We start from the raw sequence: 58,562 nt of genomic DNA, 5'->3' as shown, positions 1-58,562 counted from the left end.
GACAATAAAATATCTCCTTATATAAGAAGATAATTTATTTTTTTCGGCCAATAAAAGTATAATATGTGTATTATTTTATTTTTCCTCCGGCCAGTAAAAGTATAATATGTATATTACTTTATTTTGTTTTAGAAATATTTTATAGAAAATAATTAAATATGACACATTTCATGATTTTAGTTGTTGCAAGGAGATAATTTATCTCCTTATACATACTTTATTCTCATAAATAAATCAATAACATGTGACAAATAATGATCTTGAAAGAGTTTAAATATCGATATTTTTATGAGAAACAGATAGTGTGTGAGTCAATACATTATAAGTGTGTGGAGTTGTTTGGAAGGGAAAAAATTACACGAACATCTGACATACATCTGACATGTGTTTAATGATGACAACATCTTTCTTATTATTATATAGTTTTTTATTATATAGTAAATAATACTTTTATTTAATTTGGATCTTAATAAAAACTTCTCGTATAAGTTTTGTAATAAATTTAAAGGAATTACTATAAAAAGTTGCATAATAAATTGTTTGAAATTTGAAAAATAATATTGAAAATTACCATAAAAACTTATTCCAACACTACGTGAGTCAATAACAACCTAGGAGCTCGGTCATTTGACTAATATAATAAATATGCTTTTTAGTTCTATTATTTGTGGAATAATTTTTTTTGTATCAATAGTGTATAAGATTTTTAGATGTGAACTAGTAAGTTATCCGTGCATTCGCACGTGATGGTAATTTTTTGTTGCATGATTAAGAATACAAATATTACTCGTACATTTGTATGGTTAAAACACACATATTACTCGTACATTTATATTGTTAATAACACATATGTTACATATAGATTTGTATGGTTAAAAACGTACATGTTACTCGTATATTCGGATTGTTAAGAACACATATGTTACTCGTGCAAATGAATAGTGGTCTAAACCTCTTCAAACACATAAGGAAAATAAATGACAATTTCAAATTTGAATTTTCTAATGAAAATAAGGAAACCGAAACATGATAGTAATTTTTTAAATAAATATTTAAAATGCGGTAAACAACGACATGATTTTTTCAATTTCGAATTCAAATTTTTTTAATATAGTGAAATCATAATATTAGATAATAAATTATTAATTAGTCAAATAGTTAGTTAGATGATGATATGTTATTAGTGATTTAGAGTTAGTTAGGTGTCTATCTTGAATTAATAATTAGTAAGGTGAGAAAGTTGTAGAAACTGATGTGCTTGGTCTATTATTGATGAACTAGCTTCCCATATTGTTATTGTTAGTGTCCATTTATTAATATTTAAATTACACTTGAAATTTTTTCTATCAAATTCATTTTGTTGGGTCTAACATTCTTTGGGTTATGATGATAGTAATAAATCTTTTATTTTGAAAGTTAAAAAAGTTAAAAAGTGTGTTGGAACTATTGATATTCTTAAAATTAAGAATTGTATGACCAATAATATCAATAAGGTGGTCATTCCACAATGACACCTCAACTTTAACTTTCAAACAATCATGTGAATAATAATTTTAAATATTAAAAAAAAAACCAAACACAAATCAAGGAAAAGGAAAAAACTTCAACCGTTATTTCTTCACTTGTCTCTTCCAAGCACGAAGGTGAAAGCAGAATCATTTAAGAGTCATATGAAATCAATTGCAGGAACAAAACAAATGAAAAAATTACAAATTTTACACATCAAAGGTAGTGATGTATGTTGAAAAAATGCAAACTTCTCATTGAAGCAATATACCAAAAAAATAAACAAAGCTATAAGACAAATAACAAAAAAATTAGATTGAGGTATGTTGAAATTTTTTAGAGTTGAAATACTAAATGTGAGGTGGACATATGCAAGTCATTCAAAATAAAAATAGAGATAGTAGAAAAGAGTATACAAGTGATAAAAATGTAAACTTTTAGCCAAAGATGATACAAAAGTACATTAAAAAATATCAAACAGTTTAAGAACAAACATTTGCTGCGAAAAACAAAAGTTTGAACTATACTCTTACCTTTTTGCAAAATGAAAACCAAACACATCTATTGTAATGATGAACATTGCAAATGAGTTTTGTAGAGGTGATAAATGCTCGGAAATATTTATATTTACATGTGTATTTGATGGACCAAAAAAAGAGCAAGCAGAGAGGAAAAAAAGTTGAGGAAACCAAGGGTAGGTAAAATGATGAGTTGGAGAAGGAAGAGTTAGTTTAATGATAATAAAAATGTATTTTGGTATTTAAAAAGGATTAAAATGCTTAAAATGAATTTGGGGATAATGAAATGTGTTGTTACAAAGCAAATGAAATGTGTGTTTAGAAAGTGAATGATGAGATGATGACAAGTGGATGAGATATGTGAGTAAAGAATATTAAAGTTGTGATTATAGAAAGCAAATAGTTAAATGATGACACATGAATGTGGTATGTGAGGAATGAAAATTAATGGTGCAAGCTGTATATGAAAATGATAGTATGTGTGTGAGCTCATCATAAGAGTATGATGATATTTTGGAGAGAAAAAAGTAAATGATAGCATGACATGTGTCCAAGATGAAAAAAAAATGAGAGCATGACATGTGTCCAAAAGGAATACTGTTGGAACCTTAGATCATGACATGTGTCAAAGAGGAAAAAATTAAATGAGAGCATGACATGTGTTTAAAAGGAATAATGTTGGGACCTTTTTTTCATATATATAAAATATATATATAGTAAATAGATAGATAGATAGATTAGATAGATGTTGATAAATTGAGATTCTTACACTTGAATATATTATTTATTATTCATATATATTACTTTTACTTAATAATTAATGATAACTTAATATTGATAAACTGAAATTCTAAAAAAATCTTAAATTGTAGTAGATATATTATTTAATATAAAAAAACTCTACACATAAGTACATGAGAATCATCTCAATTGATCAAAATGGTGTAAGAGATTTTTACAAATCTTATTCATATGTATTATTTTCAAAAAGAATGTAATATCTATTCAATGTCAATATAAATATTTATACATAATTAACACGTTATTTATCATTCATCTGTATTACTTTTTCTGAATAGTTAATAATTATTGAAAATGAATAATAAATAATGAATTGATAATGTATAAAATTTGTGCATGTGACCACTTACACTAGAGCAATATATAAAAATGTGTCTACATTAGTACATTAGTGCATGAGAATCATCTTAATCAATCAAAACAAAAGGACATGAAATATAAGATAGAGATATTTTATCTTCACTATTCTATCTATATTTCTATATTATTATCTATACTTATATATTATATTTTATATTATAATTAATATTTTGTATATTATATATATATATATATATATATATATATATCTATACTTCTATACTATATATAAAGCTAAAACATATTATAACTACTTGTATGGCATAATTTCCAATTACCTATTTTATCCTTATAATTAATAATTATTACAATATTTTTTCAAACAATAAAAATATAAATGAAGGTTAGAGAAAGTTACATTCACTAAATATATTAAACTAGCAATGCATTTTTTAATAATATCATAATTCATTTGTTTAAAAAAATTATAATATCATGTACGAAAAAGTGATATAATTCTCTAAATTGAAATATATAAAAATTAAATATTTAATATTAAAAATAAAAAATGCAGGTCGGCAGATACGGAGTGACTGCCGACACGCTAGTATATAAAAAACCAAAACTTGAAATAACTACCACTATCATCCTATTTTTCTATTTTATATTTAATATTTTTTATTTCTAAAGTAAAATCATATAATCCTAGATAACTATAATTAATACATCTCAATTTAATTTGGATATTATAATAAATTAAAAAATTATAACATGAAATACATCCAATAAAAAAACATTATAATTCTCTAAAATAAAAAATAAAAAATCAATACTTAATATCATAAAATAAGAATGTGGGTCTACAGACACGAAGTATTTGTCGACATGCTAGTTATTAATAAATCCGAAACAAGTTGTAACCTCACATAATTTTCATATTTCATCTTTGTCCCTTTTTAATACTTGCATTTTTCATGAATAAATCATCACTCTTTCACATTCTCTCTCATTTTTTTATCTTCTTTCTTTCTCAACCCTATAATGTTTTTTATCTTCTTAAATTTACATTTTTTATTTAATTTATATATTGCACTTCTTATACTTATATACTTTATATCAGATAAAATAAGAGTGCGGATCGACAAGCATAGACTACTAGTCGACAAGCTAGTATCAATAAATTTGTAACCAATAAAATACAACTTCATTGTTACAGATTTAATAATTTTTTTACCTAGTTGATGATTTCTTATTAATAATAAAGATATTGACATATAATAGTTTATATAAAAGATTTCCTTTCACAAAATATCAAGAGTATAATATATGTGCATAATTAATGTAAAAATTTATATTTAGTCGCTATATTATTTATTATTCATCTAGATTATTTCATTTTAAAAGTCAATGATAGTTAAATATAAATGATAAATGATACATTATTAGTATATAAATTTCATACAAAGTCAAATCATACATTTTTCTGTAAATACCAATCCTAAAAGTATATATCTTTTCTTATTCTCTTCCCGTCTTCTATGATTATACCAATGAAGAAAAAAAAACTTTATACAAATATTACACTAAAGATGAATCTGAATTTTGTTTTTGCCTCAATAGATCCAAAATTGAGACGCATGTGTTGAAAAGACAAAGGTAATACATGAGTGGGTGAGAGTACAAATAACTAAGTTAGGATAGAATATCCGACATTTAAGAATCCTAATTCTATGTTGTCCTTTTTTGTCTTCCAATCTCCACCGTTTCTTCTTCTTCATCATTACTACCTTTTAGGTTTGCAATCACGATGTACCTTTATTAACTACCCCCATTTACGTGCTCTTCTTCAACCAATCAAAACCAAAACCATTTTCTAAAACTCTCTTTTCATTTTTTTTTACTTTCAGATCTTCTTCTTCTTTTTCAACATGCAGAGTTCTACTTTCACTGTTTCTCCTTCTCTCTTTGTTTATCACCAAAAACTTCGTAACCGCTTCCACCCTTTACGTTTTCAACCTTCCAAAACCAACGTTAATATCTCTTCTTCTTCTTCTTCTTCTCCCTCTCTGAAACCATGGTCTCTTGCTTCTTCTTCTTCTTCTTCTTTCAAACTCAGGCCATGGACATCCCTCAATCGCTTTCAGGCCAAAGCTACCTCCGTACCGGAGAGTGCCGGAGACGCCGCTTCTGATAACGGCGCTCTATTCAGAACTCTTGAACTTGGAGCTTTGTTTGGCATGTGGTTCATATTCAACATCTATTTCAATATCTATAATAAACAGGTCATCATATGAAACATTTTTTATTTTATTTTATTGTTATTAACCTAATACTATATTGTATACTAGATCATAACTTTATTGTGATAATAATTGGTTAGATTAGTTTTTATCTTATGACTTCTATGACGATTGATTCCTTAGGATAGTGGACTTTTGTCAGTTAGATTCCTAGCCTATTGACTTAGTCAAACTGTAAATATTTATATACCAAAATATTCTGTGAATAACTATTCACTGCCAACTTTCAACAACTTTGTTTTTTTATAGAATTTGAGGGTCTGATTCTGATTATTATTTTAGGAAAAACCAGTTTTTGATGCTTCAAAACGATATTCTGCACAATGTTTGACAATAACACAAGCTGTTTTCTAAGGCTGTTCTTGGATGGAAAACTATCAAGCATAGATACTTCATATATTCGTATCAGATATCTATCCCATATGGATAAGTATATACAGAGTATCATTATTGTTTGAAGAATAAATAAATTATAAATCTATAATTGTCCTTATATTCTTTGATACTCTTAAAATGTTTTTCAAGAGGAAGACAAACTAAGAAATGCACAACATACTATCAACTAAGTAGAAGAGGGAATTATAATATTCAATCTATCAAATGGAGATAGTGACAAAAAAAGACAAAACATATGTATTGTATAGAAAATAAAGATGAAATGCATATGTATAATGTTGATCAATGATTAAACGAGATAAATACTATTATTCCTATTTGTATACAATAGTAATTATTTATTATGAAAACATGATTTTCATTTTATATTTAGTAATTTCTAAGAAATATGTTTTTTATTTAGAATTTCATAATAACAATTATATGTATATGTATCTCAAATACATTATTCTCTATATTTTCAAGAATATACATATCAACATATCATATATGTATTATATTAGATTTTCATATCGGTATCGGTGCTTCATAGCCGGAAAAAACTAAATTGTTTAAGCTAGATTTTTGGACGTTAAAATTACCTGATAATCAAATAATCAGATTAATTTTTAAGTTTTGACCTGAGCCAAACACACCTAAACGTATATATAACATTAGAATTAGTTGTATGAATAACATAACTCATACATGATATATCTAATGAAATGATCAATATGATCACAACTTCCATTCTCACATTTCAGGCTTGAGTTCTAATATACTGTACTTACTTCACAGGTCTTGAAGGTGTACCCATTTCCACTAACTATCACTGCAGTTCAATTTGCCATTGGAACTGTAATTGTATCATTGATGTGGGGTTTAAATCTCTATAAGAGGCCTAAGATCAGTAATGCTCAGGTATTTTCATTTGTACTTAGTATTATATTAGCTCTGTTTTCTGTTTTGATCATTTCTTTGGTGGCAGCTTGCAGCAATATTGCCACTAGCTATGGTGCATACTTTAGGGAACCTTTTCACCAATATGAGTCTTGGAAAGGTTGCTGTGTCTTTTACTCATACAATCAAAGCTTCCGAGCCTTTCTTTTCGGTCATCCTTTCTGCTATGTTCCTCGGAGAGGTAACAGCATAATCATATTGCTGAAACTTTGCATTGTTAATTGTAATTAACTGAAACCTTATGTTTTTATGATTACTTAGAATTGAATGTAGTGGCTGCCTATAGAAGAAACACAAATAGGACACAACACTGATATGATATATGATAGTAAACATGTAAGAATATTGTAAGATTGAGATTAAAAACAATTTAACATCATTAACTATGCTTGGATTAGACCAAAAGCATTACTACAAAGTTGGGCATACAAATTTAAAACACATAAATAAAACATATAAGTTAGTGATTCAGAAGTTAGCATTGTTCATAGTAGATATTATATCCCACTTGTGTAGCATAACAATACCAAGAATAAAATTGAAAGATCCTTGTCAATAAACTAGGAGTATTCCACAGGCTTCTAAGAAGTATTTGACACAACACAATACCAAAACTATCCTCAACCGTCAATGTTTCCTTGGTGATTGCTTTCCATTTTTAATAAATTTGATGATCAATACCGTATCAGTATAATTCTACTTGTGTATGTAAGCATTTTTTAAAAGAAAACATAAACCATCAATTATTGATTCCATATTCAATATATTATGAAATGGTTTTTTCCCAATCTTAATCACTAGTTTAACATTCTTGTAGATGCCTACTGCATGGGTGGTTGCTTCCCTTGTTCCTATTGTTGGTGGAGTGGTATTGGCATCTGTTACAGAGGCATCTTTTAATTGGTAAGATCTTGTTCATGTCTTATTCCTTCAATGAGAAAATAACAGAACACATTGTTTGGTCATTTGAGTTCTAATATTCCGAACTTTCTGTGGAATACCAAATAGGATTGGATTTTGGAGTGCAATGGCTTCCAATTTGACAAACCAATTTCGCAATGTTCTTAGCAAAAAAGTCATGGTTAAGAAGGAGGTAATATCATCTACAAACATGTCCCAAAATTTTGCACTTTATTTCATTATCCTTAACATTTTTTATTCTTGCTTTGCTTATAGAGTAGCATTTTATGACACTCATATCTTACATTGCATTTTGTTCTTCTCAGGATTCTATCGACAACATAACCCTCTTCTCAATAATAACAGTTATGTCCTTCTTGTTGTCTGCTCCTGTAACTATCTTCGCCGAGGGTGTCAAATTTACCCCTTCTTATCTGCACGCCGCTGTGAGCATCTTTCTAGTCGAAATTGATAAGATTACTGATAGCATTCTCATTGCAAACATGTTTTCATTATGATATTAAGGTTACTAATAAGTTATCACATCATATTTCTTGACAGGGATTAAATGTTAAACAAGTATATATCAGATCTCTTCTTGCTGCACTATGTTTCCATGCATATCAACAAGTAAGTTCTCTTCCATGCATAATATTCTCCCTTAAAATCAAGACTGTTGTTACCTCTAGTTCTTCATTGTTTTGTTTCATTAGCATTAGATTGAAATAAACCATCGTTATATAATACTTCATCAAAGGTATAAATAGGGAATCTGCTCATTGTTACTAACCTGCAAGGTCTTAACTCAGAACTGATACTGATATCTGCAGTCTCAGATTCTGTCTCATACGTTGTCTTGTGTCAACGAAAACATGACATGTCAACTTCAAATTTTAAACCTTCCTTCCGAACTTATCTTACCTATTATATTTTTTCTGCATGGTTCTAGTCTATAACAGTTTCTGTATTAATGGACTATGCAGGTTTCTTATATGATACTACAAAGAGTATCACCTGTTACCCACTCTGTAGGAAATTGTGTGAAGCGGGTTGTGGTTATTGCCAGCTCTGTCCTCTTCTTCAAAACACCTGTTTCACCTGTTAATGCATTTGGTAACACTGCTTCTTTTTTGGTTCCAACTTTAATCTTTTGAAGATCTTTGTTTTGAACTTTTTTTTAATCATATTAGGAGATAACTTATCTCATTGAATCCATTGATTGTTTGATATTTATCTTATTTCACTTCTCTCTAGAAAGTTTTATTTTAAAATATATTATAAAAGAAAAAATAAGACACGTGTAAAACAATCAATAAATTTAAGGAGATAAATTATCTTCTGATATAAAAATACTTTATTCTCTATCATCACTAGTACTGATATTTTTTTTATTATCTCTGCAGGAACTGCTATAGCTCTTGCAGGTGTTTTCCTTTATTCTAGGGTGAAGAGAATTAAGGCAAAGACAACTTAATTTTCAAGTGTAAGGTTTTGCTAGTTGCATAACAAGTTAAGATTATTAGCTACTTTTCTGAATATCTTTTTAGGTATGATAGGGATTGAGGTGACCCATTTACTTTTTGGTTTTGTAGTTATCTTCTGATTTTAATTATTTATGTTTGAGTGGTGCCTAATGGTTCTGCTCCTTATCTTCCTTTATGTAAAATTTTATAGATATGATATGATAAGAATTTTCAATCCATGGACAAATTATTTTAATAAAAGTAATTTAGTAGTAGCATAGTGATAACACCACTCAAATCCTAATTTTATAGATTTGAGTTTGATTTTTTGTTGATTTCAACGAGACATATTTTTGCTCTTACATTTCTTGTTCTTCCAGCAAAATAATGGACAAATTGCTGATATTGAGTGATCTAGTGCCGTTACACGAAACAACATCCATTTACTTATATTATTGCAATGTTTAACAAAATAATTAAATAAAGAGTGCAATAAATATATATTTTCACTGTAATACATACTCAGATATCATTTACCATCATTCAGTCAACAATAATTAAATATGAATTATAAATAATAACAATGATCTTATATAAAACTCATGTAGTAATACATACATTTCATTTTCATAAATAAAAGTGGTAAACTCTGGACAGATACTTCCTAAGACCTAATTTTGTTGGAGAAATTTTGATACATCGGAGATTTTATTTAAGATTAAAAAGTCTTTATAATTAGATATTGATCACATTCTTTTGTTGGACCAAGTGCAGTATTTTCAGAATGTATTAGAACGTTCATCTCGTACTGATATAGGTGTGTACCCGATGCCACCCTCCTCCAAGTAACCAAGCAACAAGGTGACACCGTTTGGTACTTTGACTGCAACCTATTCAAGCTTAACTCAAAATTATGGACTTTCTTCAAGTAACTGTTATCTAAAAATTTTAGAGTAAATTACATTGAGTTTTAGTGAAATTACCTAAACCATTTATCATTTTTCTACGCCTACACAGATCCCTACTTTTTATAGTTTCATTATACTGACAACCTCTCTACATAATAAATAAGTGTAATCTTTTATACAAAAAAATATGATAAATGCAATTAAGGTAAAAAAATATGTTATATTGTGGAGACAAATCCAAATAATATATGAGTCAATATCTCTTTATTATTTTTGGTTCGTTACGATATAGTATAACAGCGATTTAAACACTATCTCTTTAGAATTGTTGATGCATTTTGTAACAAAATAATAAATATACATTGATGTGTATATTATTTGGATTTTTCCTCACAATATACCATGTTTTGTTTAACTTAATTGCATTTATCACATTTTTTGTTTAAAAGATTACATTTATTTCTGATGCAGGTGTGATCAATGTAATGAAAGTATAAAAATTAGAAGAAGTTTGTGTAAATGTAGAAAAGTAAAAGATGATTTATGTAATTTCACTAAAACTCAGAAGGTTTCAATATAATTAACTCTAAATTTTATCAGCTAATTACATCTCAAGTCAAATTGCAAGCTAATTCCCCTTAACCAATTTGCATGATTAATAAAGGGATGCTTAGTGTTTCACATCAGCAAACAAAGGAGTAAAGAAAGTTAAGTTGAAGTTATAATCATGATTGTGAATACCCCGACTATTGTTATTGTGATTGTTGCGATGCAGATTGTGGTTATGATTAAAAAAATGTTTTTAAATTTGATGTAGTAATTCAAAGGTGACCTGATGTGGTTGCTGTCCGACACGGTCACCTAATCGTAATTCAATATCTTAATGTTACCGAGGTTAATGATGTGGTCAGCAATTTGAACCACTGGTAGCAGACACAAGTTGTGTAGCAAATTCAGATAATCAAGTCAGCGAAGTAGTGAAATTGCTCCCTTATTTGCAAACCTTCAATTTTTCCCAATAGTCTTTCCTCCCAAGTAAATGATAGGTTACAATAGTCAATGATATGTTACATTAGTAATTAGTACTAACCGTTTTAACCATAATGACTAAAAGTTTACAGTTTTTTTTTGTTGCTTTCTGTCTCAAACTCATGGTGCTTTAAACTTAAACCATGTATAAGTGATACCAAATGCATTCCCTTCAAAAAGAACTAAAAAAAAGAAATAAATTCAATAATTATAATCAATCAATTTATCAATGTATGGATATGTAGCATTCATCCACCACTGCCTTGTCATACTACAGCATAAATCTACTCACAGAGGAAGGTTTGACCAAAATAATGGTTAACTAAGTAAATATCATAACGGCAATGTTATACTTGAACTATATTAATCTTAATGACAGTTACCAACATGGGCATAATAAAAAATCTTACTAGGGTGTAAATCTTATGGTCAAGTTTCTATATGTGAATCAATCTTAGCCATTTGATGCTTCATATCAATAACCATGTAATGAATGCATCTTCACTCTCTCCTTTTAAGGAACAAAAACTAGTTTGCTTGAGATACAGCATTTCTGTTGCTTTCTCCTTTTGTTATGGACCTTGAGACAAATACAAGAGAAAAACTATGCCTCAAAGCCAACGCATTTGCAAGAAAACTATTCAAAACAACCCGACGCGAAAGACGAGCTTCCTATCGAGTCTCCTTCGTTGCATGGTTCCATGCAAGACTTTCAGCATATTGATCAGTTTCATCATGCTAATGCCTCCTCACCCAATCAAGTTTTTGGGGTCCAAACTCAAAATCTTGATCCTTTTGCTAATGTAACATGTGGGTGTTCAAAGGCAGAGTTTGATGGTTATGATGGCAAGGCTTTTGTTGAGAATAATGGTAGTAGTAGCCATGCTCATGTTATAGACAATTTTCAATATGAAGGCTATGGATTGAATCCCCACAGGAGGAGTCAAATGAATATGATGGCTTCAAACCAAAGCTATTTGCCTTTTAATCCCTTAGAAACCAAGCCTTCAAACTTTGTTGCACCTGATGAAGTCTCATGCATATCACCAGCAGTTTATTACAATAGAATTGGCTTGAATAGAAGTAATAAGACATCTCTAACCACTACAAGATCCTGCAAAGTTAGGAAGAAGACCAACATAGTGAAGGGGCAATGGACTGAAAATGAAGACAGGTGAAAATAACATGGATTATATATATTTTCGCTAAACCATATTGTTTCACGGGTCTGAGTATTTCATTAATCAGACCCATTCAATCGTGGATGTCAAAACCTTTGGTCCTAATTACTCATGGGTCCAAAAACACAGACTCAGACCCAACCCATTGTAGGTATTACCGACGGGTACCTATGAGTCCGGATACTCATTGCCACCCCTAGTGCTATTCAATCTAGTTACATTTTATTTTTTGCTTCACATCTTGGAATTTTGCATATTTTGGTTAAATAACACATATTTGTGCTTTGACTGATTTCATAAACAGATTGTTGATTCAATTGGTGGAACAATATGGAGTGAGGAAGTGGGCTCATGTTGCTCAGTCATTGCCTAGCAGAATTGGCAAACAGTGCAGAGAGAGATGGCATAACCATTTAAGACCTGACATTAAGGTCACAATTTATTTATGTTATTATAATATAAAGTACATGAGTAATGCTACAAGCCATAATAAACCAATCAGAATTTTGATAAAAATGCTAGAATAGTTATTAAAGTAATAGGGACTTCAGACAAAAAATTCTTACACATAAAACTTCTAGTTGTTTATCATATTTCAATTTACATATAGGCAATAAAAAATCATATTAATGATCGAATACAAGGTCTAATAGTTGAAACTAGTTCTTATCAGCCTCATAATACCACTTCATATATACTCTTATGGATAAAAATGCATTCTAATAAAACTTTCTGGCATTTTTCAGAAGGAAGTGTGGACTGATGAAGAGGATAAGATACTGATCCAAGCACATGCAGGGATAGGAAATAAGTGGGCAGAGATTGCAAAAAGATTACCAGGAAGAACTGAGAACTCAATCAAAAACCACTGGAATGCAACAAAAAGAAGGCAATATTCCAAAAGAAAATGCTGCTCAAAGTACCCTAGAGGCACTATTCTTCAAGATTATATCAAGAGCTTAAACTTGAACAAAAACACTCCAAAAGACTATACAACACAACCCTCTTCTAATACTATGAGAAAAAAAGCTAGCACAATCAAATCAGCAGCAGCAGCTAGAGCTACTCAACCACATAGTACAAGTCAAGTTAGTTCTAATGACGGGTTGGTGCCAAATTATGAGTTTAATGAGGACCCAGATTTTTGTTTCCATGATAATATGTTTCAAGATGGGTGTAGTATTGATTCTTTGCTAGATGATATGCCATGTGCTCCTACTACAAATGAGAAAGATTTTGATGCAAAAGTGCTATGTGGTTCTAATAACAAGAAGGTAAAACAAGTTGTGAATGTTGATGAGCATAATCATTTTGAGACAGAGATGGCACAAGAGGTGGAGGGTAATGAAGTTCAGAAGGAGCTGGATTTGGTGTCTCAGGTTAATCAAAGTAATAATGACCAAGACCCTGGCAGCAATTATAATTAATATATACACATACCAGCATTTACAACAAATTGCAAAATATAGTATAGTGGTATTATAGTATTATATAAATTGCAGTGGTGATATATTTTTATGAAAAATAAAGATAGTCTTTAAATATTGGTCCTTGTTTGAGTTCAGATTTTTTTATTCATGTTTTCAACCAAAATAAACAATAAAAAAAGATAACACTTTTTTTTATCTTTTATTCCATAGAAACCATATGATAATATTTGGAGTCTTAAAAATGCAACAGTGTGACATATTTGCACTTTTGGGTTGCAAGTGTTTCAGAAGACATAGTACATGTATGTTAGAAACAGAACCCTTGAATGAGATTGATTATTATTGTCTTTGTTTTGGGTTTTTAGGTAACTTGTGGTAACATCTCAGTTACTACTACAGAATGTTGGTCTTTAGCAGATTGATTCCATTGAAGCATATGATTATAAATACTGAATCTAACAAGAGAGGAGGGATTTAACATACTCTGCATATCTTTAACTCCCTTCTTCAGAAACTGGAGGTGATGTAATAAGCACAATTTACATAGCTGGTGAACATTCCTGAAACCAAATTACCTGTTACAAATTTACAATTAATACTAAGTAATGTTTTTTTTTTAATAAGCAAAGATAGATTAAATGGTATAAGGGGTGCTAACCCGATTACAAGTTACATAAGAGTTCAATGCAAGAGAAAGGAGCAATGCACCATTGTGCAAAAGAAATAGAACTTACACGAGTAATATTAGAAAGCCATAACCAAGATCTAACCTGAATTAGACCCAAGATTCTAATATAACTAGGAGCTTCCCCCTGAAAATGACTTCATTCCTCATATCCTAGACGGACCAAATAACAGTAAACCACAACATTCTCCAAATAGATTTTCTCTTCCACAAATTACATAAAGCATCATGATACTGAACAAAATCAACAATAGTAGACGAGATGAAAACCTCCTTCTGGAGCCACGAGTAAAAGCCTCTCCACACATTAGCCACAAAAGGACAAGAGATAAAAAGATTGTCTAGACTTTCATCATTCAACAAACACATATTGCAAGTCACATTCACTCAAAATATTTCTCTTGAAAAGCTCCACTTTTATATCCATTCTACCTCCAAGGACTTTCTAGATAAAGCAACATACCTTAGAAGGCACACCAGTAATCCAACTCAAATTAAGAATATTACCTATGACTGAAGACTCGAAATTAAGCTGAGCAGGATAAGCAGATTTGACCACATAGCAACCAGATTTGTCAAGATTCCACTTACATTATCATTGACTCCACTAGTGCAAGAATGACCCTGAAGGAGAACATATAACCTTGTTACTAATTTATCTCCCGATCAAATAGATTTTTCCTCCGCTGCACATTCTAAGACCAGATTCCATTAGACCAAGAACCGCAATCAACCATCGTTGCTCTTTTGTCTTCGGATAATAGAAATAATCTCGGAAAAGTATCTTGAAGCTTTTGTTGCCCAAACCAAACATTCTGCCAAAACAAAGTCTCTGAACCATCTCCAAGTTCTCTCCACAAATTCTCCTCCATCCAATGCCCATCATCTCCTCGTAAAGAACCAACTTTAGACACATCCCTCAACCATTTCGATGCATATGCCGAAGAGAAAATGACACTATCAATGCAATACTTAGAATTAATGACTAGCATCCGAATCCACCAATATTCTTCACCGCCATTTTCTCAATAAGGCATCATTAAACCGAGAAAGGTCTTTAACCCATAAACCCCCAAACATTTTCGGTTTACAAACCTCAAATCAAGCTACCCAAGGAATACCTTTAAGGTTTCTCTTATTACTCCACAGGAAGGATCTATGAAGAGAAATTAATTTAGAGATAACCTCATTCTGAGCTTTGTATAAGGAAAACATATAGGTAGACATGTTAGAAAGAACAGACTTTAAGAGAACAAGTCTCCCTCCAAAAGAAATATGTTTACGCTTTCATAAAGCCAATATATTAGCCAACCTTATCAATAACATCATGCCACGTTGAGTAGTTATTAGGATTAGCACCGACCAAAATTCCTAAATAAAGAAAAGGAATGGAAGAAATCTTGCAAGATAAAAAGGAAGCAGAATCTGCTAGAAAAGCATCTGAAACCCTTATGCCAATCAAAGAGCTTTTGTTAAAATTAACCTTTAACCCAGAAACCAACTCAAAGCAACGAAAAATAATCTTCATGCACCAGATATTACTAATAGTCGGTTTACACACAAATATAGTATCATCTGCAAACTGAAGATCCATATCTTCCACATTTTGTCTTCCCATCTTATAACCTTCGAAAAAACCACTAGAACACGTTTTTCTAACAGCAAAACCTTCACCAATCAGTAAGAAAAGAAAAGGAGTCATCGGATCCCCCTGTCTAATACCTTTAGAGACTGAAAATTGCATCGAAGGGGAGCCATTAATCAACATAGACATAGAAGTTGAAGACAAGCAAACATTAATCCATATTCTTCATCTAGGTGAAAAGCCCATTATACCAAGCATATAATCCAAGAAATCCCAACTGACTGAATCATAAGCTTTTTCAAAGTCCACCTTGAAAAGTAAACAACCAGAATTATCTTTCTTAGCCGAATGAATAACCTCATTAATCACCGCGTCAAGGATGAACCGACCCTGGATAAACGCCGATTAAGAAGATGAAACTAAGGAGCCCACCACCTTCTTCAACCTCCTCGTCATAATTTTTGCAATAATTTTATAAAGAGAACCCACAAGAGAAATGGGCCTGAAATCTTGAATTTTAGTGGGATTTTTTATCTTGGAGATCAAGGCAATGAAAGAAGAGTTCAGAATCTTACCATTCACATGAAAGTCCCTAATAAAAAGGTCAATATATGTTTTTAACAGCTCCCAAAATTCTTGAAAGAATTTGAAGTTGAACCTATCCGGTCTCGGACTCTTATCAGTAGTACAACTCCACACGACTGCTTTTATTTCTTCTTCCGAAAAAACCTCAACAATGGAATTGGCTTGGCCAAAGGAAAGACTAGAAAACTCCACCCCATCTTAAGAAGGATTAGACTTTGAAGATTTTTGGAATAGAGACCTGTAATACTTTGTAATAGCATCTGCCATAGCCTTCTCCTCTTCACACCAAACACCATCAACCCACACCCCCAAAACTTTGTTCCTCCTATGCCTACTATTAATACAAACATGAAAATAACTTGTATTAGCATTCCCATCTTTCACCCATTTATTCCTAGCTTTCTGAGAGAACAGAGAATCTCTATAAGAGGTTGCGGTCCACCCCTCAGACAACAGATTTTTCCTAGCCAAAATTTGCTCAAACTCCAAACAAGTAATCTGACCATCAAGGTCTATCTTTTGAATCTCTTTAGAAAGGTTAGCAAGTAATATAACTGGAACTTAATGTAGAAGGGTTTAATTCACCTATGACCAGATTTTATACCTATAGGAAGTAATAAAGCAACAAAGCATTGGCTTAGAGAAATAGTCTCCAGAAAGCACAAGGAACATAATAGAAAATCATTAGAACATACATATTAGAGAATAATAGAACTAAGTGCTTGAAATGTTCTAGTTTTGTGGACAGAACAATTCAGAACAGACTATAACATAGAAAATAAGATAATGTCTAAGATTAAAATATATAAATTAAGCACTTAGCACTAGCAGTTAACACTCCAAAAAGAACTGAGCTAGTGAACCAATCCTCGTATTATTGGAAACACCCCTCTAATCCACAAAGTGTGTCACGAGTTTTGATTAGTCAGAAAAATACATAATAATTAAACTTTCAACTTAAATACATATTTTTAATTAATTATATTTATGATACATAGAGTGATACATTTTATGGCACAACAATGTGCTCCCCATATTTTTATCCCAATTTCTTTCTTGAGTAGCTAGTTCAATGATAAGTTTTCCCTAACTTTGTCCCCAACAATGTCTTAATCTAATGGAATTGTGTTAGCTACTAAAAAAATTGAGTAATGAGAAACATCCATATTAATTTTTAGAATTTAATATGTATACACTGACAGTGTAAGTGTTTTTTACATTGTCAGTAAATCATCCACCATTGATTTGTTAACAACCATTGACTCTCAAACAACAAAAGTAATACAAATCAATGGTGTATGATATGCTGACAGTGTAAAAAACTTTACATTGTCAGTGTACAGATTTTAAACTCTAATTTTTATTAGGTGTCAACATTTTATTGAAATGGAATATAGAGTTATGGACATTTTTTGAGGAAGTGATTTTCATTCAGTTAAACCAGTTAGTCCCCAACTCCTTATAGTTTACATTCATTTTCAATGTTGTCTGTATAGTTCTTCTTTTCTTTTAAAATCAGATCTCAAGTTCACTATAATACCAACAATCTTATATGGCAAGTGCAGCACCCCATCCATTCTCTACCCAACAAAACAAATCAACTCACCCAACACAAACACTTCAATAACTATAATTGAAGCTACAACCTTCCAATTATAAGCTGAATTTGCCTTAGAAAAAGCCTTAATCTTAATCTGGTATGACAAAGAGGTGCTATTTTCCACACCCCAAAAACTTGCAAAAATATTTTTTTCTGCATAGTTCACTAAATTTCTCGAAAAATGTTGTAAAAATGAAGGTATGCAAAATTGAAAAGGAAAAATGGGTCCAATAAACACCCTCTGGGACATCATGATTAATATAAGTTATCAATGATTGGAATTGATCTCTAAAACGGAGACAAAAGCTAGCAAATTACAACTTAGAAAAATTAATGTGTCTCTTATTTTTTAATTAGAATAAAATATTTCATCGTATCATGAAATAATTTATCTCCATCAGTCAGTAAAATTATGACATGTATACTATTTTATTTAATTTTAAAAATACTTTTGTAGAAAATAATTTAATAAAACACATGAATAATTTTAGTGGTCGAAAGAGATAACTTATCTTATTCTATCAAATAATCATGATCTTAAATCAGAAAGCATTGGTGTAGTGTCCAACATCTATGATTTTATTCCTATTAGCAACTAAGGGAAAATACCATTTGTTAAGCAATAAAAAATGCAAAATCTTCTTGCAAATTACTATGTTTAATACATTAAAAAATCAAAATTCTAATCTTGCAATTAGTCAGAGCAAGAATTTTAGTTAGAAGATTTAATAACAATATTAGTTTTTGTACATAAAATAGTTTTTTTTTGGTTTCCATAAATATCCTCGCACAGGAGGCAATCCTATCCGAGCCGGGAACATCCACAGGTAAGTGGAGGCTAACTCTCCCAACGGACATTTTTTCCATCCACAAGACTCGAACCCGATTCTTGCTTAAGGGAAATCAAACATGTACCGCTTGAACCAACGCCTGTTGATAGTACATAAATAGTTAAGCCCACATAACAAAATCTAGAAAGCTATAAATAATAATAATACAAAATTGATATCTCCAATTTATTAATCATTTCATTCCAAATTTCTTGTGAAACAGAAAAGAAAATGTTGAGAGTAGCTGCAAAGAAATTTCTAGGAACGCCAGCGGCGTCTTCCGCCGTTAGGGTTCCGCCGCGATTTTACCATGAAAGGGTTGTTGACCACTACAACAACCCTCGCAACGTTGGTTCATTCGATAAGAGTGATCCCACCGTCGGAACCGGCTTGGTCGGTGCACCGGCGTGTGGTGATGTCATGAAACTGCAGATTAAGGTTGATGAGAATACCGGAAAGATTGTTGATGCTCGGTTCAAAACTTTTGGGTGTGGCTCCGCCATTGCTTCTTCTTCTGTTGGTAATTATTTAGGGTTCCGCGTGTGTTTCATTTTTTTTTTTAAATTTGATTTGTGTAATTCATTGTGGTTTTTGTTTTGTTTTCAGCTACTGAATGGATAAAGGGAAAACAAATGGAGGAAGTTCTGTCTATTAAAAACACGTAATTATCTTCCTTTTTATTTAACTCTCCTTGCATTGATGTTGCAATCAATACGGGTATGGGTACATGTGTGCCGATTTGTCATTTGTTACATTAATTTTATGGTGAACCGGATATTGGTACATGCAGAATTCATGTGTTCGGTACAGAGTATGTATGATAAACGAGAGAATTATGTAACTATGGTTGCAATTGTATTTTATGTGGTATGTGATTTTTATGCTCATTGGATGCGCAATACTTTAATCATGAACATGATGATGTTCTGGGAATACCATTATTTAGGTCCTTATCTTTATTACTAGATGTTTGGATGGATGGAAAAGGTATGGAATAGTGACAATGAGGATAAATTAATGTTCTATTGTTTGCGAGTTTTTTAATAATGGAATGGAACGAAACCGTTCCTCCCAAACCCCCAAAATTGAATTGGGGGTGGAGCCAATGGAACGAAAGGTAACTCCTTTCTGTTCTATTCCTTCCAGAACTCACAATTATACCATCAGTTGATTACTCTTATCCATTCAGCTGGACAGCAGTGCAATATATCTATTTTCAGTTGTTATAGAAGACAACATAGCAGCTTACATGAAAATAATTTTTTTTTGTGTGATGTTAATGTTGCAAAATGTTTGTTCTTTAACATATATATCTTATGTTTTTCATCTTCTTCATAAATGCCTGATCACTCCATTCTCTGCTTATGGGTTAGTTCTGAATTGTTTAAATCTTTTGCTGTTTTGATTTGGACTTTTGATCCATATCATAGCATGATTAAGACTTGGTTATTGTTTTGGATTTTTTATTCCTATCAAAATTTACCATCCCCAAGAGTTTAGTTCTGCCTGATGATTTTAGCTTCACTAATGCTTTCATGATTAATGATTCTGATATGCTGTTTTTGAGTTTTCGAAATGAAAAGTATTTGATGTCTTGTAGTGAAATTGCGAAGCATCTTTCACTTCCACCGGTTAAGCTTCACTGCAGCATGCTTGCTGAAGATGCTATTAAAGCTGCTGTTAAAGACTATGAAGCTAAGCGTGCTAAGACAACAATGACAGAAAAGGTTGCCAATGCTTGATTTCTTCCATGTCTAGAATGATGACGAAAATGTCCATTTGGTGCTAGTCTGGCTAGTTTGTTTACTCACTATGTGAAGTAAAATACTGGTAACTCTGGCTATGGTTTATTATCTGCATGGTTTTTATTTCTCTACTTGGTTGGATATTAATTGTGGTTTGGCCTTGGACTTCAGTTTGTATTACTGTTATTAACTATGTTGGAATTTTTGGGAGTTTCACCATAAAATGAAGGGATTTAATATGTATACACTCAGAATATAAGTGTTTTTTATATTGTCAGCGAATCGTCTACCATTCATATGTTAACTATCATTGACTCTTAAACAAAAGTAATATAAATCAATTGTGGATAATTAGATGGTGGTGTAAAAACATCGGTGTATAGATTTTAAACTCTTTCACCTTTTTTTGAGTCATACAATTAGGATAAAAATATACATGCCATCACTATCGAAGATGTGTCATTGACTTTTTGGAATGGCGACAATTCAGAGTAAGTACTAGAGTGTCTGGAGCATGCTACTACAGTTGAATAAATTTTTATGGCGATTAACAATTTTTTGAGGAATAATGCTTTGTCGAAGTGTGCCAAAAAATGGCTTACTCAATAGGCACGAAAGAGTGGAACCAGATTCTAAAGCAACTCTTAATTGAAAGAGACTGCTCATTCATATAGCTATAGTAATGTTATTCCACGATTTAGTCAGAAACCATTCAATGTTTTGTACAATTTTTGAGTGCTGGAGGATTCAGACCAAGCATATTTAGCAGGGCAAATAAACCAATAAGGTGTTGGTTTAATAGTATAAGATTCTGCTAGATCTCTGGAAAGACTAAAAGGTCCAGAAGAGCAATCAAGCATGCTGAAAGAGAGTAGTTCTTTATGCATAGGATAAGTAGACACCTTTGTTGATACAAAAAAAACAGGGCAAATGAAAAAGGAGATGCATATGCATCATAACAATAAACCACGGTTAAGTTCTTATTTGAGAAAACGCAACCAACCCACTCAGTGTTTTGACCTCCTCTGGTATATCAGCCGAAGTCTTTCGCTCTAAGAAATTCACGTTATGCCCTGCAACTATTAATAATGGTTTTTCAAGTTTATCCTTATTTAATACTCTATTGATCAAGTGAATACTATTATTACTTTTCTTGAACTACATGTTTTCGTAATATGGCATATAAATGGAAACCGAGGGAGTATTCTTTTGGAAGAGAGGTTTTTGCTCCTTTCATAAATTGAAGACAAGAAATGAATAACGAATTGATTCGTAAAAGCAATATGGGACAGTAAAAATAAAATGTCCATTAATGCTGTGATAACAATTTTCTTTGGTATAGATCACAAATTACAATAGATTTGAAAATTAGATGGAGTCATTTGTAAATCTAGAAAGATTTAGCCTTCTAAATTGAATTGTATCACGAGGAATGCCCCCTGAAAGTTGTATATGTTTTTTTGATTGATGTTTATAAATTTAACTTCTTCAAAAACAATTTTCCTTTGTAGGCTAGCTGACTAAACTGATCTGCAAGAAAGAATAAAACACTGAACAATTACTGCTCAAATGACAACATTTCAGTTTACATATTAAATAACAGCAAAATTTCAAAATTGAATGAACCAAAACAGGTTCTTCCATCTATCAAGAAACATACTCGTCGTATATATTAGACAATGGGAGCACCAATCTACACTTGTAATGGTATAGATTCGACCTTGTTATAAGCTACATCCTTGACTTTCTTATGGGAACCATGTCTTGATTTGTTTGATTTCCTTTTCTTTGATGGAGCATTTTCTTGAGTATGATCTTTCTCTTCAGCACCTTTTTCTTTGTCTGAATTTTCGATTTCAGACTGCAACAGAAACTCAGCCTTCGGTTCTGGCTGTTGAGATTCTGGATCAATAACTGACATTCCTGATAGAATGTAGTCTAACAAAAATGTGCTTCTAACAAGTCTGTCTATCCTGCCAAAGTGCCTTTGACTATATGGGATAAGGCCTTCAAGAAGTTCACCAATTCCTTTCATCTGAAATGTCCCATAAAATGCCTCCGTCAAACAAGGAATATTTTTTCTTTACTCCAAAACTTACAATTGATAAATGATATGAAAATCTTGCAATTGATAACTTTGTTAAACCAATGAATTACTTCTATAGCATAAATATTCTTTTAAAGTTTAAAATTGGACTAAAAGTTCTCAATTTATAGAATTCAATTTATTAGTTTATCTTCTATTCAACATAGTGCTTGTCTAAGTGCCAACTATCATATTTTTAAAAGATTCTCTCATTTGCATCAATGCGGAGAATACAACCTGAGCAGCAATGAACATAAAAACTACCTCAAGTAGCATATGAAATCTCTCAAACACAAAGTAAAACCAGGAAATGTAAAGGAAGTTCAGAACCATATTTAATAATCAGTCCAAACAATGCAGTCAAAATGATTCACAAAATGCAGGACATGGATGAGCATTATCATTAAGCATCCTATATAAGGGTAAAAAAAGCACCTGAACAATCTCTGTTGGAGGGAAGATATTGAAAACTCTGAAAAGCAGAAGTTGTGAAACATAACAGAACTTTGGTTTTGTATTCCATTCTCTAACATAGCCAAATAATGTACGAAGCTCTTCATTGCCCAATGCCTTAAGTGCTTTGTCTATATGACCTTCAGCCCCATGCTTCCTGCAGAACACTCAGTCAACTGCATGCCAATAGAACTGATACAAGGAATTAGATTATTGCTAACCTGCAAAGTTCTGAGAGTAATGCATAAAGCCTATGGGGCTTGCGCAGCTCAAATGCAATTTGGATTGCTTTGCTATAATCAGCATCTGAGACAGCATTCTCTAACTCTTGGCCTTTCAAAACCCCGATTTCCTGCATCAACATTAGAAGTTACATTGTTTTTCTAATACATAGGCACATCACTTCAATAAGTAATTCTTTTAAAAAATATCCTAAAAAGTGCATATATGCACAGGTCATATGTCTAGACAATCTTCCGCAATCTCAGTCATTTTAACTTGGGATAAAGATCTTTGTACACAACATCTCTTGAATCAACTCTTACGCTCGCCACTTTGCACGAAGCTCTTACGTTATCACTTTCTCTCTCTTCCTGTTCCCATCTCTCTCTTCCATAACCTTCTTACACACCAAAGAAGGTTTAAGACATTCATTTTTATTATTGAATACGTCCCTTCCAAAATCCATGACTTCAAACATAATCTAGCAGAAAAATATGCCTACATGAGGGGTTGTTTAGCTCTAGCATTATCCTCCATTGATTTATGATCCAACCCCCACACCAACCTTTCCTACTTTGCTATAAGAGTATAAGATTTGAGTCTTGCAACATAAAACATATGATCAATCTAACTCACCTCTTTTTGGAAAGCTTCTTCTTTGTCAGTTGCAGTGGAATCAAACCAGAGATTGACAAGAGCATCACTGCCACCAGTTGCAAGCATTTCTGTCTTCCTACTTACAGCCAATGCCCAAACCTGCAGGCCAAATTTTGTCAGGAAAGTTAAATATCATGACATTAAAAAATTTCAGGGGCATATAGATCTAGAAAGAGAAAATATTAATTACATTTAAAATTCTAATAGAAAAAATAAGCAAAGGACTAGGAATGTAAGACAGGTTCAAACCTTGTCTTCATGATTATCATAAGTGGCAACACATTCATTAGTTTTTACAGTCCACAGCTTTACTAAACCATCAGCACCTGAAACATTGATTCATGTGATCAACCATGCAATTAAAGTGTTAGAAAGAACAAAATCGGCTATAGATAGCCTCATACCAGACGAAACAATTTGTGTTCCACGGGTAACAAACAATGCTCTTAACACACTTGAAGTGTGTCCTTCAAATGTTTTCAAGCATGAGCCATCTGATATAGCCCATATCCTTATTGTCTTGTCACCAGATGCTGTTATGACACACTGATCAACAGGAGAAAATTCTACAGACCAAATCCCCCTTTTATGCCCTTTAAATACAACTACTGATACAAGATCTGGAAGTCTCCAGACACAAGCTGTGCGATCCTGAAGAGGGAAATGTTTTTAAAAAATTAGCAACTACGGTAGAAACAGTTATATTTTTTTCCAAAAAAGGTAAAACTAGGGAAAACAAGCAAGTGAAAGAAACTATTGGATTTTTTAGTCGACCAAAACAAAAATCATAAATGGCAATGATTAACTAAGGGGGTCCCGTTTTCTGCAAATGATAATTAGATTACTTTACAAGGCCAAAAACAGAGGAACTCAAACATAATACCAACCTGGGAGCCACTACATACTAAACTATCATTTGGAGCAACAGCTACAGAATTGATATCTTTATCATGAGCTGCAACAACAGCTTTTGCTTTTAAATTAATTGGCACTGTCATATTGTCCGAGAGACCATCCATACTCCACACCTTAAGAGTATGATCACTGGTAAACATTGACACAGACTGGTAAGAATACATTTGAATAAAGGATTAAAAAGTAAACTCAGTAGCGTATTGCAACATTCAGTTCATGTAGGACAAAAAACAGGAAGTTCATTGGCATTTTCATTTTCCATTACCTTTTAAAAAAGATAACAACACTACATATAAGTTCAACCATGGCATTTTCTAAACATGTAAAACCAAATTATCACTGTTGTAGTGATACTAAAGGTTATCACATGAAGTTAGCAGGATGACAGACAGCAATGAACCTTAGCAGCAAAAGTATTCTTCAAAATACTATCCAGCTAGTTGTGTCAAGGATTTCTTATAGAGGCTAAATTAAACGCTATTCTGAGAAACAGAGTTGTAACTATAACGGTGATAAGAGAATACTTTAGGTAATATGTTGCAATTTAAATTACTTATTATCATCCTCCACTATAACATGATCATATCACTTGATACTTGATATAAACCCCATGGCATAACACATTTATTGTTGCAATTTTAAGTCTTAACTTTATAGCAATTACTTTTATGGTTAGAAGATTAAGCTTAAGAAAAACCCACATAAGGGAAATCCGAAATGCAGGAACTTAGGGGGAGCTAAAAAAGGTAAATTGTTGCTTTTAAGAATTAAAATAGAAATAAATGCATCAACAGTTCAACACTCACCTACTACCACTAACAAAGAAGTCCTGCTTTCTCTTCGAGAAGGCAACGGCTCCAACAGCTCCCATGTGACCTATACCAACTCCAATGCAGCTTCTGCTTTCTGATTCCCACAACCTAACCTATACAGTGGGTGGACATGCAAAAGTTTACTATGCATAATATTTTGACAAGATGTACTGCAAGCATATTATGAACTTAATAGAGAATCAGATGTTAACATTTGAACTGGAACGCCTCAAGCACATGTTCCCATGGAAGAAAATTCAAACTCTTAATAACAATCTTGTGACCAAAGCTGAAACAACTTACACTGTTGTCTTTACTTCCAGTTACTATCAGTGATTTCCCAGAACTTGATACACAGGTGTCAAGGCATAGAACAATTTCAGTATGACCAGCTAAGACATACGAACATGACATAGATGCAAGGTCATAAACCCGAATCTGCAAAGCTCCAAATAGAGTTATAGATTAAAGACCAAAACCTTATACATCATTCTTGCTAGGCTAAAGAATGGGAAAAAACACAACTTAGTGAAGGGTAGTGAATCAAATGCTAAACTCTTTACATTCATCAATCATTCACATCCCAGTAATTGGGGTGTCAATGTTTTCTCAATAATCAATCAATCTTTTTTTGCTATAACAGTATGCTTCTGATCAACTATAATTTTGAAAGATTAAAATCAAAGAAATATCTTGCTTGTGCAATATAACAGTACACTTCTGATTAACTATTACTATTATACAATTTTTCACTTTTTTGTTCTTATTCTTCACTTTCTCAATGATATGCTGAATCAGTCAGATTAGATTCACTAAGAAACTATGATTAGATCAATATTTGGAAGACAAAAAAACTTCTTTATTACTTTATCTAAATACAAGATATTTTAACTTTTTCTCCAGCATTGCAATGTACAAATTGATTGGTTTGCTAAAAAATGGCAGTCTCTCACAACAGTTCACTGATTTCTAGGTATGAATGTACATATTCATACCTGTTCAAGATTTGTAGCGAGAGCAAGGAACTTTTCATCGTCCCCAACAAACTTCATATCCACAACCTCTTCATTGTATCCTACAAGTCTTTTAGTGAGATTTAACTTCAACTCTTCAGTGAAATCCAGAGAATAAAACAGAAACTGCTGATCTGCAGTCACACAAATCAACCCATGTTCCGAGACACGCATGACAGCAGAAGTAAAACCCCTTCGTGAGCCATCCTCATCGATGTTAGCTGTAACATCTGAAGCCTTCTGCTCAAAGATGCAAACTGAACTGTCAATACATGAAAAAACTAATGAGGCAGCGCACAAATTCCATCTTCATAGGTGCAATTTGGAAATTTTGAGGTCCTTCACTTTCATTCAGTATAAATATTAAGTCACAAATTTATGTTAGCAAATTATTTAAAGGTTGACCAAATTATAATAATCCACAAACACAAATTCAGTTGCCAAGTTTTGAACCCAAGTATTTGTATACCTCCCAAATTTTAGAAGACCCTCATTAACTAAGTGTAACTAATGCAAACAATTGAGCTAGAAATATTTAAACTGAAAATAAATCCTCATATATTACCCTTCAGAACTCCATATACGCACAATGCCACGTTCACCAACTGTAAGGAAATAGAATGGTCGGGAACCAACTAGTTTTTTTGCATTTTGCCGATATGAATCTAAAGAAGAAGCAAAAGGACTCCCTGCACCAATTACACAAACAGCTTCAACTGCCTCATTTGTGATCACAGTCTTCTTATTGCTATAATCATGAAGGTCCCACAATGTTACAACCTGCCAATAATCACCCACCAAATTATCAAATTAGTAGACTAAATTCAAGACAGTTTGACTACGCATACTCATTAAAGGTTCTTCCTGAAAAGTCATGAATCATGTATATTAACTTATTAAGAGTTCATCTTTGTTGTGACCGGACCATCTCAATAACAATTCCAAGAAAAAGATAAATGCTTTAAGCAATTAATAATCAAATTCTAGACCCAATTAAGTGATGAAGGAACAAACTCAAAATAAAAATGAACAAAAAGAGACGAGAGGAAAGAGCAAGCTCATCATGCTAAACTTGTATAAAAAGTAAATTAAAACAAAAAGGTAAGGTGGAGCCTTGTAGAGCCTGCCTTGTCTCTTCCAGCACTAAGCAATGTCCATCCATCCTCAGATACTGCAATAGAAGTCACTGCTGACCGATGATTATCTAGGGTTGCAATGCAGTTCTTTTTCTTAGTCTTCGAAAGATCCCAAACCCTTACAGTTGCATTATCACCGCCATCATCGCTGCCAGAAAAAAGCTGTGGAAACCAATTTCATCATGATCAGTTAAAGATGTGAAGAAAGGTATAATCAACTATTGACAATAGTTGAAAATATGGAATATTGTGTGGAGAAAGAAAGGCTACATTTGAACATTAAAAGGATGAGAAACAAACAATCGTATCAATTTCGTTACATGAGTATTATCAAACCCCTCCCATTTCCTACATTACAATAACTTATCTTCCTGTGCTTCATAAAAATTATTAGTTGCAATTTAAGTTAGCAAATAATAAAACCGCATTACATAACCATTAACCAAACTTACAATCCTCCTGTCCCTGCCTTATCAATCACTATGCTTAGTGCACTGATTTTAAACATCGCACAAATATGGTTGTCCTTACCCAACGGAGTGCTGTCTATAATCCATGTGCTTAAATTTCCTCCCCTTTCAATTAATGTCAGATTCTAGCATGCAACTCATACCAATTTATGAGATAATACCCTTCTATGTTGAATGTATAACTGGTTTATATAGTATGTTAATGCACAAAGCATTAGGCTTGGTACTCACAAGTCGTTTCTCCGGATCAGGATGGAACATAACACAAGAAACAACACCACCGTGACCTTTAAAGAAATGAGTACAGAAGCCACCATCCACATCCCAAACAAGGACCTTTCTATCAGCTCCCCCAGTGGCAAGCAATCCTCCAGAAGGGTGGCACGCCATAGACATAATTGGACCATCATGACCCTACTCAATACCATTAACAAACGAAGTGATTTTTTGAGAAACTGAAAAAAGATGCTTCTCAAAAAAGCCAATTCAGCTTTTTTGGAGCCTCTGACGAAGAACAACTGAAGAAAATAAACTTATAAAATGACTTATGGAAATAAAATAGCTTTAGCTTCCTATAAGGCTATAAGCTCTTTTTTAGCTTATGAGAGAAGCTAATGAAAATAAGCTATAGTTAGCTTACATATAAAAAGGTTAGTGAGCAAATGCTTTCCAAATCTATTTATCCAAACACTCCAGAAGGGTAACACACCCGTAACATAACCGGACTATCATGAACAAAGTAAAACACATCAGAAACTTTCAAATTAAAATGATTTTTTTGTATAATCCAGGTATCCCCTCAACCTATGGCTAAGGAACTTTTCCCATTCTGGACGTGTGAATGCACATATCAGCAACTGTCTCTCCCAGGAATTGAAACTTTGAATTGAACTTGAGTGTTCGCATAAATAACTTAATTAATTGTTTACTCAACATACTTTTAAATAAGCTAAAAATAGCTTACTTTCATAAGCTCCCCACAAAAACTTAAAAAAAAACTCATATAAGCTATAAATAAGTTGTTCCAAACTTCCCCTTCAATTTATTATCAAAATATACCTTCCAAGATCGAACACACTTGAGAGTAGACAAATCCCAAACTCTAATTTGACGACTGTGACTAGAAGAGAAGAGAATCTTATCGTCAGGTGAAAGAACTAAAGCGGTTACTGATTCAGAATCTCCGTCGAGGGTGAACTTGATTGATGAATTGGCGGAATCGACGATCTTGATGGAATCGGCACAGGCGGAGGCGATGAAGGAGCCGTCGGAGGAGACGGCGTAGGGTCCGCCGGTGTAGAATTGCTGGAGGGAAGGAACAGAACGATAATTAGCTTTCAATCGAAGGGGTTCCATCGTTGAAGTGCGTCGGTTACTAATGATAATCCAAGACCGATATTTAGGTTATTAGGTTTTTCTTTAACGAATAGGAAGCTAGGGTTTAAGGACAAGGTTGTGGTTTTTCCTATGACTTTTTTAATAAAAATACATATTGGTTCATAAAAAATTTGTCCAAATTTGGTAGGAAAAGAAGATAGTATATTGGTAAGGTTTGAAAATTTTGTTTAATATATAAATTGATCTATTAAAAATAATAATTAAATGGACTCTTAATATTTTCTTACATGAAAGTAATTACATTAGTATAGGAAAATTTTGATTTTAAAATATTAAATTACCCCATAGAATAATTTTAATGGGACAAGTTATGCCAATGGAAAAAAAATATTAGACTTGGTGATTTTTTTTCAAAGACCAAATAATTTACAAACAAAATAAGGATTATTTTCAAATTTTACTTTTTAAAGACAATTAGGATATTTAGTCATTTTTTTTAATATTTGACATAAAAAAATGATCCTGTCCCATAATCAAATAAATTGGCACAAGCAAATGCCAATTGAAACTTGATCTTGGGGCAGTTTTATCTTTTATGTCCAATATGATCATGAGGGTTAATGTTAATTAAGATATATAGTCCACATCACATAGGATATAACTAAAATAGTGGACATAGGTTTGGGCGTCATATGTCTAATGGGGCAGATTTTAAGCCGTATATATTCAGAAGTGAGTTGAGTTTCAGACGGAAATAAACACCCACATATTTTGAGTTAGTTAATTCCTGGAGTGAGTTAAGGAGGCATGTATATATGCACAATTCTAATACTTATGTTCACAAGGAGATTAAATCTGTTAGGAAATTTTACGTTTTCAATTTTTAAGCTTCATTTTGATTTTAGCTTCTGGATATGGTCACATGGGGTTTTTGAAGTTCCTCTCTCAAGAGGAAGTACTGTGATGTGGATATTGGTTCATTATTTTATCAGGGACTTAGTCAAATATAAGAATCTAAATCATTTATACCAAAAGTTATTTATGTCTTTATTTATGTGTAATGCGTAAATAATGTACATATATTTTATAATGTCAATAAATCATATATCGAACCATTCTATTTTTTGCATTCATATAGTTGGAATATTAACATTGGTAATTGAGGGTATATGTATAATATTAACATTTATATATGCATTTGTATAAGCATTGATATGTGGAAAGTATAATTATAGAAAGTATTTGATTATAAAATAACTCAATAAATAAAATTCAAATTGTATTGGATAATATTTCACCTCTATATTCTCTATATAAAATTATAATATAAAGACTTTTTTTTGCATCATATTTTTTGTGATTACATTTATAAGTATCATATAAAGTCATAAAGATTTTTTAGCATATCTCTTGAATGCTTATTTTTATTTTAGATTATGTTCATTATGTATAAATATTTGAATACATTTTTAGCATTCAAATATAGTATAATTAAATGTTATTTATTTGATTATGTTTTAGCTAATAATCATTGTATGAAAATAACTCATAAATTAAAGATTCATTACTATTATTTGGAAGATATATTTTTCTATACAACCATAATATTTTACTATACATATTTTTCTACTAAGTCTGTCATTTTTGTAATATACAATTAATATTTTTATTTTTGGAATTAAGTTAATTCATATGTATTATTAAATTCATATGTTGTGGATAACTCAATGTACAACACGTTATTGTTTACATTAGTTTGTAGTTTCATACTTATGAGTTGGTTTTAAAATTGAAGATGATAAATATGGTGATCACAATTTGATAAAATAATATAAAGTATATCAACCGACTGCCAACAGAAACATAAATTAAAAGAAATAATAGTTGTAAGTGAGTTTGAGAGTTGAAGATGATAAATTTGTTGATCACAATTTGATAAAATAATATAAAGTATATCAACCGACTGCCAACAGAAACATAAATTAAAAGAAATAATAGTTGTAAGTGAGTTTGAGAGTTGAAAATGATAAATGTGTTGAGAAAGGAAGAGACACCCTAAGGAAACTGAAACCAGAACAATTGTGATAAAAACTACACAACATTTTGTCTCTCCTTTATTATTTATTTAATGAGTCATTATGTTTATATTTTAAACAAATAGTAAAAGATAGTTTTAATCGTGTGTGTAAGGTTGTATAGTAAGAGATGATGAGATTTTGGAGGGGAAACTTTGCATGAGGTATTGACATGTGTCCCTAAGAAGAAAATTTTGCATAAGGTATTGACATGTATTCCTAAGAAGAAGACTTTGCATAAGGTATTGACATGTGTCCCTAGAAGTTTTTTTTTTTTATATATTTATTATTTATTTAATGAGTCATTATGTTTATATTTTTAAACAAATAGTAAAATATGGTTTTAATCATGTGTGTAAGGTTGTATAGTAAGATGTGACGAGCTTTTGGAGGGGAAACTTTGCATGAGGTATTAACATGTGTCCCTAAGAAGCAAACTTTGTATAAAGTATTAACATGTGTCCCTATATGAGTTTTTTTTTGTTATATAGTAAATAGATAGATAGGATTTTGATTAGTAATCAATAACACACCTCATTTAGTTTTTTATTAATTGTCATACTAAAATATTTAAATATTTAACTTCATTAACATGGTATAGAGATATAGATAAATTTGACATAGACGACATGGATTTACTGTGTTAAAACACCTAGCATTTGTACATGTGCTTGGGCGTCTATGTTACAAGCTTACTATAATTAGACACATTCATGCACATGTATGAAATTAAAGCTAAGGATTAATAACTTTGAATGAAGATAATTATTTTTTAATCTTGAGTTTGGTTGTTAACATTTTTTTTGTTTAATTTAATCTCATTGGGCACTCTTTTGTTCACCAGTCTTTCAATTCAAGACCAAAATCCTTATTTTTTATATTAATGTGTAAATGAAGATATCTACAATTTTTTTTTCGAAGCTATACTACTAAAAATGTGTTTAAATTTTAAAACTACAATGATAATAATAAATAACTTATAGAACACATTTGAAAATAGAAAAATACTCAAATGATATATTTAAATTCTTTAAAAGTTACAAAGCCAACTTGGAAACAGAAAATAACTTGAAGGATGAACCAAGTAGCATATAGAGGTAAGAGCTTCATAAAGTAATATATAGTGCTAGCTCCTGCATTTCTTTATCGGAAAAGAAATACTATATCATCCTCGATGTTATAACAAAATCTTAAAGCTTTCAGAGATTTGCTTCACACAAAACATGAATAAATAAATCAAAAGGTAAACAACCAAGGCAGTATATTTGGACACTAAAGCTTCTCATTCACACTCATTAATTTGAATAGGTCAATAGAAACAAAAGACCGTCATAACATCAAAGTATGTAACAAACACTATCAAAGAAAAATATAAGCAACCCTCCATCAAAAACCTTAATGTATAACATGATAATATTATATTAATATATAATTGACTAAATTAACCAATCCCATAGAATCTATAGCCTTTGATCATCATGAATGAACAGTGAGATTAGTTCTAAACCAAAGGGTTTGTTGTGGAAGATCCATAGCCATTCATCATGCCACTCCATGATCCTGAACTGTTAGTATATTCAGGATCTGAATAAACCTGGTTTTTCCATTCAAGGGACAATAGCTTAGGGTCTAGTTTCACATCATGAATTGAACCATTTTGGCTATGATCACTTGTATCGTAAGGCAATATCAATCGCTGACACATGTCTATTAGGTTATAATTCCCACCATTGTTCCCATGATCAAGGGTCATACCCTCAAAGCAAAGACCTTGATAATTTGTAGGTAACAACCCATTGTAACCATTCACATTATCTCCAAGCCCAACAACACCCATATCACTATTTCCAAAAAATTCAAAATTCCTAGAAATATTAGGGCTAGGGTGGTTCTCCATAAAACTAGGGTTTCCAAGTGCCTCACCACTAACCCCAAGCAAATTGTTGAGGTGGGAAAATTGCACATCAGCTTGGAAAGGAAGTTGAATATCTTTGGGGTAGTGATGGTAAGAATTAGACACTACAAGTCCTGGTTGTGCTTGGTTTTGAGTAATAATAGGTGCTTGGTCATTATTAGGTTTCTTGGAATTAGAAACTTTCTTGTTTTTTCTACAACCACCACCAACAGGGATGTTCCTAAGAGTGCCTCCTTTGGTCCAGTACCTTTTACAAGTCTTGCAGAAGTACCTAGGTTGGGTGAGGCTGTAGTTGTTGTAGTAGCAGAACTTGGTGTGAGTTGAATCACACCTTGGGCACTTGAGTGCTTGGTCTTGTGGGGGTCTTAGATTCTTCTCATCTATCATGGGCTTTGAGCATGTAAGCATGTCTTCTGCAGATGGTGATGAAATTGAATATGAATCTATCATGGACACCTCCTGAACTGTGCCCTGACATTAATTTAACATATTGGGAAAAATATGTGAATATATAGTGAATGAAAATGATAGTCTCACTCAATATTTGATACTAAATTTTCTTTCCCTTGGCTTATTCCATTTTTTTATTTCCATTTGAATATATGGCATAACATAGCTCTTTCAAATTTAAAAGAATGCAGAAAATGTTGTAGAGTGTGCAATGTGATACTATATACTACAAATATGACTAAATACTCTTCTAGTAGGGGGATTTAGATCCTCTCCAATACTAGAGGGTCAAATTCAGGTACCGAAGAGTCTAGTACCGGAGATTAGTCCAATTCGTGGTTGAGATATAGCATGTAGCAGCTAAATTCATAACCATATTATAAGTATACTTCTCCATCGTAGAAGGCCGATGAGAGCATGAGTTAAGATATATTATTGAAGGCAAATAGAGTAATACACTGATTTTCATAAGTATATGCATGACATATACCTGAAACCAATGATCTGATGAATCCATGCAGACGTTGAGAGAGGAGAGACCCATTCAGTAGCAAGTTCCAGGTAGAAGAAGAAATTAATAAGGTTGCTCTGGCTTAATTTCTCCCCTTCTAAAATAGTAGTATATGCTTAGCTTAACTTAAGTGTCAGCAGCTAGTTGTGCTGTGTGTTCAGCAAGTACCGAATAGAGAATGAAGAGGGATTAACTAAGAAGTGTTAGGTGAAAGAGGTAATGATAGATGAAGAATGAATGTCAAAGTATTGGGGCAAGGGTAGGTATGGTATGGCATATATATATATATATGATAATGTTTGCTACTTCAGAGTTGGGACGGGACAGAACCTTAGTACCTTAGCATATATAAGGAGAAATACTTGTATGGGATAATAAAAGAGTTTTATCGGTGTATTAGTTTTATTTAATTCAAATAAATTTGTTTTATCAATAAGATATTAATTTAGCAATATAATGTTTTGTTAGATTCCTAAAAATATAAAAAAACAAAATAATTAAGAATTCAATTTCTAAGAACAACTTATATATATGATGAAGATATCATGATAATATTATTTTAGGAATATTTGTTGTGGGAAAGACAAAAGAGATTTGATAAAAAAGGAGGATAAATGTGATGTTTGTAAATATTATAAAGATAAAGTATATATCTATGTATTATAAATATAAATATTGAGATATATAATTAATATATAATCTATCATCATTTTATTTGTTTTATTTATATATTTAATAGAATTAATAATAATTAAAATGAATAATAAATAATATAATAACATTCTAAATCATTCTTTCTTATACTTTCTGTAGATACATTTTCTCCCGAAAAAGACATGAGAGTTTTATAATTAAACATTAGAGTCGGGGCTAGTGGTGGAATGTCAGCAATAGGGGCAAGAGAAGATATGTGACACTGATCTTGTCTGAAGTGATAGAAGGTAAGAAGAATATTTGGGTCCCCAATAAAGAAAAAAACACATTCTCATAGATCACTCTACTTGAGGGACCCTAACCCAATGGACCCCACTCTTCCTCCTTCAACAAGCAAGGGATATATTCCTTTCCATATGCTCCTCACGTGCCTCTACCAATTTCTTTCTTTTACTTTACTCTTCCTACTAATTTCTCCCTATATAAAAAAAATGAAAGTCTATGCAATACAAGTAGAAAAATTAATATATCATTTATCTTCATTCATATTACGGTAAATAATAATTATTCCATATGAGGAATAGATTAAACTTTCTCAATATTCCCATTGTCGACCGACTTATAAATGATTTTGGTCAGTACTCTTAATAGAATATAATGATAAAAAGGGGAACATTATTATAATCCAATGTTTCATTCCAATTCAAATAAAAGTAGAGTAATCTTACTCTAATATAATAATTAATTATATTTTAGGTTATATTGTGTGACCAAATGATTTAACCAATCAAACAATATATAGAACTTATTTGATATTCAAATTAGGTTGCATAATATTTATTTCATGTCATCCTTTCCTTGTAATTTAATTCTGTCTCCAATAATGGTAATTACTAATTACACCTCAATTTTATACACACTAAAGAGTGTAATTAAACATGTACATACTATTAAGATAAATTAATTATAATCAACTAATAAAAACACACACATGATCGATCTGTACTTAGATGTGTATCATGTTATAAATAAGTATATCTATTTATTTTGTTTTGGAATAATTTTACAAATTTGGGTGACACCTGAAAGAGCACCTAGGAAGGTAGCTATATCCAAAGATAGTTAGCACGAGTAACTTATCACAAGTACATGTGTCCTGTGAATAAAGTGTTTATTACACCAAACAAACATCATATGTTACAACAAAAATGACATCTTCATATTCTTAATATTAAAATTCAAAAGGTAATATAAAAATGATAATTTATAATTTCATAATTTTTTATTTATAAAATGTCATTTTTAATTAGATGAGAATATAAAATGAGACATGCGATAGCCATTATATTCCACCACTTAATCCTCACACACCTGACTTAGGCACTATGCTTCCTTCTTGTAATAAGTGAGTGTTGTGTCGTAATTAAATGAATAATTTTAATTATTTGGACTAGGGTTGATATATCTATTTCTCTTTTTTTGGGTAGAAGAATAAGAAATATTACACCTGATGTGATTCTCTTATTTTTTTTCTCATATCTATAACTATATAATAAAAAAATATTTTTGTCATGTCATCATAAACATATGTCACTCTCTATTTACTTTTTTCCTTCCAAAAGAGCTTCACATTCTTATAGTGAACTCTCAGATACTATATTCATCTTTTATTATATATTAACTATATAATAAAAAAAGTTATTATCATGTTATTGTGCACAAATGTCACCCACCAAAAGAGCTTTATGTGAATTCACACACACTATATTTATTTTCTACTATCTATGTATCTATGATAGTTGTACAAAGAAGATGCTATTTTTGTCAAATATAACTTGAATTTCAAATGTCATTTCCCTTTCTCATGTCATACAATAATATGTGTGTTAGAATTAATAAAAAACAGATGAGATGATCTGAAATGTAAGAAATATAATAACAACTAAAAATCAAATTCGAATTTGAAGTTTTTTGTAACTTTTAAATAATTTTTAATAAAAAAACTGATATAGTATCACAATTTGATTTCTCTTTTTTCATTACATAAATCAAATTCGAAATTGAAAAAATCATTATTTTCTACAAATTTTAAAAATATTTTTAAAAAAAATCACAAAGTAGCATTTTTCGGTTTCATAAATTCGAATTTTTTATTTATTTTCTTATGTGTTTTAATAAAAAGATACATAGGTAACACATATGTTCTTAACAATCCGAATGCATCAGTGACATGTGTGTTTAGATTATGGGAATGCACGAATAACATATTTGTTCTTAGCAATGCGAATATATGGGTAACATATTTGTTTTTAACCCTAAGAATGCAGAGGTCACATGTGTTCTTAACAGACTGAGATCACCTGTCCCAAATGGTGTCTCATGTCATGTCCCAAGTCCACTAAAATGCTCCATTTTATTACTTTTTTCTTTTAAATTTTTTTATTTTATTAACGTGTTATTATATGATTGGCTTGGGACATGGAATGACACCATTGGCGACAAGTGATCTCCATCCATTCTTAACAATACGAATGCACAAATAATAACATGTATATTTTTAAATATGTGTTCTTAATTATAGGGCAAAAAATACTATTCCGTACAAATACACGAGGAACTTAGTAGTTTGTATGTATATGTAGAGGTAATGTTGGAATAAATTATTGTTTAGTGAAATCTTGAAAGATGAACATGTAATGAATTTAAAATCTCATTAAAGTCACAATTAGAGGGGGAAAACTAGTTGAAAAGACTAATTTTAGTAACATGTTTGTGTTGGAATTTCTGACAATTTATGGGTCACAAATATAATTCTATAATTGTGTTATGGCCATTATGTAATTAGCCAAAATATAAAATGATCTTAAGTAATTAATTTGGTGGCTAAGGGCATATGTGTCATGAAATAATAATAAGTGTAGATACCTTCAGGCAATTTCTGATTTGATGAAGGGACTGAATCAAAATTATTGCAACTAAAGTAGTAACCACTACGGGGTTACTTTTATGGGTTATGGTCCCCATTTGTAGAGCAACAGGTTTTCAAGTGTAAAGGTGGAGGAGAATAAGGTAGGATGAGAATAGTGTTATCCAGGATAGGATAACACTATCCACCCATCCATAAGGCTCATTAGGTATAAGGATGAGGTTTCTCCTCATAACCAAGGGCTAAGGCAAAACATACTCTCCATAAGGCACACTCAAGGTATTCTCTCATTCCCCTCTAGAGAGAACTAAAGGAAAACCATTCGGCGCTCTATCATCTGGAAGATCATCGCACCCTCATACCTTCGAGATCCCGGAAATGGCTCAACAATGTATGTTCTTCTTCTTCACCATGAACTCATTTGGGGTTTCTTCGGTCTGGACCATGGATGTTCCATTCGGGTGTATGTATGGGAATACACATTAGGTTGTGAGAACAAAGCCATGGTCATAAGGACTTCCGCATTCACTATATGGATTTCGGATGGAGAAGGAATTTCTCCAACAAATATGACACTGTACTCACAAATATGAGTCAAATCCAAAAGAGAAAAAGAAGAACTTTTGAAACATTTCTTAATTTTGAGTTACAATAAGGAAAGTGGATTCTACATATCATCTTGATAGGAATAGAATTTTAACTAAAATATAGTAAATACATCAGTATCCACGTGAGTCTAGAGACAGAGGATCAACAATTTCACACGGCACACCATTGACCGTGATTACATTAAGGTATATAAATATATAGTTATATCTTAAACAAACAAAAACTAAGACAAAAAGAAACAAAAAGTGAAACGTTACTTCTTTCTCAGAAGTGCAGCAGTAGGAGCAAGGAGTTGAAAATAAAAAAGACAAACCTTTTCTTGTTAAGTGAGAGTAAGAAGTCACTCATAATTAATATCAACTATTGAATCTTATTTGAATAATCAAGATTAAAAAAGTGATAATTTAATTAATGACTAACTTTTAATTCTAACTATAACTCAGGTTTATTGTTCTCACAGTTTTTATATTGAATTGTTCTTGCCTGAGCGAGATTCGGCTCGCCCGAGCGAAGAAGAAGAAAAAAAAAAACAAAATTTTTTTTGGGACTTCAGTATCTTTGTGCATTGGTTTAATTGTTGTTTGGTTGTCCATTAAGGTTGTCTGTTATTTCAAGTGAGCCAAATGAAGTGAAATGTCGCCAAAGTGACCTCTTTCATGGATATAACTCATGAGGAATAATGGATGGAAGTGTGTATGGTCATTCATGCGGGTATTAGCTGGCCCAAAGGAAAGTTAATATTTGGCCGAATACCATATACACCTGTGATGATAAACATGTCATAATTCTAAAGTTTTATACGTGTGACTGATGAATCAATCCAAAGAGGGATTCGTCAGTTGACATGTCTTATTATGAATGTTTGATCATTACAACAAGAGTATCACTTGCAGTTGATATCACTGTCCAAAGACTTGATATTGATGGTGCACTAGGTATCTTGATTTGGACATACCATTGTTTTGAGCACAATGATAATTTTGGGTTGTGAGCATATTTTAATATTTTGTCTTTTGTTTCAATCAGCTACATCAATTGCTTCTATATCTGCAAATTTGAATTCGGTTCCGGTCCTTAATGGTGAAAATTTTAAGGATTGGAAAGAGAACATGGAAATTGTTCTTGGCTGCATGGATCTGGACTATGCACTAAGGGTAGAGCAACCTCCTTCTCCTTTGGAATCTAGTTCCTCTGAAGAGAGGAAGGATTATGAGAAGTGGGATCGCTCTAATCGCATGAGTCTGATGATCATTAAGCGTGGCATTCCAGAAGTCTTTAGGGGTACTATCTCGGATGAGATAAATAGTGCCAAAGATTTCCTTGCTGAGATTGAAAAGCGCTTTGCAAAGAGCGATAAGGCGGAAACAAGTACTCTGTTACAGAACTTGATTTCCATGAGGTATCAAGGCAAGGGAAACATAAGGGAATACATTATGGGAATGTCCAACATCGTTTCAAAACTTAAGGCCCTTAAGCTTGACATGTCGGAAGACTTGCTCATTCATTTGGTCTTACTGTCTCTTCCTGCACAATTCAGTCAGTTTAAGATTTCTTATAACTGTCAAAGGGAGAAATGGACTCTTAATGAGCTCATTTCATTTTGTGTGCAAGAAGAGGAAAGATTGAAGCGAGAGAGGACTGAAAGTGCCCATTATGTTACTACCTCTAAAGACAAGGGCAAAAGGAAAATCACTTCAGAGCCCAAGAATGAAGCTGCTAAGGGTTCAGTGCAAAAGAAACAGAAGCAGGATGATGTCTGTTTCTTTTGCAAAGCAACTGGACATCAAAAGAAGAAATGTGTAAAGTATCACGCCTGGCGTGCTAAGAAAGGTACATTTCTTGCTTTGGTTTGTTCTGAGGTCAATTTAACTTCAGTACCTGGAAACACCTGGTGGTTAGACTCCGGTTCAACTTCTAACATCAGTGTTTCAATGCAGGGTTGCCTGAGCTACCGAAAGCCTAATCATGTTGAAAGATACATATATGTTGGCGATGGGAAATCGGTAGAAGTGGAAGCTATAGGGCATTTTAGGTTGTTATTATGTACTGGTTTCTATTTGGATTTGAAAGACACTTTTGTTGTACCGTCTTTTAGACGGAATTTGATTTCTGTTTCATATTTGGACAAATTTGGTTATTGTTGTTCATTTGGAAACAATTCGGTTCAATTGTCTTTAAATTCAAATGTTATTGGAACTGGTTCACTTATGTTGAATGACAACCTTTATATGCTGAATATCATAACTGATTATAGCGAAACCCTGAATGTGGAATCACGTGGTACTAAGCGTAAGATTGAAAATAATAATTCAGGTGCATTATGGCACAAGCGCCTAGGTCACATTTCTCAAAAGAGAATTGAGCGTCTTGTGTCAGATGGGATTTTGGATTCCATTGACTTCACAAACCTTAATGTTTGTGTTAAATGCATAAAAGGAAAACAAACCAAACAATCGAAATATGGTGCATATAGAGCTTCGGACGTCTTAGAATTGATACATACGGATATCTGTGGGCCATTCCCTACGGCTTCCTGGAATGGTCAACGATATTTCATATCATTTATAGACGATTATTCTCGTTATGCATACATTTTTCTAATTCATGAAAAGTCCCAATCGGTGGACGTGTTCAAAACTTTTAAGGCTAAGGTTGAAAATCAACTCGGCAAAAGGATCAAGTACGTCAGATCTGACCGTGGTGGTGAATACTACGGTAGATATGACGGTTCAGGTGAACAACGTCCAGGGCCTTTTGCCAAATACCTAGAGGAATGTGGTATAGTCCCACAGTACACCATGCCAGGATCGCCTAGCATGAATGGTGTGTCTGAAAGACGAAACCGGACTCTTAAGGACATGGTAAGGAGTATGATTTGTCACTCTACCTTACCAGAGTCACTCTGGGGAGAGGCACTTAAGACAGCAGCTTATATTCTTAATAGGGTACCAACTAAGGCAACTGCTAAAACACCTTATGAGCATTGGACTGGGCGAAAGCCAAGTCTGAAGCATTTTCATGTGTGGGGATGTCCAGCTGAGGCAAGGCCTTATAGGCCTCATGAAAAGAAATTGGACTCCCGTACAGTGAGTAGTTACTTTATTGGTTACTCTGAAAAATCAAGGGGCTATAAATTTTATGATCCAAGTATGAAATCCATATTTGAGACGGGTACAGCCACGTTCTTTGAGGATGTTGAGTTTGAGGGGGAAGATAAGGTTAGAAACTTTGTCTTAGAGGAAGAATCTGTATCTATTCCAGATGCGATTCATATGGTTGCTTTTGAAGAAGCAAATTTGGAACCTCCTCAGGACATAGTTGATGAAACCTTCCCTGCTCAAGGTGAGTTAGTAATTCATGAAGGACAAACTCAAAACCCTCAGGAACATGGACAAGAGGTGCAAGAGCCTATAGCTTTGCGTAGATCCACTAGAGAAAGGAGAAATGCAATTTCGGATGATTACATTTGCTTTCTTTTGGAACATGAGGGTGATGGCTTAATGGACAATGATCCATTAAACGTTCGTGAAGCCATCCAAAGTTCCAATTCGGAAAAGTGGATTGAAGCAATGAAAGAGGAGTATAAATCCATGCAAGACAATAAAGTTTGGGAACTTGTCCCATTACCAGAAGGTAAGAAACCCATTGGTTGCAAATGGATTTTTAAGACCAAGCGGGATTCTAATGGTAATGTGGAGAGGTATAAGGCACGTCTTGTAGCTAAGGGTTTTACTCAGAAGGAAGGGATTGACTATAAAGAGACTTTCTCTCCGGTTTCATCGAAAGACTCTCTTAGGACAATCATGGCTCTTGTAGCACATTATGATTTGGAGCTTCATCAGATGGATGTCAAAACAGCTTTTCTAAATGGAAACATTAATGAAAAGATTTATATGGTGCAACCAGAACACTTTGTAACGGGAGACCGAAAGAATATGGTTTGCAAATTGACAAAATCCATCTATGGGCTAAAACAGGCGTCTCGTCAATGGTACCACAAATTTCATGAGGTGATTCTCTCTTTTGGTTTTGAGATGAATTCAGTTGAAGATTGTGTGTATCACAAGTTCAGTGGGAGCAAGTATATTTTCTTGCTCTTGTATGTGGATGACATACTGCTTGCCACTAATGATGTGGGTACCTTGTTAGAAACCAAGACATTTCTATCCAGTAATTTTGAAATGAAGGATCTTGGTGAAGCTTCATTTGTATTAGGAATCCAGATACACCGAGACAGATCTCGGGGTATTCTTGGATTATCACAAAAGAGCTATATAGAAAAGGTGCTCAAAAGGTATGGCATGCAGGACTGTAAAGTAATGGATACTCCAGTTGCTAAGGGAGACAAATTTAGTCTCAATCAGTGCCCTAAAGGAAATCTGGAAATTCAGGAAATGCAAAAGATCCCTTATGCATCAGCTGTAGGGAGTCTTATGTATGCTCAAGTATGTACGCGTCCGGATATAGCGTTCATAGTTGGGGTTTTAGGCAGATATATGAGTAATCCAGGAATGGACCATTGGAAAGCAGCCAAAAGGGTCATGAGGTACTTAAAGAGAACAAAAGACTATATGCTCACATATAGGAGATCAGACCAATTAGAGATCATTGGGTATTCTGACTCCGATTTTGCGGGATGCCAAGATAGTAGACGATCTACTTCAGGCTATGTTTTTCTGTTAGCTGGTGGTGCGGTTTCTTGGCGTTCTGCCAAGCAAAACCTTGTAGCTTCATCCACCATGGCAGCAGAGTATATAGCATGTTATGAGGCATCACTTCAGTCATCATGGTTGAGAAATTTTGTCACTGGGCTGCGGATTGTGGAAAGGATTGAAAGACCACTAAAGTTATACTGTGACAATAAATCAGCCGTGTTGTTCTCCAACAACAATAGGAGTTCGGCAAAGTCGAAACACATCGACATTAAGTTCCTAGTTGTTAAGGAGAAGGTACAAAGTGGACAGCTTTCCATAGAACACTTAGGCACTAACTCCATGATTGCGGATCCTCTCACAAAAGCTATCACACCCAAGGTCTTTCATGAGCATGCTGCTCACATGGGTGTTCTACAGTGTGAGGATATTTTGGTTTAGTGGGAGTTAGAAAGTGCACACATTTTGTTATGTTCTATGTAATTTCAGTATTTTGTATGAATACTTTGTATTCAAACTTCAGTTGATTAATCATTCAGTTTGGTATTCTGTCATTATACTTTGTACAATAAGGTTTTATGTTATTATTAAGGATCTCACTAAAGTTAAGTAGGACCAGTTGAAAATTGACATGTACAGATCATATTCATGTAATTTTCATGCTACACATTTCATGATGTATCTGTGTCATTTGGTTGTGTCAATGTTGGTGATCATTGTTGAATTAGCCATGATTGATATGGCGAAGTTCACTGTGGTTCGATATGGAGACAGGACTAATGGACGGGATAATTTGGATATGCCTAAGTCATAATGGCAATTAAGCGCGCAATAAGGATAACACGTACGGAGAATCATATGTGTGACCAGTGGGAGATTGTTGGAATTTCTGACAATTTATGGGTCACAAATATAATTCTATAATTGTGTTATGGCCATTATGTAATTAGCCAAAATATAAAATGATCTTAAGTAATTAATTTGGTGGCTAAGGGCATATGTGTCATGAAATAATAATAAGTGTAGATACCTTCAGGCAATTTCTGATTTGATGAAGGGACTGAATCAGAATTATTGCAACTAAAGTAGTAACCACTACGGGGTTACTTTTATGGGTTATGGTCCCCATTTGTAGAGCAACAGGTTTTCAGGTGTTAAGGTTAAGGAGAATAAGGTAGGATGAGAATAGTGTTATCCAGGATAGGATAACACTATCCACCCATCCATAAGGCTCATAAGGCATGAGGATAAGGTCTCTCCTCTAACTAACCTCACAAGAACACTTTTCAGAAACTAAGGTATTCTCTCATTCCCCTATAGAGAGAACTAAAGGAAAACCATTCGGCGCTCTATCATCTGGAAGATCATCTCACCCTCATACCTTCGAGATTCCGGAAATGCAACAAGGTATGTTCTTCTTCTTCTTCACCATGAACTCATTTGGGGTTTCTTCGGTGTGGACCATGGATGTTCCATTTGGGTGTATGTATGGGCATACACATTCGGTTGTGGGAACAAAGCCATGGTCATAAGGACTTCCGCATTCACTATATGGATTTCGGATGGAGAAGGAATTTCTCCTACAGTTTGTTCGCATATTATAGGGAAAAAAATATAATTGATCTATGAAACAATTATGTTACTACTGATTGAAATCTTATTTACGAGCATGAGTTAAAATCCTCAAAATTTTCTTATGAAAAAGATATAAGATGTTAGGAATGTTAAAACGTGGAATGAAAGTAATGATTATCAAATGGAGTGTACAAACAATATCAGATTATAAAGTTGTATATCATCATTCTGATGTGTTGAAGTTAAGAAAACCGGTAAAAAGAATTAAATAAAATTATTGCTTTCATTTTTTTCATTAGATTGTCATTTCCATTTACTTTAGTACAAAGATGATTATTGTTTCAATCATATGCGCGCATCTTATCAATGTTAGTTTGAAAGGGGGCAAATCATCTTATTTCTATGCTAATAGTTAGATTGTGTTGTGCACTGAACAAACATTTTCAACATTCAACTTTCCAACTATACTGTAGTGACCAATGATCCTGACTTTATCATTTATTTTCTTATAATAGTTATAATAATTCATTTTTACTTATTATTTATCTTATTAATTAGGTAGAAGTATATTTAAACTAATAATTAATGTTACAATGATATTTTATAGATACAAATATAAGAGTTTGGCATAGGCACTATATGCACTCACAACATAAGAACTTTAAACATTGTCAATTCATCATTATTATTAGTGTTGTTAACCATTATTCATTATAACAATAGTACACATAAATGATGTTCGGTGTAAAAAAATTTAAGAGTAAATTACATTGAACCCCCTGAGTTTTAGTGAAATTACACAAATCACTCCTCACTTTTCTACACTTACACAAACCTCCCTTCTTTTTTTAACTTTCATTACATTGACCACCCATGCATAAGAAATAAGTGTAATCTTTTAAACAAAAAATGTGATAAATGCAATTAAGTTAAACAAAACATATATATTGTGTAGACAAGTCTAAATAATATACAAATCAATGTATCTTTATTGAGTCATATATTATTTGGACGTATCTCCACAATATATCATGTTTTGTTTAACTTAATTGCATTTATCACATTTTTTGTTTAAAAGATTACACTTATTTCTTATGCAGGGGTGGTCAATGTAATAAAAGTTTAAAAATAGAGGAGGTTTGTGTAGGTATAGAAAAGTGAGGGGTGATTTGTGTAATTTCATTAAAACTCAGGAGTGTCAGTGTAATTTACTCAAAATTTAATGACACATAAATATTAAACTTTAAATATAAAGAAGTTTTTACTACCTTACCACTTGCTACTTATGTTTATCTTTTTTTAAGTGTACCATTAAAAATGAATCTAATGTACAAAGCTAGTGAAAAATTAAAGAACTTGTGGGACCTTGAACAACATATTTAAAATAAAATAAAAGGCATGTCATGACACAAATTTAAAAGCTTGAGTTTTTCACTACAAAAAAAATGTAAAGCGAAAATTTTTCCCTATGCATTTTCTTCCAAAATCCAGTGATCCCTTTGGCATTGGAATTAGATACCTCTCAATCCCATCCCCTTCTTATAATATAATTTACCTTCTTTACTTTTGGTTAGTATAAGATAGGGTGTTAATTAGATGTGTATTAAATTTTTTCTATTGTTATTTATAACTTATACTTTAGAAGGACTTTTTTGTCCTCAAGTATAAGTTACTTTGTAATATTTAGGTATCATTAAGTAATCTATACTAAACATATCCCTTCATAATTATACTATATATTTATTAATCCTTATATACTCCAATAAACATTTTAGTTCTCGTAATAATAAACAGAGTGGTAATTTTGAAGTGATGACAGTTGTAAATTACTAGTTATAAATATATTATAAATAATGTTGGAATAACTTTTAATAGTTGTTATTTTAAGTTTTCTAAAAATATACTTTAGGTTAATTAGCAAAATCCATAAATTAAGTACAATCTGTGTATGGTCCACATTATGATGTTGGTCAAAAATTTGAAAACTTGTCCCTCGGAAATGGTGCAGTCAATTTGGTACATTAGCTCCAATCCAAGTAATTATTAGCCCCATCATAAAAGTTGTTTCCTATCCATATTCTACCGTTTTTATTCCGATAACTACATTTTAAGATCGTGACATATATTAAAAATAAAAGATCAATGGTTATGATTGTACAATGGAAATAATTAAATTTCAATTAAAAAAAATAAAAATCTCTAAATTCCTTCTCTTCATGCAACTCATCTCTCTACCTCTCTGCACATACTTTTTGATACACTGTCTCTCACACATCACAAGCATATGTACACTTACGCTATAGGCTTAAAAAATTCAATATAAATGAACCAAAACCAGTAAAGAAAAACCCAGTTAATATTTGAAACTTATAAACTATAATCAATCATAACAGAGATGCAGGTGAAGAATATAAATTATAAAATAATCAAGGGGTAGTCACTTACCAAGTAAAGGTCCCCAGATTAAATGAGGAAGAAGAAAATTTGTAATTTCATTTTTTGGAAGAAGAAAATTTATATCTTTCATACAAAAAAATCTTTCTCCAAGTGATGGCAAATATTTCGGAAAGAAAAAAGTATAGAGAGAGGAGAGAGATGAGTTTTACTAATATAAGGAATTTAAGGATTTTTAAATTTTTTTAATTGAAATTTAATTATTTTCACTGAACAATCATAATCATTGATCTTTGGTCTTGCCACGTGTCACGATCTTAGAATGTATTGATCCAGACTCACAAAAATGATGCACACAAAAACCAATTTAAAAAGCATCCAACACTCTTTATATGGAATAGAGATTCATGAAAAGAATTATCACCATTACCTTAGAGATAAGTTATTTATTTTGTATATATATTTAAGAGTAAAAATGTCATTACATTACACCTAAAGATTAGAAATGTCACATCATTGAATGATTATTGAATTGATGATTTATAAAGTACACTGAATCTTCTATATAAAGGGAATGAAAAACTAACTAACCTAATGCCAAAACTATCTAACCAACTAACCCCTTTATTCTTAGAAACTAACAACAGGCTAAAACCAACCCAACAATATAATATCTCATATTCATATATACTATCATTTACATGATACATGATACAATATATTTCAACAGTCTCCCTCAAACCGAAGAGTGAAAATTTTAAACTCCCAGCTTGGAATTAATTTGAAGTAATAACAACACTTAACCACCCATGGTAGAGGCTATATCATCAAACGCTTAACCATATATGACAGAAGTTATATCTTTGCTTAACCACCATGAACTGAAGATAATCATCTCATGCTTAACCATCCATGGCAGAAGCTATATCTGAGCTTACCACCATGAACAGAAGCGAACCAACCATTAATGATGAAAGAGAGAAGAAAAAATGGATCGGGATATCGATCCTAATATGCAACTTCAATGATGTAAAAACACACTATAATGATATTGTGTGTGAAATATGGGTAAGTAATAGAGTATGAATAAAATGTAGGTAAGGAATCTTCCTTTTGAGTCCAAGACACAATATGTCTCTCCTTCTTACATTCTTCAATCTTCATTGTATTGCTGCTTCATTTTCATATCTTAATAACGTGAAAGGCTTTATGATTCATTTAAAGAAAAATAGCCTCAGATGCTAACACTTTTGAGACAATCCTCCTTAGATCTCAGAACAATAAACAAAACCCATTGCTTGACTATCATGAAAGAAAGTAGTTTGTTTAAGATAGTGTTATATATGCTATGCTCTATCTTGATGAGAGAAAGGAAAGGGCAATGATCATCTTATGAGACCACCAAAATTGAATGAGAGACTTTTAGAACAAATAACAATGATAGATTCACCAATAATTTGGTCTTTACTCATGCTATATGCATTCATATCACTACCACAAGGGTGATAAATATTTATATTTTCGTCTTTTCTGAAATTGTAAGAATGAGATTGCAACTAAGAGGGGAGGTGAGTTAGTCGACTTAAAAATTATGATCACTTTTTCTGCAATATCAAGAGTTAAGAGCAACGGAAATAATTTGCAGAAAATAACAAGTAAATAATTGAAGAAATACAGAGAGAAAAGAGTTGTATGAAAGTTGTGTATTGTGATTATGAGTTTCAATGCATTTATATAGGCTTTCCAACCGGCCAAAATGTCTATTTGAAAGGGTAGGAATTAATTGAAATGAAATCATGTCTTTTGGGTTGAAACTCATTCACTTTGAATTTGAAATTCTGATGCAACAACTCTCAGTATCCGGTTACAACATTGAGTAATCGGTTACCCAAATGTTCTGTCCAACAATGAATTTAAAATTCATTTAGAGTAATCGGTTACTCATATTAGAGTAATCGGTTACTCAAGAATGTTGAATCTTGAGTAATTTGTTACCCAAAGTTCAATAATAGATTACTCAGTTCAGTTTTTGTTGGATAACTGATTTCTTACTCATGTAACATGTTACTCAGATTTCAGTAACTTGTTACACAATATTTTGAAAATTGTTTTATTTAAACTTGAAGTGTTTCAATTTTCTTTAAAAATATTTTGAGCAATACTACTATTATATATTCAAGAGTATAGGATAGAAATACCTATTTAGACTTAGACTAAAAGTCTTGAATATCTTGAAGCTTGAATCTTCATTGTCTTCATAAGTATTCTTCATTTTCTTCTTTTTGGTGATGTTGATGTCTTCATCAAAACTGTGACAAGGTCAGGAGCAGATATCTTCTTCATAATCTTCCCCTTTTTGATGATGACAACTCAATATCTTCTTAACAATATAGTTTTTTGAGAGCAACATACTTTATAATATTCTTGACTTGTCTTGAGTATGCTCCCCCTGTTTTGTATGCTCCCTTTCATTTGGAGTTATGTGCCTGAAATGTTTTAAACAGAAAATACACTCTTCCAACCTTTCTCCCCCTTTTGACTTCATCAAAAAGTATAAAAGCCAAGAGTTTCCAGCACAATATATATATATACAACATACAATATGTATATGACAAGCATACATATAATCATAAGATATAACATAAGCATCGCAATGTATATCATAAGACATAGATGTTCAATAGAAACAATAGAAAGCAAATTTTGTCCGACAATATAAAATGATTACACCCATAAAACAGAAGTAAATTGTTCAGTAATATGCATCAAAACAAAACAGAAATCCTAAATACACTCTAAGACTCAGGCTAAGAGTTGTCTTCATCAACGTCCATGCTACTCAGCTTAGAAGAAATGATGAAGTTCAAACATGATTTTTTTATTATGAGTATCAAAGGCATCCATCCGGCTAGTGATGTAGCCTCGAAGAGAAATCAACTCATCCATAATCATCTAATTTGAAGGCATGACAGTAGATGAGGAAGATTGAGCATGAAACTCAGAAGGTTGAGGTTCAGAAGCATTAGCAGGGGCATGTTCTGGTTCAGGAGCAGGAGGTCTATCTTTCTTATGCTTGTAGGTCCAACCACGAAGATTATATGTGAAGCCCGTTTTGTGGACTGCATCCACATCAATATGGCTTTCACGAGGTTAAGCGGGACCTTAGTTTCTCCAGTAGTAGAAACACTGAAATGCTCAAGGATTTTTGTTATGAAGATTACATATGGCAAAGAGCTTTGGGTTCCTCTTACATACCACATTTGTCTCATTATCATCAGAATCCAATTGATTTTCAGATTAAATTTTATAGCATACATTAATTGAAGTTCTATGTCACTTATTTGAGAGTGGTTTGAAAATTTTGGTAAGATGACATAGCTCAAAAAATAATGAAGCAAACAGTCTTCCAGTTTGAGATGTCCAGCAGATAGAATATCTCTATTTTTAACAGTTTCACCATAACCCTGTTGCTTAAGCGTTTCTATTTCCTCTTTAGTAATTCTACACAGAGAGAATAATAAAAGTCTTTTCGATCATAGTTTTCCCATTCGCATACAAGGCTAAAACCTGCAATGTTCCCCTGATAGGGTATGTTATAGCACAATGAACTCATGGTCTTCAAATCCAAAGTAATATCTTTTTCTTTTACATAGGAAACAAGACAATTTTTCCTAAAGTTCATGTTACAATAAAATACTCTAATCAGTTCAGGATAAATTTCATATGATTCACAACAGAAATAAAAAAGGTTTTGTTGTCTAAAGAGATAAGGAAATAGAAAATCTTCAAACTCAAAATTCCCGATATTATTGTATTTGGGAGTGAAGATAGTGCAACCATGGAAGTGCTCCTCAAAGATTTTAAGTTGCTCATCATTTGCTAGAAGTCGCGTTAAATCGAGAGGGTTGGACTCCAAGGATGAAGTTCCTTGCTTCTTTTGATTCGGATTGGTGTGTTACTTCTTTGTTTTTTGAAGAGGAAGCCATGGATTGAGGTTTTTGAGATTTTAGGTTTTTGAGGTTTTGAAAATTTTGGGAGTTTTTGATTAAGGCCACTAAACACGAAAATGATGGTGTAGAAGTATTTAGAATTAAAAATATGATATGAATAGACACAAAAATCACCCAAAACGGATTAAAAACGAAGATTTGAGGGTTTGAGAGGGTTGAACAAGAGAGAACACAAGTTGATGAGGAAGATGAGTTTGAAAAAGTTTAAAAATGCAGAAAAATATATAAATAACGGCACAGAGTAATTAGTTACTCAAATTAAAACTTTTAAATTTTTCAAACAGTAGCATTAAGTAATCGGTTACTCATTTTGAGTAATCGATTACTGAAATACGTTGTTCAACCCTATAATCGGTTACTCTCCAGTGTAATCGATTATTGACCCCAAAAAAACTTATTTTTAGGCAATTTTAAGCTATGAAAAATAATTTAACCCAAAATTTGAAATATTTAAACATAAATAAGCACTTTTAAGTTCAAGTAGGCATGAGATAAACATGATGAAGCACACATATAATAATATAATCATGTTAAGATAAGTAAGCTTCATTAAGAATGCCTGATTCTCGCCTAATTTTATAAAAAGGTTCTTTAGCCAAGATTTTAGTGAATATATCTACTAGTTGGTTATGAGTATCAACAAATTCTACCGACACATCCTTCTTTTGGACATAGTCCCTAAGGAAGTGATGTCTTATATCAATGTGTTTGGTTCTAGAATGCATAACAAGATTCTTTGTGAGGTTTATAGCACTAGTATTGTCACATTTTAAAGGAGTTCATCCTAATTCTAAGCCATAATATTGTAATTGTTGTTTAAGCCACAACACTTGGGCACAACAACTACCTAATGCTATATATTCAGCTTCAGTAGTGCTTAGGACTACACATGCTTGTTTCTTGCAAGAACAAGAAACTAAAACATTTCCCAAAATATGACAAGTACCACTTGTACTTTTCCTCTGAGATTTGCACCCAGCAAAATCTGAATATGAATATCCAACCAAATCACATATACTTCCTTTTGGATATCACAGCCTAACGTTAGATGTACCTTTAAGATATTTCAAGATTCTCTTAATAGCAACTAAGTTTGATTCTTTTGGTTTAGATTGATAGCGAGCACACAGACATACACTAAACATGATATCAGGTCTACTGGCAGTTAAATAAAAAAGAGATTCAATCATACCTCAATACTTTGATATTTTAATGCATTTCCCAACTTCATCCATATCAATGTAAGTACCGGATCCCATAGGAGTAGTTGTTAGCTTGCAACCATCCATGTCAAATCTTTTTAGCAAATCTCTGGAATACTTGGATTGACTTACGAAAATGTCGTTATCAAGTTTTTTGATTTATAGTCCAAGGAAGTGATTTAACTTTCCTATCATAGACATTTCAAACTCTCCTTGCATCATTTTTCCAAAATCTCATTAGTAGAACAAAAAATAATATCATCTACATAAATTTGAACAAGTAGAGTATGATGATTTATTCTTTTTATAAAGAGTGTTGTGTTGACCTTTCCTTTGTTGAAACCTTTTTCAAGTAGAAATTTGGTTGGACGATCATATCATACACGAGGAGCTTGTTTTAAGCCATAGAGAGCTTTCTTTAATTTGTAAACATAAGAAGAATGTTTGTAATCTTCAAAACCAGAAGGTTGTTCAACAAACACTTCTTCTTGAATGTAGCCATTGAGGAAAGCATTATTTACGTCCATTTGATATAACTAAAAATTCAAAGAGCAGACATATGCAAGTAATAGTCTAATAGCTTCAAGTCTAGCAACCGGAGCGAAGATTTCATCAAAGTCTATGCCTTCTTTCTGAATGTATCCTTGGGCTACTAGTCTAGCTTTATTTCTAACAATAATACCGTTTTCATCAGGTTTATTACGAAATATCCACCGAGTTCCAATGACATGCCTGTTTTCGGTTTAGGAACAAGTTCTCAAACTTCATTTCTCTCAAACTGGTTTAATTTTTCTTGCATAACAAGAATCCAGTGTTCAACCTTGATTGTTTCATCAATCTTGTAGGGCTCTATTTGAGAGACAAAGGTCATGTTTAGACATGCTTTATCAAGCATTCGTCGGGTAGTGATACCCGTATTTAATTCAATAATAATGTTGTCAATAAGATGGTATCGATGAGTTCTCCATTCTTTTTGTAATTCTGAACGAATATGCTCCTCTTGAGAGGGTAGATTATCATTCATTTTCAAATGCTCAATATTAGTTTTTGGTTAAATAATAGAAAATTCATTTGAAGAAGAACTTGGCAATACCCCCTCATCAGGAGTTAACCCATCCTTTATCTCAAGATTGGTTTCACCAAAAGATACATGAACAGATTCTTCCATGGCTAGAGTTCATTTATTAAAAATCTTATAAGCTTTACTCGTAAGAGAGTAGCCTAGGAAGATTCTTTCATCAGCTTTTGCATCAAATTTGCCGAAGTTATCCTTACCATTATTTAAAACAAAGCATTTAAAATCAAATACATGCCAATAAGAAATGTTTGGTTTTCTGCCTTTAAAGAATTCATATGGGGTTTTCTTAAGAATTGGTCTTATAAGAACTCGATTTGAAACATAACATGCAGTACTTACTGCATCAACCTAGAAATATTTTGGGAGGTTTGTTTCATTTCACATTGTTCGAGCCAGTTCTTCTAAAGACCGACTCTTTCTCTCTACAACATCATTTTGTTATGGTGTTCTAGGAGCAGAAAAATTATGATTAGTACCAAGATCATCACAAAATTCTTCAAATGAAGAGTTTTGAAATTCTCCATATGATCACTTCTTATAGCAGCGATTTTTTATTTTGAACTCTTTTAGCATAAATGCTAAAGGCTTTGAATGCCTCATTCTTATGAACTAAGAATAGAGTAAGTGTATCTCGAAAAATCGTCTACTATAACAAGAGCATAGTAGTTACCACCATAACTTTTTGTCCTTAATGGGCCAAATAAGTCCATGTGTAGTAACTACAATGATCTGTCGGAAGAAACTATATGCTTAGGTTTCAAAGAAATTTTTTGTTTGTTTACCCATTTGACAAGCACTACATAGTTTGTCTTTAACAAATTTTATTTTAGGTAAACCAACAACTAGGTCTTTCTTAATCAGTTTATTCAAATGGTCCATATATATGAGCAATCCTCCTATGCCAAAGCCATGCATCATGATTATAATTTACAACTAAACATTTTATTGGTAAGGAAGAGTCTATGCCAATCATATATATATTATTTATCCTCTTACCAATGAGTTTAGAGTTTTGAGAGTTCTTACTTTTCCATGATGCATTTATCTGGATAGAATGTCACATGGAAGCCTTTATCACATAATTGACTTATACTTAGAAGATTGTGCTTGAGCCCTTCAACATATAATACACCTTCTATGGTTGTTGAGGGTGGCTTGCCAATTCTACCAACTCCAAGAATTTTCCCCTTGTTGTTATCACCATATGTGACATAGCTTTTGTTCTTTTGAGTGAGGACAACGAACTTGTTTCTATCGCACGTCATGTGTTTTGAGCAACTGCTATCCAAGTACCATAAGTTGTAGGCGACTCTCAAATTTTCCTGCAAAAAAAATTAAAAAGATTTTCTAGGTACCCAATGTGATTTGGGTCCTACGGGGTTAGCACATTTTTCTATCCATTTGTATTGGCCAGATGACACGCCATATTTTATAATATGACTAGTGTTATGTGTGTAACCAATTTTATCACAGTAAGAACAAGTGGATATATGTTTATGTGTCCAAGATTTTATTTTAAAAATAGGAATAATATGGACATTTTCTTTATAAAACTTTATAGTGCTTCCCACGATTGTTTTTCCTAAGACATTCTCATTTTTAGCCACACGACTATTAGCATAGCCGAGACATCTACGGTCTGTTGAATGTCTTTGGACTTTTATGATCTTGTCTAAATTGTGACTGTTCTTGTTGAGTTTATTAAGTTCAAGACTTCATGTTGAAACTTTAGTTTCAAGATCAACACATTTTTGACATGAGGAAGAAGTGAGTTTTTCAATATATTTCTTTAGAACTTTATTATGGCTTTCCAAAATAAAATTTTCATTTTTATGTTTTAGGAAAAGTTTGGAAAGCTTAACATATTCTTGATGTAAATCATTGAAAGCATTTTGTAACTCATCATATGAAAAAGTATCATTTGGTTCAGAGTTACTAACCTCATAATCATCATTTGAATTGTGTGAAGCCATCAAGGAAATATGTAATTGCTCCTTAATTTTGAGTTCTGCATTTAAATCATCATTTTTATCTTCTAATATAACATTTGTTCTTCTATGCTTCTTGTCCTTCTTTCTTTTGAAAGTATGATGTTTTTGTAGGGCTGGACAAACACATTCAAGATGATCTGGCTTTCTGCATATAGAGCATGTAGATTTTTGCTTTGATGTTGATGTTTTACCATTTGTTGTAGACCTTTGTACCTCTTTGGCTCCATATAACCTCTTGAGTAATCTGTTACCCAAAGTTCAGTAATGGATTACTCAGTTCAGTTTTTGTTGGATAACTGATTTTTCACTCATGTAACATGTTACTCAGATTTCAGTAACTTGTTACACAGTATTTTGAAAATTGTTTTATTTAAACTTGAAGTGTTTCAATTTTCTTTAAAAATATTTTGAGCAATACTACTATTATATATTCAAGAGTATAGGACAGAAGTACCTATTTAGACTTAGACTAAAAGTCTTGAATATCTTGAAGCTTGAATCTTCATTGTCTTCATAAGTATTCTTCCTTTTCTTATTTTTGGTGATGTTGGTGTCTTCATCAAAATCGTGTCAAGGTCAGGAGCAGAGATCTTCTTCACAGAAATATCTTCCACTGCCAAACTTTGTGATATAAGAAACTTGTTCAACTGATTTAGAACTATTTTCCCTTCCATCAACATCTCTTAGAAATTCATTCTCCTTAGTTGCAGCCATAAGAACCACCAAATTATTGTTGAATCCTAAATCAGAATACACTCTCTGAATATTTCGTTGCAGACTTAGACAATTTTGCATCCAAACCATCATTTCTTGCTTCAATCTTGAACTCTTTGAATATTTCATTGCAATCTTGAACTGTGCTTGTGTAGTCGCATTTCTTGCTTCAATCTTCAAAAGAAAAACTCTGTTTGCCTTCAAATGGACTTCCAATGTGTGAATTAGGTGCATTCTCTCTATGGTGTTCTTGGGTTAAATTTTGGTCAGACCGTGGGTGACGTGCATCCAAGCATGTAAGAAATCTGCAGCAATAGAAGTTATGTGTTTCTTGATGTTGTTCTTGATTGCTTTGACAATGCCAAGACCCAAAACAGATGCACAAGATGGAGAAAGATGACAATGAAGTGGAATAATAGAAGTGCGGAAGCTATGAAAGGAATAATTATCACTCTAATACCATGATAAAATGGTAGAGTCGTGCATGAATCTTGATAAAGCAAGAAAGAAAGAATGAAAAAATCATTTATTGAATGATTATTGAATTGATGATTTATAAAGTTACATTGAATCTTCTATATAAAGAGAATGAAAAATTAACTAACCTAATACCAAAACTATTTAACCAACTAACCTCTTTATTCTTAGAAACTAACAATAGGCTAAAACCAACCCAGCAATATAATCTCTCATATTTACATGATACAATATGTTTCAACACATGTACTTTTCTCTCCATACTCGTGAAGATCATAACTTAGAGATTTCATGTTCTGACCATCTTTATGTTTCTATTTAATAAAATTCAATCAATTAATAAATTTTTGTTTTTATTACTTTTTTTATTTCATCGAATGATATATTTTAATTGGTTTCTGATACAAATTGAAAAATAAATAATAGCATGATATCTTCATTCTTTATATGTCTCCACACATAAGGATAAGTGTGAACTCCTAAGTAAATATTGAGTGATGACCATGTTGCAACTGCAAATCAATATCTTTAACTAATTAATCTACATTGTTTAATTCATGTTATGCATGCTAAGATACGTATCTAGCTCTTTTGTTTCATGTGCTTAATTAAGACTTTATATGTTTTACCCTAACCTCATATATTATGTACATATATATGAAATTAAAATAAATGTTAGTACTAGTTAGCTGGTGCATGTAGTGATATATGCGCATGCGTGACACTGCCAAAGGTTACTGCGGCGCAGGGAAATGTTTGGAACTAATAAAGTCCTGGGGAATGACAAAATCTGAAATAAAATTAAAGAAAAAAAATGTATGCATTGATAATATATAAGTTTGATACATTGTTAGTTATCCATTATTCATCTTTAATTATTATTAACTATTCATAAAAAAATAATACAAATAAATTTATATAATATATTGGGTGTGTATGAATCTTTAGACGAAATATTACAATCATAACATTATGAATTGGAAGAAGGATTTTGTTTTTATATAGATAGACGAATCTATGGGGCAGTGGGGACGCATTGGACAGAATCTTTATCCACCATTCCACCATCACTATATTTGTGTCATGTTGGTTGTTGATTTTTGTCCCCTGATTTGTTATCTACCTAGCCAGAATCACTTTAGTTTCTGTTGTTTTGCTAAGATGTTGAATTGCTTAAGGATTCATCCCCTTTAAGTATAGTACGAGTGATTTTAAAGTATCCATATTTGAATCATGGAAAAACATGTATATAAAAGGAATATATAATTAGTAATTGAGAAATCGATATAAGAATATTTGACATGTATAAGAAATTTGATGTTGAAATAACTGAACTATATGAGTATGATCATTCAATATGTAAGTGTCATGGTCACTATTCACAAAGTTTCATTGATCAATGTCCACTGGATAGCCCAAGTGGTATGTACCATCATATAATTTGGGATCCTAAATTTTGGATTTCTCTAGTAATGTTTTTTATGCCTTCTTTTTTTTCTTTTCCGCTTTAAAACTCAACTCGTAAA

General features: G+C 32.1%; 5 protein-coding genes across 6 annotated transcripts; 3 read left to right on the top strand and 2 right to left on the bottom strand.

The window, feature by feature from the left end:
- LOC109357470 (phosphoenolpyruvate/phosphate translocator 1, chloroplastic-like) lies at positions 4,801–9,360 on the top strand. The gene is made up of 9 exons (XM_019601455.1): positions 4,801–5,407; positions 6,599–6,721; positions 6,789–6,941; positions 7,578–7,663; positions 7,769–7,853; positions 7,987–8,106; positions 8,222–8,290; positions 8,644–8,773; positions 9,064–9,360. Exons 1-9 carry the CDS (start codon positions 5,054–5,056, stop codon positions 9,132–9,134), a joined length of 1,191 nt encoding a protein of 396 aa, XP_019457000.1. The 5' UTR covers positions 4,801–5,053; the 3' UTR covers positions 9,135–9,360.
- LOC109362577 (transcription factor MYB98-like) lies at positions 11,552–13,668 on the top strand. The gene is made up of 3 exons (XM_019608493.1): positions 11,552–12,234; positions 12,546–12,672; positions 12,988–13,668. Exons 1-3 carry the CDS (start codon positions 11,762–11,764, stop codon positions 13,666–13,668), a joined length of 1,281 nt encoding a protein of 426 aa, XP_019464038.1. The 5' UTR covers positions 11,552–11,761.
- Positions 19,090–20,915, top strand: LOC109357465 (iron-sulfur cluster assembly protein 1-like). The gene is made up of 3 exons (XM_019601442.1): positions 19,090–19,476; positions 19,563–19,617; positions 20,557–20,915. The coding sequence occupies exons 1-3, from the start codon at positions 19,188–19,190 to the stop codon at positions 20,696–20,698; spliced, it is 486 nt and encodes a 161-aa protein (XP_019456987.1). The 5' UTR covers positions 19,090–19,187; the 3' UTR covers positions 20,699–20,915.
- On the bottom strand, positions 20,554–29,930 carry LOC109357452 (transducin beta-like protein 3). 2 transcript variants are annotated; one of them, XM_019601427.1, is made up of 14 exons: positions 29,525–29,930; positions 28,697–28,879; positions 27,987–28,157; positions 27,425–27,639; positions 26,842–27,121; positions 26,150–26,284; positions 25,841–25,959; positions 25,007–25,163; positions 24,524–24,770; positions 24,369–24,445; positions 24,099–24,218; positions 23,462–23,592; positions 23,293–23,397; positions 20,554–20,738 (listed from the first exon to the last, which is right to left on the bottom strand). In XM_019601427.1, exons 1-14 carry the CDS (start codon positions 29,819–29,821, stop codon positions 20,711–20,713), a joined length of 2,265 nt encoding a protein of 754 aa, XP_019456972.1. In that variant the 5' UTR covers positions 29,822–29,930; the 3' UTR covers positions 20,554–20,710. The 2 variants fall into 2 exon arrangements, with proteins under 2 accessions (XP_019456972.1, XP_019456965.1); XM_019601420.1 differs by lacking the exon at positions 20,554–20,738 and adding an exon at positions 22,233–22,736 and having other exon boundaries at positions 23,223–23,397.
- LOC109357441 (dof zinc finger protein DOF5.6-like) lies at positions 33,141–34,962 on the bottom strand. Its single transcript, XM_019601410.1, has 2 exons — positions 34,734–34,962; positions 33,141–34,264 (listed from the first exon to the last, which is right to left on the bottom strand). Exons 1-2 carry the CDS (start codon positions 34,785–34,787, stop codon positions 33,380–33,382), a joined length of 939 nt encoding a protein of 312 aa, XP_019456955.1. The 5' UTR covers positions 34,788–34,962; the 3' UTR covers positions 33,141–33,379.

The sequence above is a fragment of the Lupinus angustifolius genome, chromosome LG01 (genome assembly GCF_001865875.1).
Source record: "Lupinus angustifolius cultivar Tanjil chromosome LG01, LupAngTanjil_v1.0, whole genome shotgun sequence".
Classification (NCBI taxonomy): domain Eukaryota; kingdom Viridiplantae; phylum Streptophyta; class Magnoliopsida; order Fabales; family Fabaceae; genus Lupinus; species Lupinus angustifolius.
This window is presented reverse-complemented; position numbering and strand designations above follow the sequence as displayed.

What these genes read in the sequence shown, in the direction of transcription:
- LOC109357470 (XM_019601455.1), top strand. Translation starts at nt 5,054, where the DNA reads ATGCAGAGTTCTACTTTCACTGTTTCTCCTTCTCTCTTTGTTTATCAC. An exon ending in TCAATATCTATAATAAACAG is followed by an intron (nt 5,408 to 6,598) that starts GTCATCATATGA and finishes CTTACTTCACAG; the next exon opens with GTCTTGAAGGTGTACCCATT. An exon ending in CTAAGATCAGTAATGCTCAG is followed by an intron (nt 6,722 to 6,788) that starts GTATTTTCATTT and finishes CTTTGGTGGCAG; the next exon opens with CTTGCAGCAATATTGCCACT.
- LOC109362577 (XM_019608493.1), top strand. Translation starts at nt 11,762, where the DNA reads ATGCAAGACTTTCAGCATATTGATCAGTTTCATCATGCTAATGCCTCC. An exon ending in TGGACTGAAAATGAAGACAG is followed by an intron (nt 12,235 to 12,545) that starts GTGAAAATAACA and finishes TTTCATAAACAG; the next exon opens with ATTGTTGATTCAATTGGTGG. An exon ending in ATTTAAGACCTGACATTAAG is followed by an intron (nt 12,673 to 12,987) that starts GTCACAATTTAT and finishes GGCATTTTTCAG; the next exon opens with AAGGAAGTGTGGACTGATGA.
- LOC109357465 (XM_019601442.1), top strand. Translation starts at nt 19,188, where the DNA reads ATGTTGAGAGTAGCTGCAAAGAAATTTCTAGGAACGCCAGCGGCGTCT. An exon ending in CATTGCTTCTTCTTCTGTTG is followed by an intron (nt 19,477 to 19,562) that starts GTAATTATTTAG and finishes TTTTGTTTTCAG; the next exon opens with CTACTGAATGGATAAAGGGA. An exon ending in GTTCTGTCTATTAAAAACAC is followed by an intron (nt 19,618 to 20,556) that starts GTAATTATCTTC and finishes GATGTCTTGTAG; the next exon opens with TGAAATTGCGAAGCATCTTT.
- LOC109357452 (XM_019601420.1), bottom strand. Translation starts at nt 29,821, where the DNA reads ATGGAACCCCTTCGATTGAAAGCTAATTATCGTTCTGTTCCTTCCCTC. An exon ending in CTGATCCGGAGAAACGACTT is followed by an intron (nt 28,158 to 28,696) that starts GTGAGTACCAAG and finishes TGGTTTCCACAG; the next exon opens with CTTTTTTCTGGCAGCGATGA. An exon ending in AACACAAATTGTTTCGTCTG is followed by an intron (nt 24,446 to 24,523) that starts GTATGAGGCTAT and finishes TCAATGTTTCAG; the next exon opens with GTGCTGATGGTTTAGTAAAG.
- LOC109357441 (XM_019601410.1), bottom strand. Translation starts at nt 34,787, where the DNA reads ATGGGTCTCTCCTCTCTCAACGTCTGCATGGATTCATCAGATCATTGG. An exon ending in CATCAGATCATTGGTTTCAG is followed by an intron (nt 34,265 to 34,733) that starts GTATATGTCATG and finishes AATTAATGTCAG; the next exon opens with GGCACAGTTCAGGAGGTGTC.